Source organism: Rana temporaria, chromosome 10, assembly GCF_905171775.1.
Source record: "Rana temporaria chromosome 10, aRanTem1.1, whole genome shotgun sequence".
In the NCBI taxonomy this organism is placed as follows: Eukaryota; Metazoa; Chordata; class Amphibia; order Anura; family Ranidae; genus Rana; species Rana temporaria.
In genome coordinates, this window is record NC_053498.1 from 11,180,830 (window position 1) to 11,252,475 (window position 71,646).

Genomic DNA, 71,646 nt, shown 5'->3' on the forward strand with positions numbered 1-71,646 from the left:
TAAAAGAAGATGAGTGAAAAAAAAAAAATCTATTTTCTCATGAAGCTTTTCACGATAACTAATTTTGTTGCTAATTAAAAATCGAATTAAAAAGGAAGAAAAAAAAAAGGGAGAAAACTGTAATTGTATATAAACCATTCTGTAGGAACTAATTTTGTAGCTAATTTAAAAGAAGACGAGTGAAAATAAATGAATAATCTGCATGCATATGCACGTATTGATATGTATGCATATGAACCTTTTTTAGATAAATAATTTTGTAACTGTTTTAAAAATATGAGAACATTTGGAAAAAAAAAAAAACTATTTCCTTTTGAACCTTTTCATGATAACTCATTTTGTAGCTAATTTCATAGAAGAAGAAGATGAGCGGAAAATGAAAAAGTAGAAAAAAAAAGGAAAGCAACTGTATTTGTATATTAACATTTTTGTAATAACTCATTTTGTAGCTAATTAAAAAAAAAGACGAGTAAACAAAAAATAAACATAAATATATGTATGCATGTATTGATATGTATGCATATGAACCTTTTTTAGATATATTTTTAAAACAGTTACAAAATGATAATTAGTATTATTCGAGAACATTTGAAAAAAAAAGAAAATTATTTCCTTTTGAACCTTTTCACAATAACTCATTTTGTAGCTAATTTCATAGAAGGAGATGAGTGGAAAATTAAAGAGAAATCAACTGTATGCATATGAACCTTTTCTTTGGATAAGATTTAACATTTAAAAAAAAAACTATTTTCTTTTGAACCTTTTCACAATAATTCATTTTGTAGCTAGATTCACAGAAGGAGATGAGCGGAAAATTAAAAAGTAGAAAAAAAAAAAAAGGAAAACAACAGTGGCCCAGATTCAGAAAGATTAGCGTATCTTTCTGCGGGCGTAGCGCATCTCATATGCGCTACGCCGCCGTAACTCAGTCAGGCGAGTAGTGTATTCTGAAAGATCTTACGCCCGAAGTTACGGCGGCGTAGCGTATAAGGGCAGGCGTAAGCCCGCCTAATTCAAATGTGGATGATGTGGGCGTGTGTTATTTAAATTACTTGTGACCCCACATAATTGACGTTTCTTACGAACGTCGCATGCGCCGTCCGTAAACGTTTCCAAGTGCGCATGCTCCAAATTACGCCGCAAACTGTCAATGCTTTCGACGTGAACGTAACTTAAGTAAAGCCCTATTCGCGAACGACTTACGCAAACGACGTAAAATACGACGCTGTTCGTACGTTTCCGACGTCCATACCTAACATGACTCACCCCTGCTTTACGAGGGGTAACTTTACGCCGGAAAAAGCCTTACGTAAACAACGTAAAAAAATGCGCCGGGCGGATGTACGTTATTGAATCAGCGTATCTACCTAATTTGCATATTCAACGCGTAAATATACGGAAGCGCCACCTAGCGGTCAGCGTAAATATGCACCCTAAGATACGACGGTGTGAGAGACTTACGCCGGCCGTATCTTAATAAAATTCTGGCGTATCTTGCTTTCTGAATACAGAAAGGAGATACGCCGGCGCTTCATAGAACTTACGCGGCGTATCAATAGATACGCCGACGTAAAGGCTATCTGAATCCGGGACAGTATTTGTATATTTACGTTTTTGTAATAACTAATTTTATAGCTAATTAAAAAAGAAAAGTAAAAAATATATATATATATATATAATATATATATATATATATATATATATATATATATATATATATATATATATATATATATATATCTATATATATCTATCTATCTGTATTTGCACATTAACCTTTTTTTGATAAATAATTGTACCTGATTTTAATAAAATTAGAAAAGTTGAAAAAAAAAAATACTGCCTGCATTGCAAAGTGTATGATATCATTATATTAGATAATTTAAAGTAATCAATTAACATTCCAGAAAGAAGATAAAATACAGATACAATTTATGTTTCGAGGGACAACTTACCTGTGGCTGGCAGGGTGGACAGAATGCCAATCAGAAGGTACATGGTCATGGTGGACGGTCCTGAGCACTGAGCCTGTGTCCCCCAACTGTCTGTACTACATTATAATTTATTCCTGTGTGTTGGCATAGATAGAGGAGGGAGGGGGAGATTGTGTTGGCATAGATAGACTCGGAGGAGGGAGGGGGAGTTCCATTTAAAGTAGGAAAGCTTTTCCATGTCATCAGATGGCTTGAGCGGGCAAAGCCCAGCACTGGTAAGTAAATACCATGACATGTTCATGTCCAGCAAGTGCATTACCAACATATCTTGGATGCCAGGTGTAGCGGCCATGCGTAAAATAATGACACAGGAATTATTTTTTTCCATAGACAACAATGAACGGTGAAATGTCCATACCCAATCATCTCACAATGGCCCGGATTCACATACATGTAGATCGGCGCAGCGTATCAGAGATACACTACGCCGCCGTACCTTACCTGGCGCATTTTCGAATCCTCAGCGAGTTCGCGCCATAAGTTACAGCGGCGTAGTGTATTTCTGGCGGCGTATTTGAAATTGGTCGGGTTGGGGGCGGGTTTAATTTAAATGAAGCGCATCCCCGCGCCGAATGAACTGCGCATGCGTCGTTCCTAAATTTCCCGCCGTGCATTGCGCTAAATGACGTCGCAACAACGTAATTTTTTTAACTTAAACGTGAGTTACGTCCATCCCGATTCACGGACGACTTACGCAAAAAAAATAAAAAATTAAAATTTCGACGCGGGAACGACGGCCATACTTAACATGGCAAGTCTATACGCCGAAAAAAAAAAAGCTTTAACTATACGCCGGAAAAAGCCGACTACAGACAACGTTAGAAAATGCGACGGCCGCGCGTACGTTCGTGGATCATCGTAAATCGCTAATTTGCATACCCGACGCAGAAAACGCCACCCAGCGGACGCCGAAGTATTGCATCTTAGATCCGAAGGCGTACGAAGACGTATACCTGTCGAATCCAACCCAGAAGCCGTCGTATCATGTTTTGAGGATTCAAAACAAAGATACGACGCGGGAAATTTGAAAGTACGCCGGCGTATCAGTAGATACGCCGGCATACTTCGTCTGTGGATCTGGCCCAATGTCTTTTGGACCAGCTTGTGTTTTTCACTAGATAATAAACCTTAACTGGACCACATTTAGCTGTGCCATCCTGAATAATTTCCAACATGCGTCCAATAGGTTTATTTCCTGGGATCGCCAGATCCATCTAGTGGCCATAATGCAATTTTTTCCTGATTGAGATATTTAAAAAAAAAAATGCCACATTATGGCCACTAGATGGCGTTTCTGAACCTTAGAAATAAACATATTAGGCAATTTACAGGGATTATTGGTGACGGCTATGCACATGTTTAAAGGGGTTGTAAAGGTAAAAAAATGTTTTTCCTAAATAGCTTCCTTTACCTTAGTGCAGTCCTCCTCCACTTACCTCATCCTTCCATTTTGCTTTTAAATGTCCTTTATTTCTTCTGAGAAATCCTCACTTCCTGTTCTTCTGTCTGTAACTCCACACAGTAATGCAAAGCTTTCTCCCTGGTGTGGAGAAAGCCTCTTGAGGGGGGAGGGGGCGAGCAGGCAAGTCAGGACACTCTCTACTTTGCAGATAGAGAAAGGAGCTGCGTGTGAGTGGGTGTCCTGACACTCCTGCTCGACCCCTCCCCCTCCACCTCCCCAGAGCATTGCCACCCTATAATCCGGACACAGGGACAGAGCGTTGCCACCCTATAATCGGGACACAGGGACAGAGTGTTGTCACCCTATAACAGGGACAAAGGGGTGTCATCCTGTAATAGGGAAATGGGGCACAGCATTGTCATTCTAATCAGGGACAGAGCTTTTTTACCCTATAACAGGGACACAGGGACAGAGTGTTGTCACCCAATAATAGGAACACAGGGACAGATCTTCGTCACCCTATAATAGGGGCACAGGGGCAGAGTGTTGTCACCCTATAACAGGGAGTTTGAAGAGCTCCGAGCAGCATTTTACTGCTCTCAATTGACATCCCATTGGACTGTGCCATCTAGTGGTAAAGTGTGGAAAAACATTTTCTAGATAAATACAGTCGATAGATAGATAGATAGATAGAGATATAAGGATAGATAGATAGATAGATACAGGGCTCTTTTTCAGTAGGAATGCGGGGGAACGCAGTTCCGGCACCTCTCAAACTGAATGTATGTAATGGAAAGAGGTGCTGGGGTGTGCTGGAGAGTCTATGGATGCTGGCTGCTGGGGGATATATTGTTGCTGGAGGGGATCTATTTTTTTTGCAAAGGAAGGGGGTTTATTGTTGCTGGGGAGTTCTTCTGTTGCTCGTGGGGGGATCTATTGTTGCTGAGGGGGTCAGTAGTTGCTAGGAGGTATGTTCTGTTGAGAGAGGGGTCTTTGTTGCTGGCTGCTGGAGGGTCTATTGATGCTGGAGAGGATCTATTTGTGCAGGAGGTTCTATTGTTGCTCGGAGGTGAATAATTGCCCCTTTTTTTAACCTCTTTATTACATTTTTGTATCATTGAAAAAAGAGACAAAAAAATAAATAAAAAATCTAATGGAACAGTACACAAATAACAATGGTATAGTTAAAAAAAGAAAAAAGAAAAAAATAATTTGACCATAAAAAAAGCATTTTTTTTTTTTTAAGAATTAAATCAAGTTTTTATTTTTATTTTAAACAGATTTCAAGATTTTAAATTGAAAATTCTACTTCAGCAAAAGTTTTTTTAGCATTTTTCTGATGAAATTAATTTATCCAAAGTCACTCTGTTCATTCCTATTACCCAGCAGGTCATTTAACATTTTACTTGCCTTTCATGAATCAACATTTTGCTCAATGTCTTGGAGGGACAGAGGACAACGCTGTTTTTCTGGAATGCTCTTTATAGCATAAATCAGATTATCTGGCAGGATCAACCATTTTTTTTTGCGCATATTGAACAATTATAACAAAATACTTTTGATAGTATGACTAACATACTAAAAGGCAACAAATAAAAGTCCATTGTTGGGGTTACACACGCTTTAGGGGTTTACATTTTTTTTTTTCTTTTTTCACCACTCTACATTTCTTAGCTCTGTAGGTGGGTCTATCCTATGACTTTGACAAGGAATATGGGAGCAAAAATCAGCAAAGACAGAGTATACTGAAGGCTTGCGCTCCCGCTGGGACAACTGAACTTCATCTCTTGCACTGTGTCTCCGGTTTTAAAGTCCATCTTCTTCATACACAACGCCGGAGTGCCGCAACCGCTCAGAGAAGTGTCAGGAGACGGCTCTGTGGAGTAAATAAAAAACTACATTACTATGAAACATCAGCAGTCACTAAAACGTATAAAAAAAAAAAATATTTGTAACATATTAACCACTTAAGCCCCGGACCTTTAGGCAGCTAAAGGACCCGGCCAGTTTTTGCGTTTCGGCACTGCGTCGCTTTAACAGACAATTGCGCGGTCGTGCGACGTGTTTCCCAAACAAAATTGGCGTCCTTTTTTCCCCCCACAAATAGAGCTTTCTTTTGGTGGTATTTGATCACCTCTGCGGTTTTTATTTTCTGCACTTTAAACAAAAATAGAGCGACATTTTTGAAAAAAAATTCAATATTTTTTACTTTTTGCTGTAATAAATATCCCCCAAAAATATATGAAACATTTTTTTTCCTCAGTTTAGGCCGATACGTATTCTTCTACCTATTTTTGGTAAAAAAAAAAATCGCAATAACCGTTTATCGATTGGTTTGCGCAAAATTTATAGCGTTTACAAAATAGGGGATCGTTTTATTGCATTTTTATTATTTTTTTTTTTTTACTACTAATGGCGGCGATCAGCGATTTTTTTCGCGACTGTGACATTATGGCGGACATATCGGACAATTTTGACACATTTTTGGAACCATTGTCATTTTCACAGCAAAAAATGCATTAAAAATAGTTTACTGTGAAAATGACAATTGCAGTTTGGGAGTTAACCACTAGGGGGCGCTGAAGGGGTTAAGTGTGACCTCATATGTGTTTCTAACTGTAGGGGGGCGAGGCTGGACATGTGACGTCATTGATCGTGTTTCCCTATATTAGGGAACACACGATCAATGACAGCGCCACAGTGAAGAACGCGTGCCCGCTACCCGCGGCTGGGCACTTAAAGAGGACGTACAGGTACGTGCTTGTGTCCAGCCGTGCCATTCTGCCGAAGTATCTGCAGGAGGCGGTCTTTAAGTGGTTAACTTCAATTTGAAAGGTGTTTGGACATTTTCAAGCCTGTAGGTTTCAGTCGAGAAATACCCGCTGTTGGAAGGCAACATGGTTTAACCACTTTAAGACCGGGCCTGTTTTTCAGACTCTGGGCCAGATTCAGATAGGAGATACGCCGTCGTATCTCTAAGGCCGGTCAGTCGTATCTATGCGGCTGATTCATAGAATCAGTTACGCATAGATATGCCTAAGATCCGACAGGTGTAAGTGACTTACACCGTCGGATCTTAGGCTGCAATTCCAGGCTGGCCGCTAGGTGGCGCTTCCGTATCTTTTACGCGTCGGATATGCAAATGAGCATTTACGCCGATTCAGAAACGAACGACCACCCGGCGCTTTTTTTTTACATCGTTTGCGTTCGGCTTTTTCCGGCGGAAAGTTACCCCTAGTGCGGCGTATCCTATGTTAAGTATGGCCGTTGTTCCCGCGCCGAGTTTTGAATTTTTTACGTCGTTTGCGTAAGTCGATTGCGAATACGGCCGGACGTAATTTACGTTAACGTCGAAACCAATGACTTCCTTGCGACGTCATTTGGAGCAATGCATGCTGGGAAAATTTGCGGACGGCGCATGCGCTGTTGGATCGTCACGGTGACGCGCCTGATTTAAATAGTGCACTCCCCCTAGCCACGGAATTTGAATTCCGCCGGAGGATTTACGATATGCCGCTGCAAGTTTTGAGGTAAGTGCTTTCTGAATTAAACACTCGCCTCAAAAACTTGCGGCGGCGGATCGTAAATCAGATAGGTTACGCGGATCTAAAAATCCGCTAACATATCTGAATCCGGCCCTCGGTGTTTACAAGTTAAAAACATGTTTTTTTTTGCTAGAAAATTACTTAGAACCCCCAAACATTAAACATTTTTTTTCTAACACCCTAGAGAATAAAATGGCGGTCATTGAAATACTTTCTGTCACACTGTATTTGCGCAGCGGTCTTACATTCGCACTTTTTTTGGGAAAAAAAATACTTTTTTTAATAAAAAAAATAAGACAACAGTAAAGTTAGCCCAATTTTTTTTTATATTGTGAAAGATAATGTTACGAAGAGTAAATTGATACCCAACATGTCACGCTTCAAAATTGCGCCCGCTCGTGGAATGGTGTCAAACTTTTACCCTTAAAAATCTCCATAGGCGACGTTTAAAATATTCTACAGGTTGCATGTTTTGAGTTACAGAGGAGGTCTAGGGCTAGAATTATTGTCTCGCTCTGATGATCGGGGTGATACCTCACGTGTGTGGTTTGAACACCGTTTTCATATTCGGGCGCTGCTCGCGTATGTGCTCGCTTCTGCGAGTGAGCTCGTTGAGACGGGGAACTTTCAAAAATAAAATAAAAAATCGGGTCACTTTTCCTATTACAAGGATTGTAAACATCCCTTGTAATAGAAAAAAGCATGACAGGTCCTCTTAAATAGGAGATCTGGGGTCAAAAAGACTTCAGATCTCATATTTAGACTAAAATGCAATAAAAAAAAAAAAAAATTGTCATTTGAAAAAATGACAACAAAGAAATGTCCCTTTAGGACGTATGGGCGGAACTGACGTTTTGATGTCGCTTCCGCCCCCGAAAGTGATACGGAGACAGGTGGGGGCCATCTTCCCCTCACTTGTCTCCATACACAGCAAGGGAGAGGACCGGATTGCCTCCGCCGCTACCGACGGCTCCGGTAAGCGGCGGGGGTCACCGGAAAGTGGCGGGAGCCCTCTCCTACCGCCGATAAAAGTGATCTTCTGGGCGTATCCGCCGCAGAGACCACTTTTATCTTGTAGCGGGCCGCCCGCGGAAGAAGAGAATGCCGGGGTAATGGTAGCTAGCTGCTACCATAACAACAGTATTCCTCTTCAAACAGAGGATGTAAAACTGCGTCGGGTGGTCCGGAAGTAGTTAAAGCGGAGGTTCAACCTTAGAGAGCACTTTTTCCCCTTCGCTTCATGCTCGTTTTGTCTAGGGGAATCGGCTATTTGTTTTAAAATATAAGCAGTACTTACCCGTTTACGAGATGCATCTTCTCCGCCACTTCCGGGTATGGGCTGCGGGAATGGGCGTTCCTTCTTGATTGACAGTCTTCCGAGAGGCTTCCGACGGTCGCATCCATCGCGTCACGATTTTCCGAAAGAAGCCGAACGTCGGTGCGCAGGCGCAGTATAGTGCCGCACCGACGTTCGGCTTCTTTCGGCTACGAGTGACGCGATGGATGCGACCGTCGGAAGCCTCTCGGAAGACTGTCAATCAAGAAGGAACGCCCGCTCCCGAAGACCCATACCCGGAAGCGACGGAAGAAGATGCATCTCGAAAACGGTAAGTACTGCTCATATTTTAAAACAAATAGCCGATTCCCCTAGACCAAACGAACAGGAATCTAAGGGGAAAAAAAGGGAAACATTTTTTTTTTTTTATAAATGGGTGAACTCCCGCTTTAATATCATAGTTCTGGAATTTTGCTTCCTGGTTCATACAGGCAGATGACCCCAAGTTGGAATGTAACCAGTTAACATCAAGGCTTTGTAGCATATCAGAATCTGCATCTGGAAGTTAGTAACAACAGCTTGGCTCAAGCCCACCTGGTGTGATATGTGTGATTACAGGCTTCAAAGAGAATTAGGGCTAGCTAAGATGGCCCAGGGCTCAAAAAAGATGATACATGGGCAATGCTGCCCCTAGAGGCCAATATAATATATTACAAGGACTACCTCTTGGTAATATCTATTGGACAGGAGGCAAGTGGGAGTGGTTACGAGTGGGTGTGAATGTTTGAGTAAAAAAGGCACACAAAAAGAGAAATAGTCCCTTTTCCCCTTTTTCCTTTTCCTTCGGATCCTGGTTTTGGCCTGAGCCATAAGGCTCAGGCCCTCTTTTGCCATCTTGAGCCCAGCCGATGAGACTATGTCTAGAGGATTGTGATAAGTATTTTTAATATTCTGCTGTTATATGCTCTGTATATTTTACGTTAATGTTATACTATTTGCATGTCCCTATTTTATTGGGAAATAAATAAGATATTGTTACAAAGCAGATGTGGTTTTTTTTCATAGCTAACCTTATATCATTATACTTATCAGAGTTTTTATAGCTTATAGACTAGCTAACTATGGGGATTAGACTACATATATGCAATAAATAGAGGGAATCAGTAACTACCTTTCCGAAGAATAGTCATATAGGCCCGGATTCACAAAGCACTTACGCCGACGTATCTCGAGATATGCCGCGTAAGTGTAAGTATGCGCCGTCGTATCTATGCGCCGTGCCCATAAACTGAGATACGCCTGAAAATAGGCTTCATCCCACCGACGTAACTTTCCTACGCAGGCGTATCGTGGGCGCATATTTACGCTGGGCGCATTTGCCGCTCCCATAGATTTTCTATGCACACATGCAAATGAGGGAGATACGCCGATTCACGAACGTAGTTGCGCCCGGCGCATAATATACGCGGTTTGCGTAAGTCGTACGTCCGGCGTAAAGTTATTCCCCATATAGGAGGCGCAAGTCATGCAAAGGTATGGACCAGGGAACACAGCCGTCGCATTTTACGTTGTTTACGTAGTACGTGAATAGGGCTAGGCGTAGGTTACGTTCACGTCGTAGGCAGTGATTCGACGTATCTTAGGCAGTTGTTTCGACGTGATTCTGAGCATGCGCACTGGGATGCGTCCACGGGATGGCGCATGCCCCGTACGTTATTCGTAACTTTATGACGCTCAGTCCTTCATTTACATGGGGTCACGCCTCATTAGCATGGCTCACGCCCACTTCCTCTGTGCGCTGCGTCGGCGTATCGTATATTCGATACGCTATGCCGGCATAAATATGCGCCAGTGTCTGTGAATCCGGGCAATAGTTTGTAATATTGCATCATTACTTCACCTGCCATTAAGGTCTTTGTTTAGGCTCTTAAAGCGGAATTCAATTTTGATTAAAAACATACAAGAGGATCATCCAAACCCCACCTCTAATTGAGTGGGAAGAAAAGGGAACAGCTTAGCGAATTACCTTTGCGACGCTTTAATATTGTAAAAGGATTAAAAATATACTCACAAACGAGCGATAAAATTAAACAAATTGTATAAAATCCACAGTTTTTCACATCCAGCGAGATCTGATGGCCCAGTAACAGATGTGGGATGTAGAGCCCAAAGAAATCTGATTTGTTTGAACGCGTCAGTTCAATATTAAAGTGTCGCAAAGGTAATACGCTAGGCTGGCACACCCTCTGTTCCCTTTTCTTTCTAGAGTTTCTAGTTACTAGAGTTACTAGTAATGGCGGCGATCTGCGATTTTTATCATGACTGCGACATTATGGCGGACACATGGGACACTTTTGACGCTATTTTGGGACCATTCACATTTATACAGCGATCAGTGTTATAAAAATGCACTGTTACTGTATAAATGTGACTGTCAGGGAAGGGGTTAACCACTAGGGGGCGAGGAAAGGGTTAAGTGTGTCCTAGGGAGTGATTCTAACTGTGTGGGGGCTGGGCTTACTGTGACACGACACTGATCACTGCTCCCGGTTTTCAGGGAGCAGACGATCAGTGTCCTGTCACTAGGCAGAACAGGGAGATGCCTTGTTTACACAGGCATCCCCCCGTTTTGCAGCTCCGTGACACGATTGCGGGACACTGGCGTACATCGAGTCAGCAGGTCTCGTGGGCATGGTCACCGAGCTTGCGGCAGGGGCACGTGCCGCAAGGGACGTACCTGTACGCCCATTTGCCTGTCCGTGCCATTTTGCCGACGTAAACGAGCGTGCGCTGGTCGGCAAGTAGTTAAGTAGTGATTTAGAGCTGCATTAATGTGTGCCTTTTCTATCTTCAGCTATACATTTTCTTTGTTTAGTCCCAATCATAATAAAGAAAGAAAATGTGTACAAAGCCATACTTGCTGTAATAGTTAATGCGACACATTGCTTCTCATCCCCAGTGCAGTCTCTGCGGGTGCTGGAAGTACATGGTGTGTCCCCAGAACCTCGACATTCCATACAGGAGACCCCGTTCTTCTCTGTTTTAGTCTGTGGCACTAGGAATGGAGAAGAGATAAAATTCAGTATACAATTTTTAGTGTAATCTAAGCACAGTTTTACAGTATAGGGGAGGTGACCTAAGGAACCAAAAAGCCCCCCCCCCCCAGCTGCTGTGATTGCACCCCAAGCTTCAGGCGATACCTCCCACCTCTGCACATGTCCTAGGGAAAGGACACATTCACGGGATTATTCTACTTCATCAATGTACTCTTAGGGGTGGGACACGTTACGGCGATCCCTTCCCTTCATCAGTGAACTTCTAGGGACAGGACACGTTATGGGGATTCCTCTTCTTCATCAGTGTACTCCTATTGACATGACAAAGGGCTAGATTCAGCAACGATTTACGCCGGCGTATCCATAGATACGCCGCGTAAATTCAAAGCTGTGCCGGCGTATCTTCTTTCTGTATTCAGAAAGCTAGATACGCCGACATTAGCCTAAGATACGACTGGCATAAGTCTCTTACGCCGTCGCACCTCAGGGTGCATTCTCACGCTGGCCGCTAGGTGGCGCTTCCGTTGTTTTCGGCGTAGAGTATGCAAATTACCTAGTTACGCCGATTCACAAACGTACGTGCGCCCGGCGGTAGTTTTTTTACGTCGTTTGCGTAAGGCTTTTTCGGCGTAAAGTTGCTCCTGCTATTAGGTGGCGCAGCCAATGTTAAGTATGGACGTCGTTCCCGCTTCGAAATTTGAATTTTTTGCGTCGTTTGCGTAAGTCGTTCGCGAATAGGGCTGGACGTAATTTACGTTCAAGTCGAAACCAATGACGTCCTTGCGACGTCATTTGAAGCAATGCACAGTGGGAGATGTACACGGACGGCGCATGCGCCGTTCGTAAAACACGTCAATCACGTCAGGTCATCACATATTAGCATAAAACACGCCCCCCCTTCCACATTTGAATTACGCGGGCTTACGCCGGCCCCATGTACGCTACGCCGCCGCAACTTACGGAGCAAGTGCTTTGTGAATACTGCACTTGCTCCTGTAAGTTGCGGCGGCGTAGCATAAATACGATACGCTGCGCCGCCGTAAGAAGGGGCGCAGCTACCTGAATCTAGCCCAAAATCTAGGGTTCATCCACCTTCACCAAAGAAGAAAAGAGGGGGGAAAAGGAGATGCGTGTGAGCCCCCGATTGGAAATCGATCTCACTCTGTGAGTGGGTTTCCTTTCCAGACCCCCTAAATAGCAAGGTCATACACATGAGCAGATTCAGCCCTCTGCGGGGACAGACGGATCTCTTCTATCACCGGAATCTCCATACTGTGTTCCAATCTCCGTGGCACTCGGTGAGAGAGGGAAGCTGGCACTCCAATCTGGGGATGTCACTCTTAGACCAACAGGCCGTGAGTGTAAAAAGACAGGGAGCTCCGATAGTGTAGTATAATCAGTAAAAAAACCTTTATTGCTTTAAAATGTAGCCCAGGAAGATGTCGCATATGACGAAACATGTAGGGCGGTGCCACGACGTGCTGACGCCATTACGCCCCACGTGACCCTGCTACACGGGCATTCATATTTATTTTGTATTTTAAGCTTGCTGGCTATTTTTTAAAGCAATTAAGACTTTTTTTTACTGATTATACTACACTATCGGGGTTCCCTGTTTTTTTTACACTCACGGCCTGTTGGTCTAAGAGTGACATCCCCAGATTGAGTTCCAGCTTCCCTCTCCCACCGAGTGACACGGAGATTGGGACACAGTACGGAGATTCCGGTGATAGAAGAGATCCATCTGTCCCTTTCATCAGTCTGCTGCTAGGGGCAGGACACATTACAGGGATTCCTCCCCTTCATCAATGTATTCCTAAGGCCCCATACACACGATAGAATCCATCCGCAGATAAATCCCAGCAAATGGGTTTCAGCGGATAGATTCTATGGTGTGTACACTCCGGCGGATCTGTTTCCGCGGAGAAATCTCCTCTGGGATGGATTCCAGCAGATCGGATATTTGCTGTGCTGCACAACATATCCATCTGCTGAAATCCATTCCAACGGATGGATCCGCTCGTCTGTACAGACTTACCGGATCCATCCGTCCAAAGGGATTCCCCGCACGCGTCGTAATGATTTGACGCATGCGTGGAATTCCTTTTATGACAGCGTCGCGCCCGTCGCCGCGTCATAATAGCGGCGACGGCGCGACACGTCATCGCCAGAGGATTTCAGCGCGGATTTCAATGCGATGGTGTGTACACGCCATCGCATAGAAATCTTCTGAAATCCTCGAGAGGATTTATCCGCGGATACGGTCCGCTGGACCGTATCTGCGGATAAATCCTCTCGTGTGTATGGGGCCTAAGAGTGAGACACATTACAATGATTCCTCCCCTTCTCCAGTCTGCTCCCAGGGGCAGGACATGTTATGGGGATTCCTCCTGTTCATCAATGTACTCCTAGGGACAGGATGCATTCTGGGGATTCCTCCCCTTCACTGATGTACTTCTAGTGACAAGACGCGTTTCGGGGGAATCTTCTTCTTCACCAATAAACTCGTAGGGGTGGGACACGTTATGGAGATTCCTCTCCTTCATCAATTTGCACTGCAGACTAGACTGTTGCTTTGAATGTTTCCATCTATGGAAGCTGATGTTTTTCTATAACTAGCCAGGGCTGTCTTAATGAGAGGGCACACCTGGGCACTGCCCAGGGGCCCCAGCTGCATGAGGGGTCCCTGCACTTTCCCCAAAGCAGCTGGTTCTTGAGCCCACGCTGCCCCGAAATTGGGGGCCCCATGATGGCACTGAAAGTGATAGATACACAGGGGGGGCAATCTGCCTCCTACCTACTTGATGTCTGTTTACCTGCACTGCCATCTTTGTAGGGGCCCCAGAGCATTACTTTGCCCAGGGGCCCATGATGCTATTAAGATGGCCCTGTAACTAGCCACAGGAATTAATTTTTAAATGGTGTATACCAGATAAGCTCTGCATTCTTTCATCTATGTGAGTTGAGATGGCCGAACGACCCTGAACGCGAACCCTATTAAAGTCTGAGAGAGCCGTACAGGAAAAATCAAAAGTGCCCATTTTGAAGAGTTGTTGGGAAGAGTCCCTTGGCTTTTGTTGAGGGCATGTGGCCTGGTATGGTTCAGAAGGAGGGGGGGGGCACTGGCTCGTCCCATCTCCCTTTTCTGACCTGCCAGGTTGCGTGCTCAGATAAGGGTCTGGTATGGAATTTGGGGGGGGGGGGACACCACGCCTTTTTTGGGCATGGGGTAACACTTAAAATCCATACCCATGGGTCTGGTATGGACTGGGGGGGGGGACCCCACGCTGTTTTTTTCTTAAATTTTTTTAATGGCTGGGTGCCGGCAATTGCAACCGTGAGTCATTATAAATGTGATTTGACTTAGTCATTTTGCTGCAGCATGTTCTATACATGCTACAGATGTGTCGCTTTACAGGCAGACTAAAGGAAGTTTTCATTGCTACAAAATATCCTCTTTTGGCGGAATTTTTAAGGCAATGAAACACATTTTATATATATATATACATTATTTTATTATTATATCTTAAAATTTTTTTTTTTTAAATTACATAAGCTTAAAAAATATCTTTTTCACATAATCATACATTAAAGCGGGATTCCACCCGCAAATAATTTTTTTTAAAAGTCAGTAGCTACTAACAGTGTAGCTGCTGACTTTTTAATAAGGACACTTACCTGTCCTACTTGCCCGTGCTGATGGCCCCCCGGATGCCGATCCCACGATCGATGCAGGTCCCGCGCCGCCATTCACATGGCTTACGGCTTCACTGCCCATTTCCTACTGCGCATGCGCGAGTCTCGCGCCGACTTGTGAATGGGCAGCTGCTCTCTGAGAACACACACAGTTCCCAGAAAGCAGCTAGGAGAAGATGAAGAAGAAGACGGACCGCGGCTACGGAAGAGGCAGATAACTTCCGCATAGCAACAGGTATTTCGGGTGAGTATACATTTATTTATTTTTTTTTCACAATTTTTTTTCAATTTTTTTTATGATTCTTGGGCAAATGTTTTTTTCCTGGGTGGAACTCCACTTTAAGGTCCTACAGGCAATCTCAAATGGTTTCTATGAAAATGCTTATAACTTTTCAGATTAAATTCAACTACAGGGATGTAATACTTACACGCAGGCATGGGAGGAACGCAGTTACTGGTAGAGCAGCAGGAACTGCTTATTTTTATTACTCCATCAGAATAGGTAAAACTTTCCTTCTGAGAACACATTGATTTTTCCCCACAAGATCTCTTGTACTGCTTCACTTCCTGCCCACCTGTCAAAAGAGAGAGAAAACAAGACGTGACAAAGGGGTACGTGGCATCTTAGTAGGGTTGCCACCTTTTCTTCAAAGCCAACCCCGAACACTTTAGCCGCGCACAGCAATTTTTTTTAAGGGCGAAGGCTGCGGACTATTGTGTAAAGGAGAACTCTGATGTAAAGGTGTTTCTGCTCACCAAAGCTCCAGCTTACTTTAGAGTTCCCAGCATTCCCCCTTAAATCAGGGTTCCCAAAGCCCCCCTTACATCAGAGTCCACAGGGCACCCCTTACATCTGAGTTCCCCTTACCTTAGTACTCACAGACATTGCTCACCCAACCGAGGATGGAGGCTCAGGCATCGACACCTTTAATCCACAATGTATCTGCCGGCTGCTAAGCTTCAAATTTCTAGCCCGCCCATCCCTTTCCTGAGGCACAGAACACAGGGATTGGAGTGTTGGTGGTACTTGGCGGTTGTGGTACTCAGTTACTTGGGGAACTGCAGTCCATTCTGAATATTGTGTCTGGGTTTTTAGGCGGTCTGAAACCCGGACACACGATTCAAAAACCGGACTGTCCGGGTCAATCCTGGACAGGTGGCAACCCTACATCTTAAGCCTCATACACACGATCGGACTTCAAACAAACTTTTCCGTGGATTTTTGTCCTAAGGGAGTTGACCGGGCACACCCAAAGCATACACTTTTCTGCAAACTTTCCCAAAATGTTCCCAACATCACGTGGTTTTTCTGCTCTTTACCGCCACCCACCCCATATATATATAAATATATATATATGTTTTATTATTATTATTAAAGGGCACAGAGGTGCCCAGGGCCCCATGTGGCAACCCCCCTTTTTTTTTATAAATGATTATTTTTTTTATTTTTGTTTATATATATATATATATTTTTTATTATTAAAAGGCCCAGAGGTCCCCAGGGCCCCGCATGGCAACCCCCCCCCCCCCTTTTTTTATGTATGTTTTATAAATATTTTTTTTTTATATATTTATTTTTTATTAAAGGGCCCAGAGGTTTCTTCTTTCTTTTTATTAAAGGGCCCAGATGTCCCCAGGGCTACCCCCCTTTTTTTTTATAATTTATTTTATATATATATTTTTCTTTATTTCTTCTTTTTTTTGTAAAGGCCCCCCCCCCCCCCCCCCCCCCCGCTTCTCAATTTCTGCTTCAGGGGGCCCATGCCTGAAGCTGTGTAAGGGGCCCCAAAATTCCTGATGGCGGCCCTGGCAGTGCCAGTCAAAGGTCCATCAGGTATTCTGCACCTTCTGAAGAAGCAGGCCATTTCCTAAGGTCGAGCTTTTGGCGACTTTGAAAGCCTGCCATCCATTTCTTTATTATTAACCTTTAAAGGGACACCAAAGGTTCCAGTTTAAAAAAAAAAAAACGAACGAACATGTTATACTTACCTCCACTGTGCAGCTCGTTTTGTACAGAGTGGCCTGGATCCTCGTCTTCTGGGGTCCCAGGCCAGCTGTCTAGGCTTCTCCCCACAAGAGCTAACCCCCTTCATGGGAAGCTCTCTCCCAAGGGGGTTAGCTTGCAGGCGCGCTCCCGTGATACAGCCGTAGGCCATACCTGCCGACTGTATCACTCGGCCCCGTCAGGCTGTGTCATTGATCTGATTGACAGCAGCAGGAGCCAATGACTGCGCTGCTATCAACCAATGAATAAACCGAGAAGCCACGGCTGTGGGACTTTCAAGGGGTCAGGTAAGTAAACAGGGGGGCTGAAATTAGTTTTTACTTCTTTTGTTTTGTTAAAAAATGCATTTGTCCGAAAATCCGAATGAATTAGGGTAGAATCTGTCATTGAAGGCTGATGGCGTCCGTCGAATGTTCTAAGAAGATTCGAGGAAGTAGCTAAACTGTACAACGCCGCGATCGTACATTTCCGGGTGAATGCTCCGCCCACAAGCTATAGTAGAATTCTAATGTCGTATGACACTAGTAATAATTATATTTATAAATTATTATTACTAGTCAACCAACATTAGAATTCTTTTATAGCTTATGGGTGGAGCATTTGACCGGAAATGTAAGATCGTGGTGATCGTATGTTTTTAGCTGCTTCGTCGAATCTTCATGTCTCTATAATGTCGAATCTTTTCTCTCTATCTAGAACAGTGGTCTCAAAGTACCGGCCCACGGGCCATTTGCGGCCCGCGGACCAGTTATAAATGGCCCGCAGGCAGGGTGGAAGTGAGGGGAGCAAAAAAAAAAAAAAAAACATTTTTTTTTTTTTTTTTTTAGCTGGTGCCATCTGGTGGTGAGCCGTTGGTATTACAAGTTAAACATTACAAGTTAAACAGCAATTCTAATGTCATTTTCCACTATTTTCACTGCCATATTCTTCCCTCTAATTAGAACCCCCAAACATTATATATATTTTTTATCCTAACACCCTAGAGAATAAAATAGCGATCGTTGCAATACTTTCTGTTATGCCGTATTTGCGCAGCGGTCTTACAAGCGCACTTTTTTGGGAAAAAATTACACTTTTTTTAATTAAAAAATAAGACAACAGTAAAGTTATCCCCATTTTTTTTAATATTATGAAAGATAATGTTACGCCGAGTAAATTCATACCCAACATGTCACGCTTCAAAATTGTGTCCGCTTGTGGAATGCCGACAAACTTTTTTACCCTTTAAAATCTTCATAGGCGACGTTTAAAAAAAATCTACAGGTTGCATGTTTTAAGTTACAGAGGAGCTAGAATTATTGCTCTCACTCTACCAATCGCGGCGATACCTCACATGTGTGGTTTGAACACCGTTTACATATGCGGGCGCTGCTCACGTATGTGTTCGCTTCTGCGCACAAGCTCGTCGGGACGGGGTGCGTTTTCTGGCTCCTAACTTTTTTAGCTGGCTCCTAGATTCCAAGCAAATTTGTCAAACCCTGACTTACACCAGTGCTGGTGGTAATAATGCGCTCGCTGACACCAGTGCTGGGGGTTAATAATGTGTTCGCTGACACCAGTACTGTTGTTTTTGAAGTTTGAAAGTTTGCATGCGGCCCCCCATGGCATATGAAAACGTGTCTTGTGGCCCTCAGGTAATTTGAGTTTGAGACCCCTGATCTAGAATAATCTCAAACTAATAGAGTTAAGGTTAGACACATTCGACCGCAGGTTCGATAGACACAGATCACTATTGTCACCGTCATGTCAAATCTCCTATTTGTATCGAACTGTTGTCGCAACAAAACGAAAATAAAGCATTTTTTATGTCGGATCTTTCGGATTTCGGATTCTGCGCATTCGTTTTTGTTTGCTAAAACGAAAATGCGAAAATCCCTGAAATTCGGACGGAAATGAATTTAGGTGAAAACTAATGCACATGTCTACACATTACAGGGATCCCTCTCCTTCATCAGTGTACTCCTAGGGACAGGCAGGTCACATTACAGGGATCCCTTTCCTTTATCAGTATACTCCTAGGGGCAGGACACATTACAGGGATCCCTCTCCTTTATCAGTGTACTCCTAGGGGCAGGACACATTACAGGGATCCCTCTCCTTTATCAGTGTACTCCTAGGGGCAGGACACATTACAGGGATCCCTCTCCTTTATCAGTGTACTCCTAGGGGCAGGACACATTACAGGGATCCCTCTCCTTTATCAGTGTACTCCTAGGGGCAGGACACATTACAGGGATCCCTCTCCTTTATCAGTGTACTCCTAGGGGCAGGACACATTACAGGGATCCCTCTCCTTTATCAGTGTACTCCTAGGGGCAGGACACATTACAGGGATCCCTCTCCTTTATCAGTGTACTCCTAGGGGCAGGACACATTACAGGGATCCCTCTCCTTTATCAGTGTACTCCTAGGGGAAGGACACATTACAGGGATCCCTCTCCTTCATCAGTGTACTCCTAGGGGCAGGACACATTACATGGATCCCTCTCCTTCATCAGTGTACTCCTAGGGGCAGGACACATTACAGGGAATCTTACACCCCCTCCTAGTGCATTTCAAAACCAGACATGTCTTACCAATCATTAGATGTGGTGGCTGCATTAGTTGTCTTTTCTTTCCTTTTTCCCCCCTCTGTTTTCACCTGGTGATCTGGCCAGTAACACACGAGCGCCCCCCACTCTGAATGAATGAACTCAGGAGGCACAGCAAACAGCGGCATTGTCAGCCTGGGGTGGAGGCTGACATTAAATGTACTAGCAGATTTGAATACAATAACAAATTGAAGCTGAACTCCAGCTCACACTTTATAATCAGCTACAGCAGTTTTTTTCCTTTGGGATAAAGATTTTACATGAATAAACAACACCTGATGATTATAATCACCCCTGCAAGTTTTAAATGGTTGGTTCCATCCATGTAAACTAATAAATTCTGCTGGAGAGCTTGTGCTTGTGAGAAACAACAGACTTCCTGGCTGGATTACCAGACGAAAATAGAAGGAAAAAAAAACGAAAAAAGAAGACTAATGCAGCCACAGCTATGACTAAGCGCTGATACCCCAGTGCAAAACGCGTCAGTTGGCCACCCCACTGTCTGCTGTGACTTGTAGTGCTGTTTCCATTTTTTACAATTAAAAGCAACTTTTTAAGAATTTCGTGGAAGTGCGGCTGTCCAGTCTTTTCTCCGGTCTTCACTAATGCAGCCACCACATGTAAAAATCGACAAGCTGCAATATAGTAAATGTTTGCTTTTGGGTTTAATCTAGGGTGACCACATTTCAAAACTACCATTCAGGGACACCTTCCCTTCCCAAAAATCAGCTTGTGTTGTAACGAATCACAGCACAGTGATTGGACACAAGAGGCGGGATTTATGATTTCTCCAATCACAAGCAGGGGGCGGGATTGTGCTCCTCCAGGCATTCCCGGCCAGGACAAGTACTGTCAGTGAGTAAAGCGGTGATGTGGCGGCCATTTTTGGGGGAATCAGATTGGCCCGGGGGGGGGGGCTGTGTCAGTTTCATTCCGGGACACTGTATTGTCCTGGAATGAATGTGCCTGGGACAGACCTGCAAAATGCTAGTTTAATCAGTGACAGCCAGTCCACAAAGGGCGCTGCCCCCCGAGCATGCGGGGCTGCCCCTCCCCCCAGCTTGCACCATCTGTGTGGTAATGCAATGTGCGGAGCGCCGGACCAATACGTTTCTACCAGGTCCGTCATCCCCTCACAGGCACATGACCACACCCTGAGACCCCAATTGGCCAGTTTTAAATTGTCCTTGGGGCGCAAAGCACTGCGCCCCGAGCACTCCCATGCCAGCGAATCAACGTCGGCTTCCCGGGTCATTCAGAACGCGGAAATAAGACTGGGTGAAGACAGAAGCTGCGGCTTCGGACAGTCCAGGGGAGCTCCGCAGTATGGTGAGTGTGGACCTGAAAGGGGGCCACATGCCCCCCCCCCAAAAAAAATCCTCCAGCACCAGCCGCCACTGAGTTTAATATTGCTTTAAGGGACCACAACCCATACAAGGGGGACACATACCTCCCATCCAGGACCCATCCCCAGCGTCCTGCATACAACACGTGTTCTTGAACTTTGCAATCAAAATCACATTAAAAGTGGTTGGATAATTGCAGCACTGAAAATGAATAAATTTTTATTAAAGCATTTTTTTCCCCCCACTTACCTTCAATAGTAGACATAGTAGACTTCAAAACTGCCATACAGAATTCAGATTCTGGAGGGCATGTGGCCGGGCTTCCTTTACAGGTTTTCTCATCTTCTCCTTCACACTCAGTGCAGATTAAGGAAAATCCTGTAAAATAAAAGAGAAATAATGGATGACGATATGAGCAGCTATGACTCTCTACTGAGCTGATATGAAGCATGGAGCCTACATACCATTTTCTTTTGGTTAGAGCGCCTTGTTTTAAAGGTCAACTCCTAACTCCCCTCACCAAAAAAAATAAATAAAATACTCAAACATACTGTACATAGCTTAACCGCTTGCCGACCGCTCCCGTCGCTCCCGCCGCTCCCTGGTGCCCTCCGCCGCATACCGGAGCAGTCCTCTCTGTTGTTTTGTATGGAGACGATTGAGGGGAAGATGGCCCCCATCCGCCTCCATATCACTGCAGGGCGGAAGCGACGTCAAAACTTTACTTCCGCCCATAGGTCTTAAAGCAGGGGTGGGGAACCTGTGGCCCGAGGGCCGCTTGCGGCCTGCGTAATCATTCCATCCGCCCCCCCCCCCGTGCCGCTGAGTGTGTGTCTGCGGAGCTGTCAGAAGGAGCCGATGTTTACCTTGTAGTTCCGGCTCCTTCTGACTAGGGGTGCAACGGATCGTCACCGATCCGTGATCCGAATGGGTCACCCCGTTTGGATCGGCACACCCCGCGATCCGCGGAGCACTCCGGAGCCTCGGCCTAGGAAGGTCCCCGACTTCGGCCTAGCTCCAGAGCGGCGGCCATCTTGGTACACCCGGCAGCGGCCCTCCTCTCTGTTCACACCCACAGAAGAGGAGGAGACCGCGCTCGAGGGAAACACACGCCACTGTCTGAGGTCTGTACTACTGTGGGGGTTACTGTCTGAGGTCTGCACTACTGTGGGGGTTACTGTCTGAGGTCTGCACTACTGTGGGGGTTACTGTCTGAGGTCTGCACTATTGTGGGGGTTACTGTCTGAGGTCTGCACTACTGTGGGGGTTACTGTCTGAGGTCTGCACTACTGTGGGGGTTACTGTCTGAGGTCTGCACTATTGGGGGGGGTTACTGTCTGAGGTCTGTACTACTGTGGGGGTTACTGTCTGAGGTCTGCACTATTGTGGGGGTTACTGTCTGAGGTCTGCACTATTGTGGGGGTTACTGTCTGAGGTCTGCACTACTGTGGGGGTTACTGTCTGAGGTCTGCACTACTGTGGGGGTTACTGTCTGAGGTCTGCACTATTGGGGGGGGTTACTGTCTGAGGTCTGTACTACTGTGGGGGTTACTGTCTGAGGTCTGCACTACTGTGGGGGTTACTGTCTGAGGTCTGCACTATTGGGGGGGGTTACTGTCTGAGGTCTGCACTACTGTGGGGGTTACTGTCTGAGGTCTGCACTACTGTGGGGGTTACTGTCTGAGGTCTGCACTATTGGGGGGGGGGGGGTTACTGTCTGAGGTCTGCACTACTGGGGGGGTTACTGTCTGAGGTCTGCACTACTATGGGGGTTACTGTCTGAGGTCTGCACTACTGTGGGGGTTACTGTCTGAGGTCTGCACTACTGTGGGGGTTACTGTCTGAGGTCTGCACTATTGGGGGTGTTACTGTCTGAGGTCTGCACTACTGTGGGGGTTACTGTCTGAGGTCTGCACTACTGGGGGGGTTACTGTCTGAGGTCTGCACTACTGGGGGGGTTACTGTCTGAGGTCTGCACTACTGTGGGGGTTACTGTCTGAGGTCTGCACTACTGTGGGGGTTACTGTCTGAGGTCTGCACTACTGTGGGGGTTACTGTCTGAGGTCTGCACTATTGGGGGTGTTACTGTCTGAGGTCTGCACTACTGTGGGGGTTACTGTCTGAGGTCTGCACTACTGGGGGGGTTACTGTCTGAGGTCTGCACTATTGGGGGGGGTTACTGTCTGAGGTCTGCACTACTGTGGGGGTTACTGTCTGAGGTCTGCACTATTGGGGGTGTTACTGTCTGAGGTCTGCACTACTGTGGGGGTTACTGTCTGAGGTCTGCACTACTGGGGGGGGTTACTGTCTGAGGTCTGCACTATTGTGGGGGTTACTGTCTGAGGTCTGCACTACTGTGGGGGTTACTGTCTGAGGTCTGCACTATTGGGGGTGTTACTGTCTGAGGTCTGCACTACTGTGGGGGTTACTGTCTGAGGTCTGCACTACTGGGGGGGTTACTGTCTGAGGTCTGCACTACTGTGGGGGTTACTGTCTGAGGTCTGCACTACTGGGGGGGTTACTGTCTGAGGTCTGCACTACTGTGGGGGTTACTGTCTGAGGTCTGCACTACTGGGGGGGTTACTGTCTGAGGTCTGCACTACTGTGGGGGTTACTGTCTGAGGTCTTTTTTACATGTCCATTGTGTTTCCTTTGTTCTTTATTTGTAAAAATGGAGTATATAAATAAAGATTATACAAAAAAAATGTTTGACCAAATATAACAGGCTAATTTTTAAGTTGATCATTTTGTACGGCCCCCGAATGATGTTACAAAAATCCAAATGGCCCTTGGCAGAAAAAAGGTTCCCCACCCCTGTCTTAAAGGGACATTACAAATGGCCAGTTTCACGTACGGCGGCTTAAAGATGTGCGGGCGTAGCGTATGTAATTTACGTTACGCCGCCGCAAGTTAGAGAGGCAAGTGCTGTATTCACAAAGCACTTGCGTTCTAAGTTACGCCGGCGTAGCGTAAATGTGACGGCGTAAGCGCGCCTAATTCAAGTTGTGAAGAGGTGGGCGTGTTTTATGCAAATAAAGCATGACCCCACGTAAATGACGTTTTGAACGAACGGCGCATGCGCCGTCCGCGGTCGTATCCCGGTGCGCATGCTCCAAATCACGTCGCAAATAGTCAATGCTTTCGACGTGAACGCAACCCACGCCCAGCCCTATTCTGAATCGACTTACGCAAACGACGTGAAATTCAACGGCAGTTCCGACGTCCATACTTAACATTGGCTGCGCCATCTTTTTGGTGGTTTATCTTTACGCCTGAAAACGCCTTACGTAAACGGCATATCTTTACTGCGACGGGCGAGCGTACGTTCGTGAATAGGCGTATCTCGCTGATTTACATACTCTAGGCGTAAAACAGCGTACACGCCCCTATCGGCCAGTGTAAATAGACAGCTAAGATACGTCGCGTTGGAAGACTTACGCAGCTCGTATCTTAGCAACATTTAAGCGTATCTCAGTTTGAGCATACGCTTAAATGTAGGACGGCGCAAAATTCAGAGTTACGCCGGCGTATCTACTGATACGCCGGCGTAACTATACCTGAATCTGGCTAATAATCTTTTTTTTTTAAATGTATTGCATTTTAGTCCAAATATGAGATGTGAACCACACATGAGGAATCGCCGCAATCGGTAGAGCGAGACAATAATTCTAGCCCTAGACCTCCTCTGTAACTCAAAACATGCAACTTGTAGAATTTTTTTAAACGTTGCCTATGGAGATTTTTAAGGGTAAAAGTTTGTCGCCATTCCACGAGCGGGCGCAACTTTGAAGCGTGACATGTTGGGTATCAATTTACTTGGCGTAACATTATCTTTCACAATATAAAAAAAAATTTGGCTAACTTTACTGATGTCTTATTTTTTATTTCAAAAAAGTGATTTTTTTCTCCAAAAAAAGTGCGCTTTTAAGACCGCTGCGCTAATACGGTGCGACTAAAAGTATTGCAAAGACCGACATTTTATCCTCTAGGGTGTTAGAAAAAAAATATATAATTTTTGTGGGTTCTAAGTAATTTTCTAGCAAAAAAAATATGGGCCTAATCCTCAAAAGAGATACGACGGAGTAACTGCTGTTACTCCGTCGTATCCCTGGTCCTAACTATGGAACTGATCCACAGAATCAGTTTCCCATAGTTAGGGAGAAGATCCGACATGTGTAATTGAATTACACTGTCGGATCTTAGGACGCAGTACCGCAGCCGCCGCTGGGGGCATTTCGCGTCGAAATGCCGCCTCGGGTATGCAAATTAGGACTTACGGAGATCCACAAAGCTTTTCAGCTTCGTTTTTTCTCCATAAGTTTTATTTTTCAAACGCAAAATTAGGGCTGCTTTTACAAGGTGTAAACTGTTTACACCTTGTAAAAACAGACCTTTCTTGCTAGCGACGCGATTTTTTTTTAATTTTAATTATTTTTTTTGGCGCCGTATCATTTTTTTTACCCGACGCAACTTTATTGTCCCGTCGCAATCCACAAAGCCCGACGTAACGTAATTTCGCGATATGCACGTCGGGAAAATGACGTCACGAGCATGCGCAGTACGGCCGGCGCGGGAGCGCGCCTCATTTAAATGGGAATCGCCCCCTGGAGAAGAGGAACGCCTTGCGCCGGCCGGATTTAAGTTACACCGCTCAAAATTTCTAGGTAAGTGCTTTGTGGATCGGGCACTTAGGTAGAAATTTTGCGGCGGTGTAACTTAAATGGGAAAAATTACGTTGCGCCGCTTCTTTGTGGATTACCCCCTATGTTTTTAACTTGTAAACACCAAATCTCAGAAAGAGGCTCGGTCCTTAAGTTGTTAACTTGTAAACACCAATAGCTAGATTCAGGTAGGGGCACGCAACTTTAAGGCGGCGTAGCTTATCGTATTTACGCTACGCCGCCTTAAGTCAGAGAGGCAAGTACTTGGCTCCTAACTTACGGCGGCGTAGCGCAAATGCGGCCGGCGTAAGCGCGCCTAATTCAAATGAGGATGGGGGGGCGTGTTTTATGTTAATTACTCGTGACCCGACGTGATTGAAGTTTTTTTCGAATGCCGCATGCGCCGTCCGTGTACATATCCCAGTGTGCATTGCTCCAAAGTACGCTGCAAGGACGTATTGGTTTCGACGTGAACATAAATCACGTCCAGCCCCGTTCACGGACGACTTACGCAAACGACGTAAAATTTTCAAATTTTGACGCGGGAACGACGGCCATACTTAACATTGACTACGCCTCCTAGGGGCAGCTTTATCTTTAGGCGGCGTATCTCTTACGGAAACGGCGTATCTTTACTACGATGGGCGCACGTACGTTCGTGAATCGGCGTAACTAGTCATTTACATATTCTACGCCAAACTCAACGAAAGCGCCACCTAGCGGCCAGCCTAAAAATGACACTTTAAGATACGACGGCGTAGGAGACTTACGCCGCTCGTACCTTAGCCTAATTTAAGCGTATCTGGTTTCCAGAATACGCTTAAATTAACGCCGGCGTAGATTCAGAGTTACGACGTCGTATCTACTGATACGCCGGCGTAACTCACTCTGAATCTGCCTACAAATCTCAGAAAGAGGCTCTGGGCTTACGTGGTTAAAAGGTATATACATTTACTTCTTTTTTTTTTTTTTGTATCTGCAGTTGAACTTTAAGGGCCAGATTCACAAAGAGATATCTCCTGATACGCCGTCGTATCTCTGAGTTCTGCCGGTCGTATCTATGCGACTGATTCAGAGAATTCGTTACGCATAGATATTCCTAAGATCCGCCAGGTGTAAGTGTCTTACACCGTCGGATCTTAGGCTGCAATTCCAGGCCGGCCGCTAGGTGGCGTTTCGTTTTTTTTTACGCAACAAATATGCAAATGAGGATTTCCGCCGATTCAGAAACGAACGACCGCCCGGTGCATTTTTTTTACATCGTTTGCGTTCGGCTTTTTCCGGCGTATAGTTACCCCTGGGTCTATGAGGCGCAGCCAATGTCAAGTATGGCCGTCGTTCCCGCGTCGAATTTTGAAATTTTACGTCGTTTGCGTACGTCGATTCAGAAAACAGCTGGACGTAAGTTACGCTCACGACGAAACCAATGACCTCCTTGCAACGTCATTTGGAGCAATGCACGCCAGGATTTTTTTGGGACGGCGCATGCGCAGTTCGTTCGGCACGGGGACGCGCTTCATTTAAATAAAACACGCCCCCTACCCGCCGGATTTGAATTTCCGCCGGGTGATTTACGCTACGCCGCCGCAACTTTACAGGCAAGTGCTTTGTGAATAAAGCACTTGCCTGAAAAACTTGCGGCGGTGTAACGTAAATCAAATACGTTACGCCCGCCCAAAAATACGCCCATATACGTGAATCTGGCCCTAAGAGTCTTGGTTACGCCAAACTGGGGGGGGTGTTTGCGTGTCCCCGTAGGCCGTAATCTCAGCTCTGTATCCATCTTAGTTTATACTGTATACTAAGGCATTTCTTTTTCCACTCTCGATCGTTTTTTGGCAGCGCTCCGGACGGTCTTCTCCTCGCTACATTCCCATACAAGTGTTACTAATTTAGTCTCATTCCTAGCAGGAGGACGAATTTTCATGCTAAGACAGGGAGGTTTTTTTTTTTTTCTTACAGGGAAGAGGACGCTGAAGTATCACAGACCGTAACGTGTAATTAATTGAGAATCGACTCGTTCTCAAGTCAGACTTTCCGTCAGTGTATGGGGGAGGGGAGGTCAGATTCTCTGCACCGCCAAGAGTGAAATGCTGAGCAAACTAAACGACGTTCTTTTATTCAAATAAGGAATGGAAAGTTTCTGACTCACCAACCACCGGATAGAGCGACATTTTATTTCAAGAAGAAAGTTCCCCAATTGTTACTAACATCAAAGAAGAAATCTGGCTGTACTATACCAGATTTCACCAATTTATCTGTATACAGGACAGGGCCATCTTAATTCAAGGGCACTCCTGGGCACGGCCCGGGGGCCTCAGGTACATGGGGGGGGGGCCCCACAATAATCTTGCATTACATCATGCTTGCCAACTGTCCCGGATTTGCTGGGACAGTAACGCTTTTTACTGAACTGTCCCGATATGGTCGTGTCCCAGGAAGCGTCCCAGAACCTATACTGTGCCCTCCTGACCCCCCTATACTGTGCCCTCCTGACCCCCCTATACTGTGCCCTCCTGACCCCCCTATACTGTACCCTCCTGATCCCAGTGTTGTGCCCTCCTGACCCACCTGTACTGTGCCCTCCTGATCGAAGTGTTGTGCCCTCCTGACCCCCATATACTGTGCCCTCCTAATCCCAGTGTTGTGCCCTCCTAACCCCCTATACTGTGCACTCCTGATCCCAGTGTTTTGCCCTCCTAACCCCCTATATTGTGCCCTCCTGACCCCCCTATACTGTGCCCACCTAATCCCAGTGTTGTGCCCTCTTGACCTACCTGTACTGTGCCCTCCTGATCCCAGTGTTGTGCCCTCTTGACCCCCCTGTACGGTGCCCTCCTGATCGCAGTGTTGTGCCCTCTTGACCCCCCTGTACGGTGCCCTCCTGATCACAGTGTTGTGCCCTCCTGACCCCCCTATATTGTGCCCTCCTGATCCCAGTGTTGTGCCCTCCTGACCCCCCTGTACTGTGCCCTCTTAATCCCAGTGTTGTGGCCTCCTGACCCCCCTATACTGTGCCCTCCTGATCCCAGTGTTGTGCCCTCCTGACCCCCCTGTACTGTGCCCTCCTGATCCCAGTGTTGTGTCCTCCTGACTCCCCTATATTGGCCCTCCTGATCGCAGTGTTGTGCCCTCCTGACCCCCCTATATTGTGCCCTCATGATCCCAGTGTGGTCCCCTTTTAACCCGCTATACTGTGCCCTCCTGATCCCAGTGCTGTTTCCTCCTGACCCCCCTATACTGTGCCCTCCTGATCGCAGTGTTGTGCCCTCCTGATCCCCCTATACTGTGCTCTCCTGATCGCAGTGTTGTGCCCTCCTGACCCCCCTGAACTGTGTCCTCCTGATCCCAGTGTTGTGCCCTCCTAACCCCCCCGTACTGTGCCCTTTGTGTTGACTAGTCTTTGATTTATGGAATGTTTTCATTTTGCAAAATTTATTTTATTGAAAGTACTAATGCATTGATGTTTAATTCTATCAACTATTTATACTTTATTTCTTGAAAGGAGGTGTGTAAATTGGGGCAAGCTGGTAGGGGCCCCAGCGCATAACTTTGCCCAGGGGCCCATGATGCTATTTGGACGGCACTGCCCCTGGAAGATGAAAATCAGTGAAGTAGACACCGCTACTACACCGCTACTACAGTGATCTCCACTTGCTTCTGGGTCCTGTGCTAACCCAGATAGCAGGCAATTTAGCTGCAAGTTTGAAAATGACTCACTGAGCTATTTCTAGACTTGCCAGGCTTCATAAATGTGTTGCACAATTGCAGCAAGTCTGCATTGCATGACTCCAGATCAAATTTCTTTGCAAACAATCTGCAAGTTCTGGTTCAGTTATGTTGTGCAATAGTCATCCCACCACAGGGGGGCACTGTGGCTAAAAACTCATGCTGTAGACTTGCAGAGCTCTTGCTGTAGACTCACCACTAAGGATGAGCTCCGGCGTGTTCGCATTGAACACGCGCGGAGCCCGCCAGGAAGTCGGCACCCGCGCAGCGCTAATCACAGCCAGGGAGACATTGTCCCGATGCTCGGCTGCAGAGATCGGGAAATGTCTCCCTGGCTGTGATTAGCGCAGCGCGGGTGCCGACTTCCTGGCGGGCTCCGCACGTGTTCAATGCGAACACGCCGGAGCTCATCCTTACTCACCACCAGGAGCGGTCCATCCATTAAGAGCGCATGGGCGCCGCCCCCTCTGTCACGCCATCCCCTATATGACAAATGGATAGATACATGCATTGCATAAACCCCTAAATAAAAAAATGTACTATCCCAATTATAAAAAAAATTAAATAATTTGAATGAAAAAAAAAAAAAAAAAAGCAAAATATAAAATAAATAGAACACTAAGGGGTTCACTAAGGCCGCGTACACACAGTCGTTCCAAACCGATGAGAATGGTCCGACGGGCCATTTCCATCGGTTCACCGCTGAAGTGGCCTGATGGTCTGATGTGTGTACACACCATCGTTCCAAAAACCGATCGGGTCAGAACGCGGTGACGTCAAACACACGACATGCTGAATAAAACAAAGTTCAATGCTTCCAAGCATGCGTCGACTTGATTCTGAGCATGCGCGGGTTTTGAACCGATGCTTTCTGTACTAACCATCGGTTTGGACTGATCGGGCAGCGGGCCATCGGCTCGATTTTAAAGCATGTTTTAAAATTTTGGACCGAAGGACAACAGACCGATGGGCTATACACACCGTCGGTTTGGACCGATGAAACTGAACCTCGGTCCATTCTCAACGGTTTTGTCCGACTGTGTGTACGGGGCCTAAGGCCCCATACACACCATAGAATCTATCCGCAGATAAATCCCATCAAATGGGTTTCTGCGGATAGATCCTATGGTGTGTACACTCCGTCGGATATCTATCCGCAGATAAATCTCCCCTGGAATGGATTTCCAGCAGATAAATATTTGTCGACATGCACAGAATATCTATCTGCTGGAATCCATTCCAACGGATGGATCCGCTCGTCTGTACAGACTTACCGGATCCATCCGTCCAAAGGGATTCCCCGCACGCGCCGTAATGAATAGACGCATGCGTGGAATTCCTTATATGACAGTGTCGCGCCCGTCGCCGCGTCATAATAGCGGCGACGGCGCGACACGTCATCGGCAGAGGATTTCAGCGCGGATTTCAATGCGATGGTGTGTACACGCCATCGCATTGAAATCCTCTGAAATCTTAGAGAGGATTTATCCGCGGATACGGTCCGCTGAACCGTATCTGCGGATAAATTCTATCGTGTGTATGGGGCCTAAGGGGTTCACTAAGGGGTTCAAGATTGACACACCTTTTACGTATTTTTTCAATACAATTTAATTAGAAAATATGTAACACATTTATAAATAAACCCCTAAATAAAAAAATTAAACTGTCCCAATTATAAAAAAAAAATTAAATAAATAAATAATAATAAATAAAAAAAAAGCAAAATTTAAAATAAGTAGAACACTAAGGGGTTCACTAAGGGGTTCAAGATTGACACACCTTTCACGTATTTTTTTCAATAAAATGTAATTAGAAAATGTGTAACACATGTATAAATAAACCCCTAAATAAAAAAATAAACTGTCCCAATTATAAAAAAAATTAAATAAATAAATAATAATAAAGAAAATTAAAAAAAGCAAAATATAAAATAAGTAGAACACTAAGGGGTTCAAGATTGACACACCTTTCACATATTTTTTTCAATAAAATTTAATTCGAAAATGTGTAACACATTTATAAATAAACCCCTAAATAAAAAAATAAACTGTCCCAATTATAAAAAAAAAATGAAATAAATAAATAATAAAAAAAAAAATTCAAAAAGCAAAATATAAAATAAGTAGAACACTAATGGGTTCACTAAGGGGTTCAAGATTGACACACCTTTCACGTATTTTCATTCGTATAAAATTTAATTAGAAAATGTGTAACACATTTATAAATAAACCCCTAAATAAAAAAATAAACTGTCCCAATTATAAAAAAAATTTAAATAAATAAATAATATTTTTTTTCCCCAAAAAGCAAAATATAAAATAAGTACAACACTAAGGGGTTCAAGATTGACACACCTTTCACGTATTTTTTTCAATAAGATTTAATTAGCAAATGAGTAACACATTTATAAATAAACCCCTAAATAAAAAAATAAACTGTCCCAATTATATATAAAAAAAAAAAAAAGCAAAATATAAAATAAGCAGAACACAAAGGGGTTCAAGATTGACACACCTTTCACATTGTTTCAATAAAATGTAATTAAAAAATGTGTAACACATTTATAAATAAACCCCTAAATAAAAAAATGTACTATCCCAATTATATAAAAAAAAAAAAAGCAAAATATAAAATAAGCAGAACACAAAGGGGTTCAAGATTGACACACCTTTCACATTGTTTCAATAAAATGTAATTAAAAAATGTGTAACACATTTATAAATAAACCCCTAAATAAAAAAATGTACTATCCCAATTATAAAAAAATAATAATAAAAAATGTAAAAACACAAAATAAAAAATAAATAAAATTATTATTTTTTTCTTCAAATAAATGTAACCTAAGCAGCTCAAAAAAAAGACATGTTAAACATTTATGAATAAACCTCTAAAAAAAAAAATAGACTACCGCGAATTCAAAAACAAATCGCTCAATTTGAAAAACATATATATAAATTGTTCTTTTTTTTCCCCTTTCAAGTAAATTTAGCTAAAGCAGTTCAAGAAAAGAAACTCAAAATTATTTGCCTTGTGCCTACAAGCGAACGGCAGAATAAAATAGTATCAGGAATAAGGGAATACAATGCGTGGGTTAAGATGCCTTTTGTCTTCGCTCATCTTCTCGAAACGCAGAACGACTTCGCTGGAAAAGCTTGGCAGAGCGACAGGTCGCCGCAAACTTCTCCGAAACACAATACAATAAGTTACAGTAAAGTTTCTTACCGGCGACCACCAAGGTGGAGAGGATGCAGGAGAAGAGAAGAACGGCGGAGCTCCCCATGATTGCAGAAGAGGATGAAGAGAAGATGCTGGACTCGTTGGCTCTCCTTTAATTAACTTCAGGGCGTTGGCTTCTCGGAGTGATGCAGCCGGGGAGGGAGGGCTCAAGGGGCAGCAGAGAGCCAAATGCTTACCGTGGCCTCAAAAATGATTTTTCCAAGTTAGTGTAGCTGGTATATTTCTGGAGAAAAGATGGGTGGGGGGTGTTTTCTGAGAGTGGAATTAACATCAGATATATGTTGTGGTATTAGGTGCATGCATGATATGTAATGAGTAAACTTTTCCAAGTACAGCGGAACCTCGGGCCCAGATTCAGTAAGCAATTGCGCCTGCGTAACCATAGGTTACGCAGCGCAATTGCTTACTTGCTCCGGCGTTACGAATGCTCCTGATTCAGGAACATCGTAACGCAGACTGCAGCCTAAAATCTGCGTGGCATAAGGCTCTTATGCCACGCTGATTTTAGGCTGCATTCTTGAGTTGACCGCTAGGGGGCGCTCCCATTGTGATCAGCGTATAGTATGCAAATTGCATACTAACACCGATTCAAAAAGTTGCGCGGGCCCTGCGTACGCAAGGTACGGAGTTTCCATACGGCGTCTTTAGCGTAAGGCTGCCCCTTCTAATAGTAGGGGCAGCCAATGCTAAAGTATACCCGCCGTTCCCGCGTCGCGACGTTCAAATTTTACGTCGTTTGCGTAAGTGATTCGTGAATGGCGATGGACGCCATTCACGTTCACTTTGAAGCAAATGACGTCCTTGCGACGTCATTTGCCGCAATGCACGTCGGGAAAGTTTCCCAGCACTCTACGCTCGGCGCGGGAGCGCGCCTAATTTAAATGACTCCCGCCCCCGGCGGGATCATTTACATTGCGCGCGCTTACGCCGGGCAATTTTGCTGGCGCGCCCTCGCAATTTACGGAGCTACTGCTCCGTGAATCGAGGGCAGCGGCGCAAATTTGCGGGGGCGCAGGGCAAAATCGTTGCCCTGTGCCTCCGCAAAAAAAGAGCAAATCTCTTTGAATCTGGGCCTCGGATTGCGAGTAATGCGATTAACGAGCGTTTTTGCAATACGAGCAATGTATTTAAAAAAAAAAAAACGACGCGGTTTACGAGTGTTGTCTCGCAAAACGAGCAGGATTCAAGCCAAAGCGGTGTGCAATACCACGTTTTGGCCTGAGGTGGGGGGACGTTGGAGCCGAGCAGAGCCGAACGGCGCCGTTCGAAAAATGCTCCGAAAATCTTCAAAATACACTGGCTCGGATTCACAAAACACTTGCGCCAACGTATCTCCAGATACGCCGCGTAAGTGCAAATATGCGCCGTCGTATCTGTGCGCCGGACTCACAAACTAAGATACGCCTAAAAACAGGCTTCATCCCGCCGACGTAACTTTCCTACTCCGGCGTAGAGTGGGCGCATATTTACGCTGGACGCATTGTGGCGTTCCCATTTATTTTCTATTCAAATATGCAAATGAGGGAGATACGGCGATTCGCGAACGTACGTCCGCCCAACGCAGTGCGCGTGAAGTTATACGTCGGGCGTAACGTTATGCCTCATAAAGGAGGTGTAACATGCAGGGGGTCCAGAACGGTGTCTGTGTAACAAACTGTGGGGGGCTGTGTAATTTAAAGGGGTCCAGAGGTGCGGTGCTATTTAATATAAAGGGGTCCAGAGGTGCAGGGTGCTGTGTAATGTAAAGGGGTCCAGAAGTGCAGGGTGCTGTGTAATGTAAAAGGGTCGAGAGGTGCAGGGTGCTGTGTAATGTAAAAGGGTCGAGCGGTGCAGGGTGCTGTGTAATGTAGAAGGGTCCAGAGGTGAAGGGTGCTGTGTAATGTAAAGGGGTCCAGAGGTGCAGGGTGCTGTGTAATGTAAAGGGGTGCAGGGTGCTGTGTAATGTAAAGGGGTCCAGAGGTGCAGGGTGCTGTGTAATGTAAAAGGGTCCAGAGGTGCAGGGTGCGGGTGCTGTGTAATGTAATGGGGTCCAGAGGTGCAGGGTGCTGTGTAATGTAAAGGGGTCCAAAGGTGCAAGGTGCTGTGTAATGTAAAGGGGTCCAGAGGTGCAGGGTGCTGTGTAATGTAAAGGGGCCCAGAGGTGCAGGGTGCTGTGTAATGTAAAGGGGTCCAGAGGTGCAGGGTGCTGTGTAATGTAAAGGGGTCCAGAGTGCTGTGTAATGTAAAGGGGTCCAGAGGTGCAGGGTGCTGTGTAATGTAAAGGGGTCCAGAGGTGCAAGGTGCTGTGTAATGTAAAGGGGTCCAGAGGTGTAGGGTTCTGTGTATTGTAAAGGGGCCCAGAGGTGCAGGGTGCTGTGTAATGTAAAAGGGTCCAGAGGTGCGGTGCTGTGTAATGTAAAGGGGTCCAGAGGTGCAGGGTGCTGTGTAATGTAAAGGGGTCCAGAGGTGCAGGGTGCTGTGTAATGTAAAGGGGTCCAGAGGTGCAGGGTGCTGTGTAATGTAAAGGGGTCCAGAGGTGCAGGGTGCTGTGTAATGTAAAGGGGTCCAGAGGTGCAGGGTGCTGTGTAATGTAAAGGGGTCCAGAGGTGCAAGGTGCTGGAACCCCACATCCCATTATTAACCACCGCCATGAAGCAGCGCCGCCGCCACCCCCTCTCCTAATCTGCATTACATAGGAATTACAAGAAAACAAATGCAGCCACCACATCGAAGGACTTATATATATATTATATAATACTTTATTATTTTTGTTCTTGGTCTTGGTTTTGGATACACTTTAAGCAAAACAGTCAGGTCCTAGTCTGTGATTGGAGAGTTAAGGAGCAGCAACAGACTGGCAAAGTCATCTCTCTGCTCCCTCCTTCTGTCAGCATAGTCTGTATACTTTAAACCACTGAGCGTATTTCCTCGTATTGTCAGAGATGGTGGTGGGCCATAAATAGCGTTGTAGGGGTAAGGAGGACTAATCAGCGCGTGATGGGCCTGAAAAATAAAAGGAATATGACAGACAGGAACCACAGTAATGGGCTGTGAAGAAGAACTTCGCTACTGGAACATGAAGAATCGGAGCTCATTGTGAATGGTTTCGTTTTATCGGCTTTCAGTTTAGGAGCCTCACAGGTTTGGTTAGTAGTACAACCTCGAACGGCCAATAAATAGCTGTGTTCGCCTGTAGAGGAAATAAAAAAAAGGTGATTTTAATAGGATGAAAATACAAAAATACAAATACAGATATGACAGGACTTTATCCAGGCAGATGTAGAGGTGTGGACCATACATGGTGTTCAGAGCACATGCAGAAGGGAAGGGAAGATAAGATAAGGGAAGAAAATATCGAAGAAGGAAGGAAGAAAACAGGAAAAGAAGGAAGGAAAAGGGAAAGGAAGAAGAAAGGAAAGGAAAGTAGAAAAGAAGAAGTAAAGAAAACAGAAAGGAAATGAAGAAGGAAAGGAAAGGAAAAAGGCAGGAAAGGAAAAAGGAAAAGAAGAAGGAAAGGAAGAAGGAAAGGAAGACGGAAAGGAAGAAGGAAAGGAAGAAGGGAAGGAAAATGAAAAGGACAAACAAGAAAAGGAAGAAGGAAGTGAAAAGGGAAAGGACAGGAAAGAAGAAGGAAAGGAAAGGAAAAAGGGAAGGAAAATAAAAATTACAGGAAAGGAAAGGAAAATGGAAAGGAAAGGAAAGGAAAGAGTGAAAGAAAACGGAAAGGAAAGTAAGAAGGAAAGCTAAGGAAGTGAAAAAAAAAAGGAAAGCAAAGGAAGAAGAAAAGGAAAGGAAAACAAAAAGGAAAGAAAAGGAAGAAGGAAAAGAAAAGAAGAAGGAAAGAAAAAGAAGAAGGAAAGGAAAAGACAGGAAACTAAGTGAAAGGAAGAAGGAAAGGAAAATGAAAAGGACAGGGAAGGAAAGGAAAGGAAAGAAAGAAGAAAAGGAAAAATAAAAAGGACAGGAAAGGAAGGAGGAAAAGAAAGGAAAGGGAAAGAAAAGGAAGAAGGAAAGGAAAGGAAGAAGGAAAGGAAATGAAGAAGGAAAAAGAAGGAGGATGAAAAGGCCAGGAAAGGAAAATTTAAAGAAAGAAGGAAAGGAAGATGAAAAGGAAAACGAAAAGGACAGGAAAGGAAGAAGGAAAAGAAAGGAAAGGGAAAGGAAAGGACAGGGAAGCATATGAAATGGAAAGAAAAGAAGAAGGAAAAAGGAAAGGAAAGGAAGAAGTAAAGGAAAATGAAAAGGACAAAAAATAAAAGGAGAAAGGAAGAGAAAAGCAAAAGGACAAGGACAGGAAAGAAGAAGGAAAGGAAGAAGGGAAGGAAGAAGGGAAGGAAAGGGAAAATGGAAAGGAAAGACTGAAAGGAAACGGAAAGGAAAGTAAGAAGGAAAGCTAAGGAAGTGAAAAAAAGAAGGAAACAAAAGGAAAGGAAGAAGGAAATGAAAAGGACAGGGAAGGAAGAAGCAAAAGAAAGGAAAAGGAAAGAAAAGGAAGAAGGAAAGGAAACAAAGAAGGAAAAAGAAGGAAAATGAAAAGGCCAAGAAAGGAAAATGGAAAGGAAGAAGGAAAGGGAGAAGAAAAGGAAAACAAAAAGGACAGGAAAATAAGAAAAGAAAAAAAAAGGAAAAGGAAAGGACAGGGAAGCATAGGAAATGGAAAGAAAAGAAGAAGGAAAACAGAAAGGAAAGGAAATGAAGAAGAAAAGAAAAAGGAAATGACAGGAAAGGAAGAAGGAAAAGAAAGGAAAAGGAAAGGAAGAAGGAAAGGAAAGGAAAGGAAAAGAAGAAGGAAAAAGAAGAAGGAAAAAGAAGGAAAATGAAAAGGCCAGGAAAGGAAAATGGAAAGGAAGAAGGAAAGGAAATGAAAAGAAGAAGGAAGCAAAGGAAGAAGAAAAGGAAATGAAAACTAAAAGGAAACAAAATGAAAAGAAGAAGGAAAGAAAAGGACTGGAAACGGAAGGAAAGGAAAATGAAAAGGACAGGGAAGGATAGGAAATGGAAAGGAAAAGAAGGACAACAGAAGAAAAGGAAAAACGAAAAGGAAAGGAAAGGAAGAAGGAAAAGAAAAGGAAAGGAAGAAGAAAAGGAAAAGAAGAAGGAAAGGAAAGGAAGAAGAAAGGGAAAAGAAGAAGGAAATGAAAAGAAGAAGAAAAAGAAAAAGGACAGGAAACGAACGGAAAGGAAGAAGGAAAGGAAAATGAAAAGGACAGGGAAGGAAAGGAAAGGAAAGAAAGAAGGAAAGGAAAATGAAAGGACAGGGAAGGAAAGGAAAGAAAATTAAAAGAAGAAGGAAAGGAAAGGAAGGAGGGAAGGACAATGAAAAGGACAGGAAAGAAAAGGAAAATGGAAAGGAAAGGAAAGGAAAAGAAGGAAAACAAAGGAAGAAGAAAAGGAAAGGAAAACAGAAAGGAAAGGAAGAAGGAAAGAAAAGGACTGGAAATGGAAGGAAAGGAAGAAGGAAAGGAAAGGAAAAGGAAAAGGACAGGGAAGCATAGGAGATGGAAAGGAAAAGAAGAAGGAAAACAGAAAGTAAAGGACAGGAAGAAGGAAAGGTAAGATGAAAAGGTCAGGGAAGGAAAGGAAGAAGTAAAAGAAAGGAAAGGAAAATGGAAAATAAAGGAAAGCAAAGTACAGAAAAGGAAAATAGAAAGAAAAGGAGTCAGTAATAATCCTATGCCACCCCAGTCAGTAAATGGGGCCCTTACTACTTACTGGTTATCAGAAGTGAGAAGTGAGATGACTCCTCTCTGGGACGTGTCTTTATACATGTTCTCTACATACTTAGATAACTGTGAATATCTCACCAATTTATCAATTTCCAGCCTCTACTCTTCCAAAGCAGCATTGTTGCAGGTTCTTCCCGTCTTCCCTTAGTACTGAACCTGCCATTCTGACCATTGAGTGGCTACATGGGGTGGTACAGATAGAAGGGCCTATAGGGTTCTCTAACTCCTGTCCCTTGCAATGCCATCCAATTTGCCATGGCACATTCCATAGCAGAGGAGAGCGGATACACCAGACATACACCTGAATGTATCTGAGAAGGAGGACTAGATCACTCCTCATTTTCTATTAGAGACACACTGACTGCAACAGCCAACAGCTCTTCATCAGATATTTCAGCCAAAGATCCTAATGTTTCCATAAAGAGTACCTGTCACTACAGTATTCCGATGTATACAAAGCGACTCCTGTCCGGTACAATTCACAAAAGCGTTGCAGTCGCAGCTCTTGGCGGTGGTGTAGCAGGATTTGCAGATGACCCCGTTGCCTACAATCTTCCCATTCTTTGTGACGAGTCTGTCTGGTTCAACTGATAGCAAAGAAAATACATACATTAAATACATAGATATAAAATGCTAGAGTATGTTTAAAGCCAAAACCTTTGTAGGGAACAGTTAGAACCTTTGTCAGTTTTTTTTTGCCATCTGTTTTCCATTGGGGAGATTTCCCTTCACTTCCTGACCTGTAGACACAACAGGAAGTGAGAGAAAATCTCTCCAAAGTGAGGGAGAAGCCCTCTTAGACACGCGTCTTCATTGGAACATTTCCCCACTTTTCCTGTTCTAGTATATATATATTATTATTATTATACAGGATTTATATAGCGCCAACAGTTTACGCAGCGCTTTACAACATCATATATATATATAAAAAAAGGGGTAGCCAACCCGGGGCACCTGGGGACCTCTGAGCCCTGTAATAAAAAGAAAAAAAATAATTAAAAAAATATATATATAAAAAAAGGAGGGTTGCCATCCGGGCAGGGCCGCCATCAGGAATTTTGGGGGCCCTTACACAGCTTCAGGCATGGGCCCCCTGGAGCAGAGAACCGGGGAGGAGGGGGGTGCTGCCGCCTGAAATTTAGAAAACGGGGGGGGCTTCCGCAAATTAAGAAGCGGGGGGGGGGGGGGGCTTTACAAAAAAAAGAAGAAATAAAGAAAATATATATATAAAAATAATTATAAAAAAAGGGGGGGGGGTAGCCATCCAGGGCCCTGGGGACCTCTGGGCCCTTTAATAAAAAGAAAAAAGAAACCTCTGGGCCCTTTAATAATATATATATAAAAAAAATAAACATTTATAAAAAAACATAAAAAAAAAAGGGGGGTTGACATCCGTAATAATAAAAAAATATAAACAAAAATAAAAATATAAACATTTATAAAAAAAAAAAAGGGAGGGTTTGCCACATGGGGCCCTGGGGATATATATATATATATATATATATATATATATATATATATATATATATATATATATATATATATATATATATATATATAAAATATATATATATAAAAATATATATGTATATATATATATATATATATATATATATATAAAATGAAAATAGTTTTTTTTAAAAAGGGGGGTTGCCATCCGGGGGCCCTGGGGACCTCTGGGCCCTTTAATAATAATACAAATAATAATGAAATATATATATATATATATAAAAATAATTAAAAAAATGGGGGTTCCGGACCCCTAAAAATAAAAAAAAAGTTTTTTTTAAAGGGAGTTGCCATCTGGGCCCCTTACAGGTGTACTGCCTGTACCCCCTGATGGCGGCCCTGCATCCGGGGCCCTGGGGACCTCTGGGTCCTGTAATAAAAATAAAAAATTAATTAAAAAAATATATTAAAAAAAGGAGGGTTGCCATCCGGGGCCCTGGGGACCTCTGGGCCCTTTAATAAAAAATCAATAACTACATTTTTTTTAAAATAAATAATAAAAAACATTTTTATAATTTATCATTTTTTTTTTAAAGGGGGGTTGCCATCCGGGCCCCTTACAGGTGTACTGCCTGTACCCCCCCCCCCCCTGATGGCAGCCCTGGGTGTAGGGTGCAACCTGTCCTTTGTATTTTTCCTCAGTACTGGATACTCACTGGTAGGCTCGGGTGGAATGCAGGAGGACTTGGTGCAGCATGTTGAGTTGCTCTTCACTGTTCCTCTATGGAAGCGCACAGAAGTAGGACGGAACATGTCACATGTTCCACACATCATCAAAAACAACGTTGTATGTTTTGTACCTATATGCGGGAAAACACGGAATTATTAAGACCGATTTACATAATGGCAAACTGTTTACTGAGAAACAACCCCTTTGGGCATCGCAGGGTCATTTGCATAACTTGGGTTTCCTCTGGTTGTCCTTTTTAGACCCTAAGAGGGGGGCCGTCCTAGATGCTAAAGTGGGAGGGGCACAAAAAGGGGAGTGACCTCTTCAGAGTAATTTTCGCCCCCCTGACCCATGGACTTGCCTATTTTCAGCTATCTCCAGTCTGGTCACATGATCCAGTGTGTGAGACAGCGGTGGCTGTAGGGAGCGTGCTTGATAATGACTGGTAAAGCCTGGATTGGTGACATCATGCATATGTTCCTATGTCCCATCTGTTGTTGGCGCTCCCTCCTCTCCACACTCGTGACAGCGCCCCTCTAAATTTTGCGCCCGGGGCGGTGGCCCCCCCTTGCACCCCCCCACGCTACGCCACTGCTTGAAATACCCTCCAATATCAAAGCGAGTTTCCCCATAGTAATCAATGGAAACACAGATAACTCCTTACACAGCCACTGCTTGTCTATGCAGTACCGCATGTGGCCAGAGGTGAAGGGGGGCGCCGGAGACACTCGGAAACACGCAGAGAAGCTCGGAGACACTCAGGGCCAGATCCACAAAGAAATTACGCCGGCGTATCTATTGATACGCCGGCGTAATTTCTACGATCCCCGTCGTATCTTTGTTTTGTATCTACAAAACAAGATACGACTGAATGAGGTCTCGATCCACCTGGTCGTACGTCTTAGTACGCCGTCGGATCTTAGGTGCATATTTACGCTGGCTGCTAGGTGGCGTTTCCGTCGATTTCCGCGTCGAGTATGCAAATTAGCTACATACGGCGATCCACGAACGTACGTCCGGCCGGTGCATTTTTTTTATGTCGTTTCCGTAAGGCTTTTTCCGGCGTATAGTTACCCCTGCCTCTATGAGGCGTACTCAATGTTAAGTATGGACGTCGTTCCCGCGTCAAATTTTAAAAATTTTACATCGTTTGCGCAAGTCGTTCGCGAATAGGGCTTTGCGTAGAATGACGTTCACGTTGAAAGCATTGGCTTGTTGTGGGTTAATTTGGAGCATGCGCACTGGGATACCCCCACGGACGGTGCATACACAGTTAAAAAAAAACGTCATTTACGTCGGATCAACATAAAACGGGTTAACATAAAACACGCCCCCCATCTCATCCATTTGAATTGCGCGCCCCTTACGCCGACACAGATACACTACGCCGCCGTAACTTACGGCGCAAATTCTTTGAGAATACGGAAAATACGCTGTAAGTTACGGCGGCGTAGTGTATCTGAGATCCACTGCGCCGGCCGGAAAAGAAGCGCCGCGCTTCGTGGATCTGGCCCTCAGATCCATGCAAACCGAGTCATGAATTAGGAAAAAAAAAAAAAAAAAAGCTCATCTTGCGAAACGCTCGTAAACCCGCGTTACTCGCAAACCGAGGTTTTACTGTATAGTTAATCTCGAAGGGATTCTCGGTGTGGCGTCTCGCTGTAATATTTTATCCAGCTGGTCTTCAGCAGGAGCCCCGCCCCCTTTTTGTTCTAATTACCTCAATTAACACAAGAAATCTATTGCTGGCTAATTAGCACAAACCCAGATAACGTTTTTTTTTTTTTGAGGCTTCCTGTCTTCTAATTGCTTCCAGATCATAAATCGGAATCGGAGAGAGGAACAGTCTGCAATTTATTTATATATATATATATATATATTTATATTTGTAAAAAAAATGAAAACCATTTATCATCTGACCTTCCACTTCACAATTATGTGACACTTTGTGTTGGTCTATCACATAAAATCCCAATAATGTTATGTTTTTGGTTGTAACATGAGAAAATGTGGAAAACTTCCAGGGGTATGAATACTTTTTCAAGGTGTACAGTAATAATAATAATAATAATAATAATAATAATAATAATAATAATAATAAAAAAAAAATAGACTCCTTTGTATCTAATTAAATTGAATACAGAAATAAAAATAATTATAAAATATATATATATATATATATATATATATGTCTTCCATCGCGTCTCCTCCTCCTCTGCATCACGGGGGCTTCCACGTGAGTCTCCTCCCTTCTCCTCCTAGGCATCCAATAGGATCGCCTGTCCTTTCAGCCAATCGGACCAGCCATTTGTTTGTATTACTACTACATACTACTACTACTTCTACTACTCGCAGTGCCCATTTGTTTGTATTACTACTACTACTTCTACTTCTGGCAGTGGCCATTTGTTTGTATTACTACTACTAATACTTCTACTACTGGCAGTGGCCATTTGTTTGTATTACTACTACATACTACTACTACTTCTACTACTCGCAGTGGCCATTTGTTTGTATTACTACTACGTACTACTACTACTGCTCGCAGTGCCCATTTGTTTGTATTACTACTACTGGCAGTGGCCATTTGTTTGTATTACTACTACTTCTACTACTGGCAGTGGCCATTTGTTTGTATTACTACTACTACTACTACTACTACTACTTCTACTACTGGCAGTGGCCATTTGTTTGTATTACTACTACTACTACTACTACTACTACTTCTACTACTGGCAGTGGCCATTTGTTTGTATTACTACTACTACTACTACTACTACTACTACTTCTACTACTGGCAGTGGCCATTTAGTGTATTACTACTACATACTACTACTACTTCTACTACTCGCAGTGCCCATTTGTTTGTACTACTACTACTACTACTACTACTACTCGCAGTGCCCATTTGTTTGTATTACTACTACTGGCAGTGGCCATTTGTTTGTATTACTACTACTTCTACTACTGGTAGTGGCCATTTGTTTGTATTACTACTACTACTACTACTACTACTGGCAGTGGCCATGTGTTTGTATTACTATTACTACTACTACTACTTCTACTACTGGCAGTGGCCATTTGTTTGTATTACTACTACTTCTACTTCTGGCAGTGGCCATTTGTTTGTATTACTACTACTACTACTTCTACTACTGGCAGTGGCCATTTGTTTGTATTACTACTACTTCTACTTCTGGCAGTGGCCATTTGTTTGTATTACTACTACTACTACTTCTACTACTGGCAGTGGCCATTTGTTTGTACTACTACTACTGGCAGTGGCCATTTGTTTGTACTACTACTACTACTACTATTATAATAATATTATAAGACTCTTGAAAAAGATTAAAACCCAATATCTCCCTGGAAGTTGTGTCTGTGTAGGTCACCCTCTGGAGGCAGGTCCCCGTCGGGAGGTAGGTCACCCTCGGGAGGTAGGTCACCCTCTGGAGGCAGGTCACCCTCGGGAGGCAGGTCACCCTCTGGAGGCAGGTCACCCTCGGGAGGTAGGTCACCCTCTGGAGGCAGGTCACCCTCAGGAGGCAGGTCACCCTCGGGAGGTAGGTCACCTTCTGGAGGCAGGTCACCCTCGGGAGGCAGGTCACCCTCGGGAGGCAGGTCACCCTCGGGAGGTATGTCACCCTCGGGAGGTAGTTCACCCTCGGGAGGCAGGTCACCCTTGGGAGGTAGGTAACCCTCGGGGGGCAGGTCACCCTTGGGAGGCAGGTCACCCTCGGGAGGTAGGTAACCCTCGGGGGCAGGTCACTCTCGGGAGGTAGGTCACCCTCTGGAGGTAGACCGCCGCTCTCACACAACAACAGGCCCTTAATCTATAACTCAGAAGACGCTACAATGGGGCTTCCACTTACCTACTGTGCCTTTCTCATAGTAGGAGACGCACGCGGTATCCGAGGCACTGCAGGTTACTACATTTTTTTTACACGTTGCCTGAGTTAAATTTGCACATCGGTTACATTGCAGCAGATCTGTAAAAAAAATAAAATAATTCATAGATAAAAGAAAGATAAAATGACATCAGTATGTAAAATTCCCACCAAATCTCGAAACAAAGAGATCGCAGTAGTATTTTTCCCTCTATTGGGGGGAAAATCAGATTTCTGTGTGAAACACAAAAACGTTCCTTTTAAATATGTCCGTCAGTCACTGAAAAGGATAAAAATCCACTTTGTGAACCCTAAATGCCTTTGTGAACCCGGATATTACTTTTCAAAAGCGGCAGTGACATCATCAGCCCGGCTGTGCAGAGTTGTGTATTTCTTCCAGATCTGTGCCGTAATCCGGTGGATGTGAGTCACCAATTTTATTGCCGTCTGTCCCTCTCTTAAGGAGATTTACTTTATGTGTCCGGGTCACCATTGTCATGGAACAGAAATTCATCAGATACATAAATTGCTACTATTCGTCACCCTATGAGAAGCAGAGGAGCAGGGCCGCTGGTGAGGCAGTACTGGGCCCCAGTGGCGCCTGGTGCTCAAAGTTTTTTGGGGGGGCGCAAAAGAAAAAAAAAAAATTGCAGCCTCACTGTGCCCATCAAATGCAGCCACTGTGCCATCAATTGTCACCACTGTGCCATGCCATCAAATGCAGTCACTGTGCCATCAATTGTCACCACTGTGCCATGCCATCAAATGCAGTCACTGTGCCATCAATTGTCACCACTGTGCCATGCCATCAAACGCAGCCACTGTGCCATCAATTGTCACCACTGTTCCATCATGCCATCAAATGCAGTCACTGTGCCATCAATTGTCTCCACTGTGCCATGCCATCAAACGCAGCCACTGTGCCATCAATTGTCACCACTGTTCCATGCCATCAAACGCAGCCACTGTGCCATCAATTGTCACCACTGTGCCATGCCATCAAACGCAGCCACTGTGCCATCAATTGTCACCACTGTTCCATGCCATCAAATGCAGTCACTGTGCCATGCCATCAAATGCAGTCACTGTACCATGCCATCAAACGCAACCACTGTGCCATCAATTCGCACCACTGTGCCATGCCATCAAACGCAGCCACTGAGCCATCAATTGTCACCACTGTTCCAAGCCATCAAATGCAGTCACTATGCCATCAATTGTCACCACTGTGCCATGCCATCAAACGCAGCCACTGTGCCCATCAATTGTCGCCACTGTGTCAATTGTCACCACTGTGCCCTTTAATTGTCGACACTGTGCCCATTGTCACCACTGTGCCCTTTAATTGTCGACACTGTGCCCATTGTCACCACTGTGCCCTTTAATTGTCGACACTGTGCCATGCCATCAAACGCAGCCACTGTGCCATCAATTGTCACCACTGTTCCATGCCATCAAACGCAGCCACTGTGCCATCAATTGTCACCACTGTGCCATGCCATCAAACGCAGCCACTGTGCCATCAATTGTCACCACTGTTCCATGCCATCAAATGCAGTCACTGTGCCATGCCATCAAATGCAGTCACTGTACCATGCCATCAAACGCAGCCACTGTGCCATCAATTCGCACCACTGTGCCATGCCATCAAATGCAGCCACTGTGCCATCAATTGTCACCACTGTTCCATGCCATCAAATGCAGTCACTATGCCATCAATTGTCACCACTGTGCCATGCCATCAAACGCAGCCACTGTGCCATCAATTGTCACCACTGTGCCATGCCATCAAACGCAGCCACTGTGCCATCAATTGTCACCACTGTTCCATGCCATCAAATGCAGTCACTGTGCCATGCCATCAAATGCAGTCACTGTACCATGCCATCAAACGCAGCCACTGTGCCATCAATTCGCACCACTGTGCCATGCCATCAAACGCAGCCACTGTGCCATCAATTGTCACCACTGTTCCATGCCATCAAATGCAGTCACTATGCCATCAATTGTCACCACTGTGCCATGCCATCAAACGCAGCCACTGTGCCCATCAATTGTCGCCACTGTGCCAATTGTCACCACTGTGCCCTTTAATTGTCGACACTGTGCCCATTGTCACCACTGTGCCCTTTAATTGTCGACACTGTGCCCATTGATGTCACTGTGCCCTTTAATTGCCACCACTGTGCCCATTGTCCCCACTGTTCCCATTGTCCCCACTGTGCCAAATGTCCCCACTGTGCCCATTGTCACCACTGTGCCCATTGTCACCACTGTGCCAATTGTCACCACTGTGCCCTTTAATTGTCGACACTGTGCCCATTGTCACCACTGTGCCCTTTAATTGTCGACACTGTGCCCATTGTCACCACTGTGCCCATTGTCACCACTGTGCCCATTGATGTCACTGTGCCCTTTAATTGCCACCACTGTGCCCATTGTCCCCACTGTGCCCATTGTCACCACTGTGCCCCACTGTCCCCACTGGGCACAGTGGGGACAATTGGCACAGTGGGCTGTGCCAATTGTCCCCACTGTGCCCATTGTCACCACTGTGCCCATTGTCCCCACTGTGCCCATTGTCGCCGCTGTGCCCTGTAGAAGCTGCCCTGGACACAGCAAAGCAAGGGGGCTAAGAATGAACACAGGGCAGTAAACCCAATCTGTGGCATGCATTATGAGTGAAGGAGGGCAGTTCCACATCCTTGCCCTGGGTGCCAGGTGAACCCGTCGCGGTATTGCGTCCCCCGATATCCAACGCATCTCCTGCTGTCATCTGTCTGTGTATTTCTTTCCTCGCTCTAAGTGCTCTATTATCCTCGGGAAAGCAATTGAATCAGCTGATGAGCGCAGACTGGACTGAGAGGACCCCGCTGCATTAATCCCCCAGTGACATGTTACAGTTTATGAGTGAGCCTTGAAAACCAAAACTTTATTTATAGCACGCCTCCTGACACTAACATGCTACGCATCCTGCCAGATGTGACGTCTGATTTACTGCCATTCATGTTCCCTTCTCCTTCACTTATCTGTAATTAGCAATCATATAAAAGATACGACCCCCTAGGGCAGAGATGGGGAACCTCGGCACCCCAGATGTTCTGGAACTACATTTCCCATGATGCTCCACTACACAGCAGAGTGCATGAGAATCATGGGAAATGTAGTTCCAAAACATCTGGGGTGCCAAGGATCGCCATCACTGATCTAGGAGGTTCGCCATCCGCATTACACATTCACTGCGCAATCTTTGTACAGTTACCTTTAGATTTGCCAAGTAATAGGAGGAGCTTCCTGAATATCCAATCGGTTTGTATCCAATCAGGCAAGCACTACCTGGTTATCGATAGATTTGATGGAGATCATACAATCAGATTGTAACGTGTGTGGCGACACTCATGGAAATCATTACCAACCCAAACCTTTTTTAACCACTTCAATACCGGGCACTTTCACCCCCCTAAACATACTTGCCGGTTATCAGCGTTCCTTTCCTCACGCTGTCACAGCATGAGAAGAGGGGAGAGACGATAACCCGCTGGTATAGAAGGAGAAAATCAGTGCAGCCCCAACAGTGCTCATCAGTGCTGCCTATCAGTGCCCGTCAGTACCAATCAGTGCCCAGTGATGTCAATCAGTGCATATCAGTGACGCCTATTAGTGCTCATCTATTTTGGCTATCAGTGCTCTTGAGCTGCCTTTTAGTGCCCATCAGTGCTGCCTATTAGTGCAGCCTCATTAGTGCCTCAGTGCCCACAAGTGACACGCACCTCATCAATGCCGCCTCATCAGTGCCCATCAGTGACACCTCGTCAGTATCCATCAGTGCCGCCTCATTAGTGTCCATCAGTGCCGCCTCATTAGTGCCCATCAGTGCCGCCTCATCAGTGCTGCCTATTAGTGCAGTATCATTAGTGCCTCAGTGCCCACAAGTGACACGCACCTCATCAGTGCCGCCTCATCAGTGCCCATCAGTGACACCTCGTCAGTATCCATCAGTGCCGCCTCATTAGTGCCCATCAGTGCCGCCTCATCAGTGCTGCCTCATTAATGCAGCCTCATCAGTACCCATCAGTGAAGCCTCATCAGTGCCCATCAGTGCAACCTCATTTGCACACATCAGTGAAGGAGAAAAATTACAAAACTATAAACTATTTTTCTCTTTTTTCCCTTGTTTAGCAAAAAAAAAAACATTGGGGTAGATTCAGGAAGCAATTACGCCTGCGTATCCATAGATACGCAGCGTAATTGCTAAGTAGCGCCGGCGTATCGACTCTCCTGTATTCAGAAAGCTCGATACGCCGACTGTAGCCTAAGATACCACTGGCCACCTCTTATGCCGTCGTATCTTAGGGTGCATTCTGAGGCTGGCCGCTAGGTGGCGTTCCCATAGTGGTCAGCGTAGAGTATGCAAATTGCATACTCATGCCGATTCACAAACCTACGCATGGCCGGCGGTCATGTTTTCATGTTTTACGTCGTTTGCGTTCGTCGCTTTCGTCGTAAGGCTGCTCCTGCTATTAGGAGGCGCAGCCAATGGTAAGTATACACGTCGTTCCTGCGTCACGATTTTCGAAATTTACGTTGTTTGCGTAAGTGGATCGTGAATGGCGCTGGACGCCATTTACGTTCACGTCGAAGCAAATGACGTCCTTGCGACGTCATTTACCGCAATGCACGTCGGGAAATTTTCCTGACGGAGCATGCGCAGTACGTTCGGCGTGGGAACGCGCCTAATTTAAATGATCCACGCCCCCTACGGAATCATTTAAATTACGCGCGCTTACGCCGGCCCCTTTTACGAAACGCCGCTGCAAATTACGGAGCAAATGCTTTGTGAATGAAGCGTAGCTCCAGTAATTTTTTGGAGGCGCAGCGTAAAAACGGTACGCTGCGCCGCCGTAGCAGTGCGCGCCTCTACCTGAATCTACCCCAGTGGTGATTAAACAAAAGAAAGATCTATTTGTGCAAAAAAAAAAAAAAAAAAAAAAATGTCATTAGGGTACAGTGTAGCATGACCACGCAATTATCATTCAAAGTGTGACAGTGCTGAAAGCTGAAAATTGGCCTGGGCAGGAGGGGGTAAACGTGCTCAGTAGGCAAGGGGTTAATTAGAAATGTAAGAGGTGTGACCTAAAAAATAAATAAATAAAGTTTTAAAGATTTATCCAGATCCCCCCCCCCCCCCCCCGCTCCTCCCACCACTATTGCGACCAATGCTTTGTATTAGACAGCATCTGTCAAAATGCTGTCGAAATGTGCCACCCATGAGTGCCCATCAGTGCCGCCTATGAGTGCCCATCAGTGCCACCCATGAGTGCCCATCAGTGCCGCCTATGAGTGCCCATCAGTGCCGCCTATAAGTGCACATCAGTGCCGCCATATCAGTGCCCATAATTGAAGAAGAAAATTTACTTTTTTACAAAAAAAAATTCAGAAAAAAATAAAAACTTTTTTTTTTTTTTTTCAATTTCAGTCTTTTTTTAGTTGTTGCGCAAAAAAAAAAAATCGCAGAGGTGATCAAATACCACCGAAAGAAAGCTCTATTTGTGGGAACAAAATGATACAAATGTTATTTGGGTACAGTGTAGCACGACCGCGCAATTGTCATTCAAATTGCGACAGCCCTGAAAGCTGAAAATTGGCATGGGCAGGAAGGGGCGTAAGTGCCCGGTATGGAAGTGGTTAAAGAAGGTTTTACAATTTTCTATACCAAAGAAACAAACAAATGTCAAACGTGGCAACACATAAAAAAATCATATATTAATATATATATATAGTTAAAAAACGATGGGGCCAGATTCACAGAAAAAGTACGCCGGAGTATCTACTGATACGCCGGCGTATTTTCAAATTTGCCGCGTCGTATCTTTATTTGTAATTCACAAACAAAGATACAAGGCTTTTGGCTAAGATCCGACAGGTGTACGGCTTCGTACGCCTTCGGATCGTAGGTGCAATACTTCGGCGCCCGCTGGGTGGAGTTTGCGTCGTTTTCCGCATCGGGTATGCAAATTAGCTGTTTACGGCGATTCACGAAGGTACGCGCGGCCGGCGCATTCTCTTACGTCGTCGCTAGTCGGCTTTTCCCGGCGTATAATTAAAGCTGCTCTTTCGTGGCGTATAGATAGACTTGCCATGTTAAAGTATGGCCGTCGTTCCCGCGTCGAATTTTGAGTTTTTTTTGCGTAAGTCGTCCGTGAATAGGAAAGGACGTAACTCACGTCGACGTTCAAAAAATGACGTCGGTGCGACGTCATTTCACGCAAAGCAGGGCGGGAAATTTCAAATCGGAGCATGCGCAGTACGTTCGGCGTGGGAACGCGACGAATTTAAATGGTACACGCCCCATTCGAATTAGGCAGGCTTGCGCCGGACGGATTTACGCTATGCCGCCGCAAGTTTACAGGCAAGTGCTTTGTGAATCAAGCACTTGCCCACAAAACTTGCGGCGGTGTAACGTAAATGCAATACGTTACGCCGCCGCGGATGTCTCTGAATCTGGCCCTATATTACCAAAAATAAAGCTTAGCTCCACCCCATCCCCAGAGTTATTGACAAATCAACAGGCCCATAGTAGAAATATATATATATTTTTCTGGTCCGTAAAGCAATTTATTTATTTATTTATAGAAAAACAACTTTATTGTCAACATTCTTTTTTATAGATTCAATAGAAATAATTTTTTTAAATTAGATTTTATTTAAATAAGGTTTTCCATTTTCCCATAACAAAGAAACAAACAAATGCCAAACGTGGCAACACAAAAAAAAATATCATTCACAAATATATATATAGTTAAAAAACGATATTACCAAAAGAAAGCTTAGCTCCACCCCATCCCCAGAGTTATTGACAAATCAACAGGCCCATAGTAGAAATATATAAATGTCTCTGGTCCATAAAGGGTAAAGTACTTTTTTTATTTATTTATAGAATTATTATTTTTTTTATTTGATTTTATTTAAAGAAGGTTTTACATTTTTCCACGACAAAAACAAACAAATGCCAAATGTGGCAACACACATATATATATATATAGTTAAAAAAACAAAAATATAAATGTCTCTGGTCCAAACAAATGCCAAACGTGGCAATACAAAAAAATAGATAAAAAATATCATATATATATATATATATATATATATATATATATATATATATATATATATATATATATATAGTTAAAAAACGATATTACCAAAAGGAAGCTTAGCTCCACCCCATTCACCGGAGTTATTGACAAATCAACAAGCTCACAGTGGAAATATTTAAATGTCTCTGGTCCATAAAGGGTACTTTTTTTATTTATTTATAGAATTATTATTTTTTTATTTATTTATAGAATTATTATTTTTTTATTTGATTTTATTTAAAGAAGGTTTTACATGTTTCCACGACAAAGAAACAAACACATGCCAAATGTGGCAACATATATATATATATTGTTAAAAAAGAAAAATATAAATGTCTCTAGTCCAAACAAATGCCAAACGTGGCAACACAAAAAAATAAAAATATATCATATATATATATATATATATATATATATATATATATATATATATATATATATATATATGGTTAAAAAACTATATTACCAAAAGAAAGCTTAGCTCCACCCCTTCCCCAGAGTTATTGACAAATCAACAAGCTCATAGTGGAAATATTTAAATGTCTCTGGTCCATAAAGGGTAAAGTCATTTTTTTATTTATTGATAGAATTTTTTTATTTTTTTATTTCATTTAAAGGTTTTACATTTTTCCACAACAAAGAAACAAACACATGCCAAATGTGGCAACATATATATATATATATATATATATATATATATATATATATATATATATATATATATATATATATATATATATATTGTTTAAAAAGAAAAATATAAATGTCTTTGGTCCAAAAAAATGCCAAACGTGGCATCACAAAAAAATAAAGTAAAATACCATTCATATATATATATATATATATATATATATATATATATATATATATATATATAGTTAAAAAACGATATTACCAAAAAAAAGCTTAGCTCCACCCCATCCCCAGAGTTATTGACAAATCAACAAGCTCATAGTGGAAATATTTAAATGTCTCTGGTCCATAAAGGGTAAAGTCATTTTTTTATTTATTGATAGAATTTTTTTATTTTTTTATTTCATTTAAAGGTTTTACATTTTTCCACAACAAAGAAACAAACACATGCCAAATGTGGCAACATATATATATATATATATATATATATATATATATATATATATATATATATATATATATATATATATATATATATATATATTGTTTAAAAAGAAAAATATAAATGTCTTTGGTCCAAAAAAATGCCAAACGTGGCATCACAAAAAAATAAAGTAAAATACCATTCATATATATATATATATATATATATATATATATATATATATATATATATATAGTTAAAAAACGATATTACCAAAAAAAAGCTTAGCTCCACCCCATCCCCAGAGTTATTGACAAATCAACAGGCCCATAGTAGAAATATATAAATGTCCATAAAGGGAAAAGCACAAAAGTTAAAGCGATACATATATACAGTTACCAGAATATAATATTGTTTTACTATAATTAACCTTAAAAGTAAAAATAAATTAGAAAAAAAAGAAAAAAAAAAAGAAAAAAGTAACAAGTCTATAAATCCCCCCCCCCCCCCACTAAGTATTGTAATTTCGGGATGCACATAACAATGTGAAATATGTGAGGCCAGGCGTGCAGCTACCTGTGCAGTTGCTCACCTTGAGATGTGGCTGACGGTAGGAGGAGCCAGATGGAGAGGACCAGAGGTAGCAGCATGATGCTGCCAAGCCTCTCGGAGGATGCTGCGAGGACAACGATCATGTGCTGTGGACTGCCTGTTTTTGTGTTTCTGATTTACTTTATTCCAGGGCGTTGGCTTTATATGATTACGCTGTAAAATCACGGATAGGGGGGGGGGGGGGGGGGGGGGAGTATAAAACGCAAGTTGCTAAGAGCTACTTACGGGGCTGAGATTACATCAGACATGATTGAACTGTCAGGGAACGGCCTGAGATGTGTTTTATCTTCTTATGGTGAGGAAGAGAGCGCAGACATTAAATGCCGGATTGGAAAGCAACAGTTGGAATGAGATTTTAATGTTTACTACAGGGATTAAAGAGCGAGAAGTTTCTGTGAATAATGCCAGAATCACAATTAGGCCCTTATGTAGCTTTCTCCCCCCCCCCCCCCCCCCCCCCCACCCTTCCAAACCAACCCAAAAAGGGCAATAATTCAGCCAATCAGAAATCCTTATTCGGCGACACCCCCAGTCCCCCCCCAACTGCTGGCATTTGATTTTGCATTTCATCACACTGCTCTTTGTATTATATTATTAAGGGTCAGAATCATACACAATGAAATAAAAATGATCTGAAAATAATACAATAAATGAATAAGGGAAAAGAAGAGAAGAGAAAAAAATAAAGGGAAGAAGAGAAGAAAAAAGAAGAAAAGAAAAAGAGAAGAGAAAAGAAGAAAAAGGAGAAGAAAAGAGAAGAAAAAAGAGAAGAGAAAAGAAGAAAAGGGAGAAGAGAAAAAAAAGATAAGAGAAGAAAAAAGAAAAGAGAAGAGAAGGAAAAAGAGAAAAGAGAAGGAAAAAGAGAAGAGAAGAAAAAAAGAGAAGACAAAAAAGAGAAGAGAAGGAAAAAGAAGAGAAGAGAATGAAGAAGAGAAGAGAATGAAAAAGAGAAGAGAATGAAAAAGAGAAGAGAAGAAAAAAAGAGAAGAGAAGAAAAAAAGAGAAGAGAATGAAAAAGAGAAGAGAATGAAAAAGAGAAGAGAATGAAAAAGAGAAGAGAATGAAAAAGAGAAGATAAGGAAGAAGAGAAGGAAAAAGAAAAGAGAAGAAAAAAAAGAGAAGAGAAGGAAAAAGAGAGAAGAGAAGGAAGAAGAGAAGGAAAAAGAGAGAAGAGAAGGAAAAGGAGAAGAGAAGGAAAAAGAGAAGAGAAGGAAAAAGAGAGAAGAGAAGAGAAGGAAAAAGAGAGAAGAGAAGGAAAAAAAGACAAGAGAAGAGAAGGAAAAGGAGAAGAGAAGGAAAAGGAGAAGAGAAGGAAAAGGAGAAGAGAAGGAAATGGAGAAGAGAAGGAAAAGGAGAAGAGAAGGAAAAAGAGAAGAGAAGGAAGAAGAGAAGGAAAAAGAGAGAAGAGAAGAGAAGGAAAAGGAGAAGAGAAGGAAAAAGAGAAGAGAAGGAAAAAGAGAGAAGAGAAGGAAAAAGAGAGAAGAGAAGGAAAAAAAGACAAGAGAAGAGAAGGAAAAGGAGAAGAGAAGGAAATGGAGAAGAGAAGGAAAAGGAGAAGAGAAGGAAAAGGAGAAGAGAAGGAAAAGGAGAAGAGAAGGAAAAAGAGAGAAGAGAAGGAAGAAGAGAAGAGAAGGAAAAGGAGAAGAGAAGGAAAAAAGAGAAGAGAAGAAAAAAAGAGAAGGGAAGGAAAAAGAGAGAAGAGAAGGAAAAAGAGAGAAGAGAAGAGAAGGAAAAAAAGAGAAGAGAAGGAAAAGGAGAAGAGAAGGAAATGGAGAAGAGAAGGAAATGGAGAAGAGAAGGAAAATGAGAAGAGAAGGAAAAGGAGAAGAGAAGGAGAAAGAGAAGCGAAAAAGAGAAGAATAAAGCTGGTCATACACCTATAGATTATCTGAAGATTTTCTTTGGTTAGATAAAAAAAGTGCAACAGATTTCTCCATGTACTCTAAACTGTGCGGATGGAGGAATCTCCCACTGGGCCAAGCTTCAGTATTTTGCTAGTGGGCCCCGCTGGCTCTAAACCTAAACAATGCCTGCACCCAATCAGACTAGCAAGATATGGAAGCTTGGGCCAGTGGGAGATTCTTCCATCCACACAGCTCAGTGTAGATGGAGGAATCTGTTCCACTTTTTCCATCTGACCATAGAAAATCTGCAGATAATCTATAGGTGTATGGCCAGCTTAAGACAACATCAACAAAAAAGAATAAGGTAAAAAAACAGAAGAGAGGAGAGGGGAGGGGAGAAGAGAGGAGAGGAGAGGAGAGGGGAGGGGAGAAGAGAGGAGAGGAGAGGAGAGGGGAGGGGAGGGGAGAAGAGAGGAGAGGAGAGGAGAGGAGAGGAGAGGAGAGGAGAGGGGAGGAGAGAATAATAAGACAACATAAACTAAAAAGAATAAGGGAAGAGAAGAGAATAATAAGACAACATCATAGCACTATGAAATTCAAAACAATAAGTGTAGAGATATCAACTTATATTCATATAAAAAATGTGAAATTTCTTTCTTAGACAACCTGACCCTAAGTTGGGTTTCTTGTATGAACGTGAGCAGGCGGTCGGTAGGATGGTCGGTAAAGCGGTCGGTAGAGCAGTCGGTAGGGCAGTTGGTAGGGCGGTCGGTATGGCGGTTGGTAGGGTAGTCGGTAGGGCGGTCGGGTGGTCGGTAGGATGGTCGGTAGGGTGGTCGTAGGGCAGTCGGTAGGGCGGTCGGTAGGATGGTCGGTAGGGCGGTCAGCAGGTGTAGTCGTTAGGATGGTCGGTAGGGTGGTCAGTAGGGCAGTCGGTAGGGCGGTCGGTAGGATGGTCGGTAGGATGGTCGGTAGGATGGTCGGTAGGGCGGTCGGTAGGATGGTCGGTAGGATGGTCGGTAGGGCGGTCGGTAGGATGGTCGGTAGGGCAGTCAGTAGGGCGGTCAGCAGGTGTAGTCGTTAGGATGGTCGGTAGGGTGGTCAGTAGGGCAGTCGGTAGGGCGGTCGGTAGGATGGTCGGTAGGGCGGTCGGTAGGATGGTCGGTAGGGCGGTCGGTAGGATGGTCGGTAGGATGGTCGGTAGGGCGGTCGGTAGGATGGTCGGTAGGGCAGTCGGTAGGGCGGTCGGTAGGATGGTCGGTAGGGCGGTCAGCAGGTGTAGTCGTTAGGATGGTCGGTAGGGTGGTCAGTAGGGCAGTCGGTAGGGCGGTCGGTAGGGCGGTCAGCAGGTGTAGTCGGTAGGATGGTCGGTAGGGCGGTCGGTAGGGCGGTCAGCAGGTGTAGTCGGTAGGACGGTCGGTAGGGCGGTCGGTAGGGCGTTCGGTAAGGCGGTCAGTAGGTGTAGTCGTTAGGATGGTCGGTAGGGTGGTCAGTAGGGCAGTCGGTAGGACGGTCGGTAGGGCAGTCAGTAGGACGGTCAGTAGGGCGGGCGGTAGGACGGTCGGTAGGGCGGTCAGTAGGGCAGTCGGTAGGACGGTCGGTAGGGCAGTCAGTAGGACGGTCAGTAGGGCGGGCGGTAGGACGGTCGGTAGGGCGGTCAGTAGGGCAGTCGGTAGGACGGTCGGTAGGGCGGTCGGTAGGGCGGTCGGTCAAGGTCATCCTTCTACTCCTCCTAATTTCCAAACCCTGAAAACTTGCACAATGTATTCCAGCCAGATGGAAATTTAGTCACTTAATGAATTATTCAGCCCATTATAAAACGTCGGCCAAATACATCATTACTATCAATTAACTTTAAGTGATAAGATTCTCGCAATTCGCAGAAGTAAATAAGGAGATGGCCGTCATTAGGGCTAAATAACAAAAAAATGATTCACTTTACAGAAAAAAAAAAAAAAATCTTTCACTGGCAACTTTCTGTAATATTTAATAGTAAAGTGATATACAAAAAAAGAAAGGGAAAAAATAAAATAAAAACATTGCCATGTTAGAGAGATTAAGATAATGAAGACTGAGGTTTGCATTACCGATTTCTTGATATACACTATATTATCAAAAGTATTGGGACACCTGCCTTTAAACGCACATGAACTTTAATGGCATCCCAGTCTTAGTCTGTAGGGTTCAATATTGAGTTGGCCCCGCCCTTTGCAGCTATAACAGCTTCAACTCTTCTGGGAAGGCTGTCCACAAGGTTTAGGAGTGTGTCTGTTATGCCCCTCACTACACGTGACTGATGTTTATTCGGGCACACTGTTAACTCTTCTCATACCAATGCATTCCAGTAGGCGCAGAATCCTTTTGAACTTTTATTAGTACAAGATAGAGTAAAACTGAAACAGATACAAACAAGTACAATTAGTAAATAATCACACAATTAGAGCATTCCTAATGAACTAGCTAGAGACACAAAGATAAAACATACCGGCGATGGATCGGTATGGATGACGTGGGATAGAACTCAGCAGACATGTGCTTGCTTCCAAGGAGAAAATGAAAAGAAAGGCCTGAAGATGGTGCAAAGCCTCATGGGATAGAAATACGGAGGCTTGCATGAGTCAAAACTAACCAGCTATTCTAACTAACTGAATTGAATGGAAATGGTGCAGTTAAACAGAATGTCCATTAGATGGCAGCATTGATTTAATTCAAACAAACTAAAGTCAATGAAGACTATTAGGTAGATTCAGTAAGAGTTAGGCCGGCTTATCAGTAGATAAGTCGACCTAACTCAGAATCTGCGCCGACCTATGTTTAAGCGTATGCTTAAACATATCTAAGATAGGACGGCTTGCGCTTGCCATCCTATCTTAGATTGCAATTTTTCGGATGGCCGCTAGGTGGCGCTTCCATTGCATCCGGCGTAGAATATTTAAATGAGTTTGTACGTCGATTCACGAACGTACGCCCGTCCGTCCGCCGCAGTCGCCGTTTGGGTAAGGCCTTAGGCGGCCTAAAGTTATTCCACCTATGAGGTGGAATAACAATGTAAAGTATGGCCGCCGTTCCCGCCGCGAGGTTCGAATTTTTTACGTCGTTTGCGTAAGTCGTCCGCGAATCGGGAGTTACGTCGTTTATGTCCACGTCAAAATCAATAGGCCCGTACGGCGTACTTAGCCGCAATGAGCACTGGGAAATGTAGGCGCCTGGCGCATGCGCAGTAGGCAAAAAACGTCAAAAACGTGAGGTCAAGCCTCATTACCATTAAACACGCCCCCCTCTAAGGCATTTGAATTAGGCGCCCTTACGCCCGCCGCGTTTACACTACGCCGCCCTAAGTAAGGAGGTAAGTGCTTTGAGAATCATGTACTTGCCTCTCTTACTTAAGGCGGCGTAGTGTAAACACGCTAGCCTACGCCGACGCAAATTAGCGCGCCCCTACCTGAATCTACCTATTAGAGCCTTATTTAATGAAGGCATAACAGTGTCTATGGGAATGTTTGACCATTCTTCCAGAAGCGCATTTGTGAGATCAGGCACTGATGTTGGATGAGAAGGCCTGGCTTGCAGTCTCCGCTCCAATTCATCCCAAAGGTGTTCTCACGGGTTGAGGTCAGGACTCTGTGCAGGCCAGTTAAGTTCCTCCACCCCAAACTTTAATCTTATTGTACGCTGACTTATATAATGCAGATCTAAAATTTATCTGCAGTACTTTTCCACTGCAGACCGTGTTATTCTCAGTGTAGGGTTCATTTCTCTCTCTGTATCAAAAGAGGAAATTTGCATAGGCCTAAAACACGTTTGTTTCTTCATGAAGACACGACAGATCTGAACTATATCAATAGTATTTTAATACTTACATAATACTTACAGGAACTGGACAGCAGTTTTGCATACATTGCCCTTTGTTTGGTTCGTATTATGATAAGTGTGATGGTTATACGGCCAGATCCCCCCCACTGCCCCCCCCAAAATGTAACATAATTGTATCTGAGAACCACAAACCGGAAACCCTACTAAAGCAATCTGTCTAGTCTGTTCTTTTCTATTCTTTTTTATTCTTTTCTATTCTATTTTTTTTTTTTTTCCATTCTATTCTATTCTTTTATTTTCTACTCTAGTCTATTCTGTTTTTTATAAAGCGACCTAAGTAGGAATCATCGTATTTCACTTTTATACCTTACAGTATTTATCGTCGCAATATGTTTCCGTTTCGAATTCGAATTCTTTCCCGAATTTGGATTATTATCATTATTTCCAATTCGTTGAAATTCGTTACTATTTCTTTACTACAGTGGAACCTTGGTTTACGAGTGACGCGGTTAACGAGCGTTTTGAACATGGGTCTTCAAACTACGGCCAGAGCAGCCATCACAAATTTTGGGGCCCCTTACATAACTTTAGGCAGGTCTCCTGACGCAAGATAATAAGGGGGGCGGCCTGGGCCCCTTCCAGGTGTAAGGCAAAAAAAAATGGGAGGGGGGCCGTCCAGGCCTGTAAGGGGCCCTGGGGACCATCGGGCCCCTTCCAGATGTAAGGCAAAAAAAAAAACGGGAGGGGGGCCGGCCGGGCCTGTAAGGGGCCCTGGGGACAATTGAGCCCCTTACAGATGTGATGCAAAAAAAAAATCAAAAAAAAATCGAGAGGGGGGACGGCTGGGCCTGTAAGGGGCCCTGGGGACCATTGGGCCCCTTACAGGTGTGATGCTAAAAATAAATAAAAAGAAACGGGAGGGGGGCCAGCCAGGCCTGTAAGGGGTCCTGGGGACCATCGGGCCCCATACAGGTGTAATGCAAAAAAAAATTCAATATGGAGGAGGCCAGCCGGGCCCCTGGGGACCATCGGGCCTCTTACAGGTGTAATACCTGTACTCCCCTGATGGCGGCCCTAACTACGACCCTCCAGTTGTTCAGGAACTACAATTCCCATCATGCCCAGTCATGTCATGCCGATACGTATTCTTCTACATATTTTTGGTAAAAAAAATCGCAATAAGCGTTAATTGATTGGTTTGCGCAAAATGTATAGCGTCTACAAAATAGGGGATAGTTTTATGGCATTTTTATTAATAATTTTTTTTTACTACTAATGGTGGCGATCAGCGATTTTTTTCGTGACTGCGACATTACGGCGGACACTTCGGACAATTTTGACACATTTTTGGGACCCTTGTCATTTTCACAGTGAAAAAAGTGCTATAAAAATACACTGATTACTGTCAAAATGACAATTGCAGTTTGGGAGTTAACCACAAGGGGGTGCTGAAGGGGTTATGTGTGACCTCATATGTTTTTCTAACTGTAGGGGGGCAGGGCTGGACGTGTGACATCAGTGATCGTCTTTCCCTATATCAGGGAACAGACGACCACTGACATTGCCACAATAAAGAACGGGGAAGCTGTGTTTACGCTCACCTCTCCCCGTTCTTCAGCTCTGGTGACCGATCGCAGGACACTGGCGGCGATGGGGTCCGCGGGTCCCACGTGCGCGGAGCTTTGGACCGGGTCGGTGACCCCATGGCTGGGCTCTTAAAGAGGACGTACAGGTACGTGATTGTGCCCACCCGTGCCATTCTGCCGACGTATATCGGGGTGAAGGGGTCCTTAAGTGGTTAACCTACCAGCATGTCTTTGGAGGGTGGGAGGAAACCGGAGTGCCCAGAGGAAACCCATGCAGGAGAGCATGTAAGCTCCAGGCAGGTAGTGTTGTGGTTGGGATTTGAACCAGTGACCCTTTTCTCCTCGAGGTGAAGGTGCTAACCACTACACCACTGCGTCACCCTAGCTAATTGATGATATCAATTTATCTACCGCGCTAAAATCAGATTTTTCCATCCAGACTTTTCAAAATAATATTAATAAAATTAATCGGCGATTGACACAGTTTGAATATTTTTTAATAATTACCGTCAGGGCTTTTTTTCAGGGGAAACTTGGGGGAACTCAGTTCCACCACCTCTGGTTCAGACCCTCTGGTGCCTGCTCACCACAATCACTTGTACACACAGAAGTCTGGTTTCTGTGTTTACAAGTGACAGCTCTGCACTCTGTGTGTAATCCCCCTGAACTCTGCATTCTGTATGTAATGCAATTCTGGTATTTAATGACCCTTTAAGACCCTTCTACTGTTTGTGAAATCTGAACGAGGTTGTGGTTGAGTTCCTGCACCTATTTTCTGAGAAAAAAAGCTCTGCTTACCGTAATAGATCCGATCCGAAAATCCAGTTCTGTGATGAATCAATCAGGTTGTTATGTGTACGGCCCCATAAAGGAAGAAGCACAGATTGTAACGCTTACTGCCATCTTGTGGTGGTTTAAGTAAACTTCAGGTCTAAAATATGGATAATAACGTGCGTGTGCTTAACCACTTCCATACCAGGTACTTACGCAGCTTCCCGCCCAAGCCAATTTTCAGCTTTCAGCACTGTCGCACTTTGAATGGCAATTGCGCGGTCATGCTACACTGTACCCAAACAAAATTGGCGTCCTTTTTTCCCCACAAATAGAGCTTTCTTTTGGTGGTATTCGATCACCTCTGCGATTTTTTTTTTTTTGCGCAACAACTAAAAAAAGGCTGAAAATTTGGAAAAAAAATTACGTTTTTATTTTTTTCTGTTAATTTTTTGTAAATAAGTTTTCTCTTTCAATTACGGGCACTGATATGGCGGCACTAATGGGCACCGATGAGATGGCACTGATGGACATCGATGAGGTAGTACTGACGGGCACAGATGAGGTGGCACTGATTGGCAGCGCTGGTATGCGACACTGATGGGCACACATAGGCGGCACTGATGGGCACACATAGGCGGCACTGATGGGCACACATAGGCGGCACTGATGGGCACACATAGGCGGCACTGATGGGCACACATAGGCGGCACTGATGGGCACACATAGGCGGCACTGATGGGCACTCATGGGCGGCACTGGGCACTCATAGGCGGCACAGATGGGCACTCATGGGCGGCACTGATGGATACTTATGGGTGGCACAGATGGGCACTGATAGGTGGGCACTGGGCATGGATGGGCACTGTGGGGTGGCACTGGGGTGGCACTGATGGACACTGGGGTGGCGCTGATGGACACTGGGGTGGCGCTGATGGACACTGGGGTGGCAGCACTGATTTTTGCCAGGTTGCCAGTCAGTGCCCATTTGTGGGCACTGACTGGCATCTTTTTTTTTTCTTTATGCTTTTTTTTTTTTTTTTTTTCTGTCATTTTTTTTTTTGTCATTTTTTTTTTTTTGCCCACCCTGGTGCTCCAGGGTGGGCATCCCTGGTGGTCCAGTGTGGCGATCCGAGGGGGGGCTGCGCTGATAAACAATCAGCGCTAACCCCCCCTGTCAGGAGAGCCGCCGATCGGCTCTCCTGTACTCGTGTCTGTCAGACGCGAGTGAGGAAGAGCCATCGGCGGCTCTTCCTGTTTACATCGTGATCAGCCGTGGTTGGACACGGCTGATCACGTGGTAAAGAGTCTCCGCCGGAGGCTCTTTACCGAGATCGGAGATGCAGGGTGTCAGACTGACACCCCGCATCACCGATCGCCGCGATGCGCGCCCCCACGGGCGCGCGCGGGATGAAATCCTGCAGGACGTTCTAGAACGTCCTGTCAGGATTTCATAACCACTTCCCGGACGTAAATCGGCCATAGGCCGGGCGGGAAGTGGTTAAAAAGTGAAAGGGTTTAACAGATTGTTACTTTTTTTTTTTTTATTAACAGAGGGAAAAACGCAACTAGTTTCCCGTCGCAAATTTAGTCGTCGTTTTGGGTGCCCTAACTTTACACAGCACACGTATGTGCTGTATAAAGTATGGCCGTCGTTCCCGCGTCAAAATTTAAAAATCGACGTAGTTTGCGTAAGACGTCCGGGAATACGAAAGTACGCTACGCACATCGCCGGTCGAAAAAATGACGTCACTTTGCGCAAAGCACGGCGGGAATTTCGAAACGGAGCATGCGCAGTAGGTCCGGCGCGGGAGCGCGCCTAATTTAAATGGCACACGCCCCTTTAAATTACGCGGGCTTGCGCCGGAGGCCGCCGGCGTAGGTTTTCATTGCAAGTGCTTTGTGAATCAGCCACTTGCGATGAAAATTTGCGGCGGTGTAACGTATCTACGATACGTTAGGCCGCCGCACTTCTACGTGAATCTGGCCCTCAATACTTTGTCGGGGGTCCACCACTCTAATGTATTTCACTCTAACCCGGGTTCTACAACTAAGGGGATTAGAGGAGTGGACCTAAGGTGGACCTAAGGTGGATCTAAGGTGGACCTAATGTGGACCTAAGGTGGACCTAAGGTGGACCTAAGGTGGATCTAAAGTGGACCTAAGGTGGATCTAAGGTGGACCTAAGGTGGATCTAATGTGGACCTAATGTGGACCTAAGGTGGATCTAAAGTGGACCTAATGTGGACCTAAGGTGGACCTAAGGTGGATCTAATGTGGACCTAAGGTGGATCTAAGGTGGACCTAATGTGGACCTAAGGTGGATCTAAGGTGGACCTAAGGTGGATCTAATGTGGACCTAAGGTGGATCTAAGGTGGACCTAAGGTGGATCTAATGTGGACCTAAGGTGGATCTAAGGTGGACCTAAGGTGGATCTAATGTGGACCTAAGGTGGATCTAAGGTGGACCTAAGGTGGATCTAATGTGGACCTAAGGTGGATCTAAGGTGGATCTAATGTGGACCTAAGGTGGATCTGAGGCCCCGTATATACACGGTCGGACAAAACCGATGAGAATGGACCGAGGTTCAGTTTCATCGGTCCAAACCGACCGTGTGTGTATAGCCCATCGGTCTGTTTTCCTTCGGTCCAAAATTTTAAAACATGCTTCAAAACCAAACCGATGGCCCGCTGCCCGATCGGTCCAAACCGATGGTTAGTACAGAAAAGCATCGGTTCAAAACCCGCGCATGCTCAGAATCAAGTCGACGCATGCTTGGAAGCATTGAACTTCGTTTTTTTCAGAGGTGGGCGCCGGGGACACTCGGGAATGGTTCGTATCCGTTCGGAAATACCCTGAACCACTCGGAAATACCCAGTTCCCAGGTGTTTCCGTGCCCTTCCGAGGGTTTCCGAGGTCAGCCGAGCTACCCCCGAGTATTTCTGAGGCTCTCCGACACCCCCCCAACTCTGGCCACATGCAGTATTGCATGCCATAGAAGTCAGTGCTAATTATCTTCGTTTCCATTGACTCCTAAGGGGAAATTTGCTTTGATATGCGAGTGATTTGGATTACAAGCATTCTCCTGGAACGGATTATACTCGCATTGCGAGGTTCCACTGTATTGTAAAAATTGGTTAATCGCTTTTAATATACTTTGGTGTATTTCTTGTTTACTTTTCCTTCTTTCCCTGTTTTGATAATATGTGTTTTTTTTTTTAAGTTACATCATGTGAATAAAGGTCATTGTGACCCAAAGACAGATAGCTTTGAGTATTAGCACGCTTTTTTGGAATGTTGATTTCTCAATCTATTTAAAGTGATATTAACCACTCGCCCACCGCGCCTATTCTGGCACTTCTCTCCTTCATGTAAAAATCTAGAATTTTTAGGTAGAAAATTAATCAGAACCCCCAAACATTATATTTTTTTAGCAGACCCCCTAGGGAATAAAATTACGGTCATTGCAACTTTTTTTCCTCGCGCAGTATTTGCGCAATCATTTTTCAAATGCCTTTTTTGGGGAAAAAAACTGTTTCATGAATAAAAAAAAAAACAAAAAAAACAGTAAAGTTAGCCCAATTTTGTTGTATAATGTGAAAGATGATGTTACGCCGAGTAAATAGATACCTAACATGTCACGCTTTAAAATTGCGCACACTCATGGAAATGGCGCCAAACTTCGGTACTTAAAAATCTCCATAGGCGACGCTTTAAAAATGTTTACAGGTTACTATTTTCGAGTTGCAGAGGAGGTCTAGCGCTAGAATTGTTGCACGCGCTCTAACACGCGCGGCGATGCCTCACATGTGGGGTTTGAACGGCGTTTACATATGTGGGCGGGACTTAGATGTGTGTTCGCTTCTGAGAGCGAGCTACTGGGGACAGGACCGTTTAAAAAAAAAAAAAAAATTTTTTGGGCCAGATTCACAGAAAAAGTATGCCGGGATATCTGCTGATACTCCGGCGTACTTTCAAATTTCCCGCGTCGTATCTTTATTTTGAATTCTCAAACAAAGATACGACGGCATTTGGCTAAGATCCGACGGGCGTGCGGCTTCGTACGCCTTCGGATCTTAGGATGCAATACTTCGGCGACCGCTGGGGTGGAGTTCGCGTCGTTTTCCGCGTCGGGTATGCTAATTAGCTGTTTACGGCGATCCACGAAGGTACGCGCGGTCGTCGCATTCTCTTACGTCGTCGCTAGTCGGTTTTTCCCGTCGTAAAGTTGCGACTGCTATTTAGGTGGTGTAAAAATAGACAGGCCATGTTAAAGTATGGCCGTCGTTCCCGCGTCGAATTTTAAATTTTTTTTTTGCGTAAGACGTCTGGGAATAGGAAAGGACGTAACGCACGTCGCCGTTCAAAAAATTACGTCGGTGCAACGTCATTTCGCGCAAACCACGGCGGGAAATTTCAAAACGGAGCATGCGCAGTACGTTCGGCGCGGGAACGCGCCTAATTTAAATGATACACGCCCCATTTGAATTGGGCGGGCTTGCGCCGGACGGCTTTACGCTACGCCGCCGCAAGTTTACAGGCAAGTGCTTTGTGAATCAAGCACTTGCGCTGAAAACTTGCGGGGGTGTAACGTAAATGACATACGTTACGCCGCCGCAAATGTATGTGAATCCGGCCCTTTATTTTTAGTTTACTTAATTTTTTTTATTTTTACACTTTTTTTACATTTTTTTTTTTTTTTTGATCACTTTTATTCCTATTACAAGGAATCTAAACATCCCTTGTAATAGGAATGTGTGTGACAGGTCCTCTTTATGGAGAGAGGCGGGGTCAATAAGACCCCACATCTCTCCTCCAGGCTTGAAAGCATGAGATCGTGAAAAAAAATTCACCGATCTCATGCCGACAGCCGCGATTGCGGCTTTGTTTACTTCCGGGTACCCGGTCGCGATGTCACAACGTCGCGCCCGGGCCTCCGACGGTCATAGAGATGACTGGTGACCATCTGGTCACTAGTCATCTCTATGCTTCCCAGCCAGCGCCGGCCCGTGCGCCCGCCTGCTGCTTCACTGAGGTGCCGATGCGCGTGCCTGGTCGCGACGCGATGTCCGCCAGGTACCCGCGATCGCCCGTTACACAGAACAAGGACGTGGACCTGTGTGTAAACACAGAGATCCACGTCCTGTCAGGGAGAGAGGAGACCGATGCTGTGTCCCTTGTACATAGGGACACAGATCGGTCACCTCCCCCAGTCAGTCCCCTCCCCACAGTTAGAATCACTAGTAGGGCACACATTTAACCCCTTCCTCGCTCCCTAGTGGTTAACCCCTTCCCTGCCAGTCACATTTATACAGTAATTAGTGCATATTTATAGCACTGATCGCTGTATAAATGTGAATGGTCCCAAAAATGTGTCAAAAGTGTCCAATGTGTCCGCCGCAATATCGCAGTCCCAATAAAAATCGCAGATCGCCGCCATTACTATTAAAAAAAAATCATTTAAAAAAAATCATAAAACTATCCCCTATTTTGTAGATACTAGTAGCCAGATTCAGGTAGGGCGCCGCCTCTTTAAGGCGGCGCAGCGTATCGTATTTACGCTACGCCGCCTTAAGTCAGAGAGGCAAGTACTGTATTCACAAAGCACTTGCCTCCTAACTTACGGCGGCGTAGCGTAAATGGGGCCGGCGTAAGGGCGCCTAATTCAAATGAGGATGAGGGGGCGTGTTTTATGTTAATGGAGGGTGACCCGACGTGATTGACGTTTTTTACGAACGGCGCATGCGCCGTCCGTGGACATATCCCAGTGTGCATTGCTCCAAAGTACGCCGCAAGGACGTATTCGTTTCGACGTGAACGTAAATGACGTCCAGCCCTATTCACGGACGACTTACGCAAACGACGTAAAATTTACAAATTTCGACGTGGGAACGACGGCCATACTTAACATTGGCTAGGCCAGCTATTTGATGGAATAACTTTACGCCGGAAAACGCCTTACGTAAACGGCGTATCTTTACTGCGACGGGCGCACGTACGTTCGTGAATCGGCGTATCTAGTCATTTCCATATTCTATGCCGAACTCAACGGAAGCGCCACCTAGCGGCCAGCCTAAATATTGCACCTTAAGATACGACGGCGCAGGCTGACGTATCTTAGCTAGGTTTAAGTGTATCTCAGTTTGAGAATACACTTAAACTTAGGACGGCGCAGATTCAGAGTTAGGTCGGCGTATCTATTTGTGAATCTGGCTATTAGACATGATGACTCCACGCAGCCTCCTCCTCCTCCTCCTCCCCTACAGGAAAGCAGAAGAAGAAGACTTCAGCGTTCCAAGCCTCGTTCCGGTTTCCTCCACCACAGGAGGGAGGAGATCGAGGAGAGGGCGGGGGATGGGAATAAAAGAGAGAGAGTTCAGAATGTAGAACAATTGGTGGGAAATCGTTGTGGGCTGAGGGTGGTGAGGGGGGATGAATCAGCCGGACGGTTCTTTGTAAGACGGAGAGAGAAAGTTCTGTCCCTCTTCCGGACGGACGAACGTCAATTTGGTTGGATCGTCACCCACCGAACGCCGGTAAGAATTTTGCAAACAATTTCTCTCTGATAAGATGAGACCACAAAGATTCCACACCAATTGCTTCAAGATCCCGACTTCAGCAACAAACCCTCAGCCAGGGCTGCCGATAGAAATCACGGGACCCGGTACAACCTACCTGACAGCCCCACCCCCCCCTTTCCCGCAATACAAAAATTACATTTATTTTAATTATTGAGATCGAGATCTCTCTCTATCTCTCTCTCTCTGACGAGATCTCTCTCTCTCTCTAGATATCTCTCTCTCTCTCTAGATCTCTCTCTCTCTCTAGATCTCTCTCTCTTTCTAGATCTCTCTCTCTCTCTAGATCTCTCTCTCTCTCTCTCTCTCTCTGACGAGATCACTCTCTCTCTCTCTCTCTCGATCTCTCTCTCTCTCTGTCTCTCGAGATCTCTCTCTCTCTCTGTCTCTCGAGATCTCTCTCTCTCTCTCGATCTCTCTCTCTCTCTCTCTGTCTCTCAAGATCTCTCTCTCTCGAGATCTCTCTCTAGATCTCTCTCTGTCGAGATCTCTCTCTAGATCTCTCTCACTCTCTCTGTCGAGATCTCTCTCTCTGTCGAGATCTCTCTCTCTGTCGAGATCTCTCTCTTGACAGAGAGGGAGAGATCTAAAGAGAGATCTTGACAGAGAGATCTAGAGAGAGATCTTGACAGAGAGATCTAGAGAGAGATCTAGAGAGAGATATGGAGAGAGATCTCGACAGAGAGAGAGAGAGAGAGATCTCGACAGAGAGAGAGAGAGAGTTCTTGAGCTAGAGAGAGAGTTCTAGAGCTAGAGAGAGAGAGAGAGATAGAGAGTTCTAGAGAGAGAGGGAGAGTTCTAGAGCTAGAGAGAGCGAAAGTTCTAGAGCTTGAGAGAGAGAGAGTTCTAGAGCTAGAGAGAGATAGAGTTCTAGAGCTAGAGAGAGATAGAGTTCTAGAGTTCTAGAGAGAGAGAGAGTTCTAGAGCTAGAGAGAGAGAGAGTTCTAGAGCTAGAGAGAGAGAGAGAGAGAGAGAGAGTTCTAGAGCTAGAGAGAGAGTTCTAGAGCTAGAGAGAGAGAGAGAGAGTTCTAGAGCTAGAGAGAGAGAGAGTTCTAGAGCTAGAGAGAGAGAGAGAGTTCTAGAGCCAGAGAGAGAGAGAGAGAGAGAGAGTTCTAGAGCTAGAGAGAGAGAGAGTTCTAGAGCTAGAGAGAGAGTTCTAGAGAGAGAGAGGGAGTTATAGAGCTAGAGAGAGTTCTAGAGCTAGAGAGAGATAGTTCTAGAGTTAGAGAGAGAGAGAGAGTTCTAGAGCTAGAGAGAGATAGTTCTAGAGTTAGAGAGAGTTCTAGAGCTAGAGAGAGAGAGTTCTAGAGCTAGAGAGAGTTCTAGAGCTACAGAGAGCGAGAGATCTCTCTCTCGCTCTCATTCTTCCAGAGGCGCATTTGTGAGGGCAGACACTGATGTTGGACGGGAAGGCCTGGCTCACAGTTTCCGCTCTAATTCATCCCACATGTGTTCTATCAGGTTGAGGTCAGGACTCTGTGCAGGCCAGGCAAGTTCCTCCACCCCAGTCTTGCTCATCCATGTTTTAACGGACCTTGCTTTGTGCACTGGTCCAACTCATTTGGTGGAGGGGGGATTATGGTGTGGGGGTTGTTTTTCAGGGGTTGGGATTGGCCCCTTAGTTCCAGTGAATGGAACTCTTAAAGCGTCAGCATATCAAGACATTTTGGACAATTTCATGCTCCCAACTTTGTGCGAACAGTTTGGGGACGGCCCCTTCCTGTTCCAACATGACAAAGCAAGGTCCATAAAGACATGGATGAGCGAGTTTGGGGTGGAGGAACTTGACTGGCCTGCACAGAGTCCTGACCTCAACCCGATAGAACACCTTTGGGATGAATTGGAGTGGAGACTATGAGCCAGACCTTCTCATCCACATCAGTGCCTGACCTCACAAATGTGCTTCTGTCAAAGCATTCCCATTGACACCCTCCTAAACCTTGTGGACGGCCTTCCCAAAAGAGTTGAAGCTGTTATAGCTGCAAAGGGCGGGGCCAACTCAATATTGAACCCTACAGACTAAGACTGGAGTGCCATTAAAGTTCATGTGCGTGTAAAAGGCAGGTGTCCCAATACTTTTGACATTATAGTTGTATGTCTATAGGCAATGGAGGGCTGATATCATTAGAAAACTCTTTTCCTAAAAAGTACCTCAATGTCTTAGCGGCTAATTCTGTACAATCGCTATCACGGGTTCGTCAGTGCGCCAGTTTTCATTATTTGTTTTGGAAACCACCTAAAAGTTTGTGTTAAAATGTTACTAAACCCAGGAGCAGGGGCGTTCAAGACCTGCTATGTCACTCGGCCACACTCGGCGGCGCTCAGAATGGTCCCCGTTTGCGGCGCTCTGGGCTAACAATTAAACACTGCGTGCCTGAGACTCCGGGCTTTTCGGGGACCAATTCAGGGCCAGTTTTCTTTTGATAAAGTACAGTTTTACTAGCAAAAATTTGTGCTTAGGCATTTAGATTTGTTTTAACCTTAGGCGCGAAGGGGTTAGGTCAAATTTCGATTTTTCTTTTTATTTTCCATTTTTTTTTTACTATTTTTTTTATTACAGTATTATCGTATATAATTAAACTTTTATTGTTTTGCGTAACAACTCTTTCAAAATATTGTAGAGAGCGCATGGCCTTTATTTGTTTTAGTATATCCTGATATATATATATTATCTATCTATCTATCTATCTATCTATCTATCTATCTATCTATCTATCCTATCTCTCTTTATCTCTCTTTATCTCTCTCTCTTTATCTCTCTCTCTTTATCTCTCTCTCTTTATCTCTCTCTCTTTATCTCTCTCTCTTTTTATCTCTTTCTTTATCTCTCTCTTTATATCTCTCTCTCTTTATCTCTCTCTCTTTATCTCTCTCTCTTTTTATCTCTCTCTCTTTTTATCTCTCTTTATCTCTCTTTATCTCTCTCTCTTTTTATCTCTCTTTATCTCTCTCTCTTTATCTCTCTCTTTATCTTTCTCTCTCTCTCTCTTTCTTTATTATCTCTCTCTCTTTATTTTCTCTCTCTCTCTCTTTATCTTTCTCTCTCTTTATCTTTCTCTCTCTTTATCTTTTTCTCTCTCTCTCTTTATCTTTATCTCTCTCTCTCTTTATCTTTATCTCTCTCTCTCTCTTTATCTCTCTCTCTCTTTATCTCTCTCTCTCTTTATCTTTATCTCTCTCGCTCTCTCTTTATCTTTATCTCTCTCTTTATCTTTATCTCTCTCTCTATCACTCTCTCTTTATCTTTATCTCTCTCTCTCTCTTTATCTCTCTCTCTCTCTTTATCTCTCTCTTTATCTTTCTCCCTCTCTCTCTTTATCTTTCTCCCTCTCTCTCTTTATCTCTCTCTCTCTTTATCTCTCTCTCTCTTTATCTCTCTCTCTCTTTATCTCTCTCTCTTTATCTCTCTCTCTCTCTTTATCTCTCTCTTTATCTCTCTCTCTTTATCTCTTTATCTCTCTCTCTTTATCTCTCTCTCTTTATCTCTCTCTCTCTTTATCTCTCTCTCTTTATCTCTCTCTCTTTATCTCTCTCTTTCTCTCTCTCTTTATCTTTCTCTCTCTCTCTCTTTCTCTCTCTCTTTATCTTTCTCTCTCTCTCTCTTTCTCTCTCTCTTTATCTTTCTCTCTTTATCTCTCTCTTTTTATCTATATCTCTCTCCCAAATAAACATTATATCCTTGTTTTCACACAAATAGAGATTTCTTTTGGCGCTATAAATAAAAAAAAATGCAGAAAATGTTGGTAAAAATATTTTTTACTTTCTATAAAACGCATCCAATAAAATCTTTTTTTTTTTTTTTTTTAATCCTAATTTCTTTCATAAATTTCGGCCAATATGTATTCTGCTACATATTTTTGGTAAAATAAAATAAATCCCAACAGGCGTATATTGATTGGTTTACGGGACTGCTATCAAATTTCTTTTATAAGTTTAGGC

At 44.3% G+C, this 71,646-nt stretch overlaps 4 protein-coding genes across 4 annotated transcripts in view; 1 reads left to right on the forward strand and 3 right to left on the reverse strand.

Moving 5' to 3' along the window:
* Positions 1–2,369, reverse strand: part of LOC120916308 (phospholipase A2 inhibitor and Ly6/PLAUR domain-containing protein-like) — a 32,484-nt gene extending 30,115 nt beyond the window's left edge. Inside the window, exon 1 of the mRNA XM_040327212.1 lies at positions 1,956–2,369. Coding sequence (XP_040183146.1) covers positions 1,956–2,004 — 49 coding nt within the window. The 5' untranslated portion in view covers positions 2,005–2,369. The remainder of the gene's footprint in view (positions 1–1,955) is intronic.
* Positions 2,370–4,914: 2,545 nt separating this feature from the next.
* Positions 4,915–32,664, reverse strand: LOC120916309 (phospholipase A2 inhibitor and Ly6/PLAUR domain-containing protein-like). Its single transcript, XM_040327213.1, has 5 exons — positions 32,524–32,664; positions 21,161–21,289; positions 15,398–15,544; positions 11,135–11,272; positions 4,915–5,272 (listed from the first exon to the last, which is right to left on the reverse strand). The coding sequence occupies exons 1-5, from the start codon at positions 32,579–32,581 to the stop codon at positions 5,085–5,087; spliced, it is 660 nt and encodes a 219-aa protein (XP_040183147.1). The 5' UTR covers positions 32,582–32,664; the 3' UTR covers positions 4,915–5,084.
* A 2,594-nt stretch (positions 32,665–35,258) lies between these two features.
* LOC120915982 (phospholipase A2 inhibitor subunit gamma B-like) lies at positions 35,259–53,241 on the reverse strand. Its single transcript, XM_040326824.1, has 5 exons — positions 53,095–53,241; positions 44,295–44,411; positions 40,409–40,552; positions 38,672–38,830; positions 35,259–35,707 (listed from the first exon to the last, which is right to left on the reverse strand). The coding sequence occupies exons 1-5, from the start codon at positions 53,195–53,197 to the stop codon at positions 35,505–35,507; spliced, it is 726 nt and encodes a 241-aa protein (XP_040182758.1). The 5' UTR covers positions 53,198–53,241; the 3' UTR covers positions 35,259–35,504.
* A 14,193-nt stretch (positions 53,242–67,434) lies between these two features.
* LOC120916310 (phospholipase A2 inhibitor and Ly6/PLAUR domain-containing protein-like) overlaps positions 67,435–71,646 on the forward strand; it is a 16,746-nt gene continuing 12,534 nt past the window's right edge. Inside the window, exon 1 of the mRNA XM_040327214.1 lies at positions 67,435–67,665. The gene's annotated coding sequence lies outside the window, so the exon portion shown is untranslated. The remainder of the gene's footprint in view (positions 67,666–71,646) is intronic.

Coding starts and splice junctions, on each gene's coding strand:
- LOC120916309 (XM_040327213.1), bottom strand. CDS start 32,581: ATGGGGAGCTCCGCCGTTCTTCTCTTCTCCTGCATCCTCTCCACCTTG. Junction 21,290..32,523: donor CTCCACCTTGGTGGTCGCCG/GTAAGAAACTTT, acceptor TTTATTTTACAG/GATTTTCCTTAATCTGCACT. Junction 5,273..11,134: donor CGCATTAACTATTACAGCAA/GTATGGCTTTGT, acceptor TTTACTCCACAG/AGCCGTCTCCTGACACTTCT.
- LOC120915982 (XM_040326824.1), bottom strand. CDS start 53,197: ATGATCGTTGTCCTCGCAGCATCCTCCGAGAGGCTTGGCAGCATCATG. Junction 44,412..53,094: donor ACCGTCAGCCACATCTCAAG/GTGAGCAACTGC, acceptor TTTTTTTTACAG/ATCTGCTGCAATGTAACCGA. Junction 35,708..38,671: donor TCGGAATACTGTAGTGACAG/GTACTCTTTATG, acceptor TTTCCTCTACAG/GCGAACACAGCTATTTATTG.